At 36.1% G+C, this 72,089-nt stretch overlaps 1 protein-coding gene and 3 pseudogenes across 1 annotated transcript; all 4 read right to left on the bottom strand.

Annotated features, from left to right (window-relative positions):
* Positions 1–21,487: 21,487 nt before the first annotated feature.
* On the bottom strand, positions 21,488–22,413 carry LOC109678137 (olfactory receptor 4F3/4F16/4F29-like; annotated as a pseudogene).
* Positions 22,414–47,203: 24,790 nt separating this feature from the next.
* On the bottom strand, positions 47,204–54,175 carry LOC109678141 (olfactory receptor 4F15-like; annotated as a pseudogene).
* A 5,572-nt stretch (positions 54,176–59,747) lies between these two features.
* On the bottom strand, positions 59,748–60,682 carry LOC109678151 (olfactory receptor 4F3/4F16/4F29-like; annotated as a pseudogene).
* An 8,552-nt stretch (positions 60,683–69,234) lies between these two features.
* Positions 69,235–70,149, bottom strand: LOC109678136 (olfactory receptor 4F3/4F16/4F29-like). Its single transcript, XM_020153804.2, has one exon. It carries the CDS (start codon positions 70,147–70,149, stop codon positions 69,235–69,237), a length of 915 nt encoding a protein of 304 aa, XP_020009393.2.
* Positions 70,150–72,089: the final 1,940 nt, after the last annotated feature.

The following is a 72,089-nucleotide window of genomic DNA, read 5'->3' as shown; positions in this document are numbered from 1 at the left end:
TGAAGCCATCTTTCATGAAAGATCCAAAAATGCGCAGAGGCACACATTGTATTCTGACTCCATTTCTTGGTCATCACCACTGGTATGAGTTTCTATTCTCACAGACATTGTGGTGACTACACCGTCACTTCTTGATCTAATAGCCCATAGTTTCAAGGTGTATATCTTTTTTAATGAGAAAACCATGGCCTGGGGTGAGGAGCAAAACTGCCACAGGTACTGCTTGCTTGAGTAGGGTTCATGGGCAGGGGATGAGATCTGTGAGGGGGAGCAGGAAATTCCAGTCATTGTTGAAAGTAGATCTAAGGCCTTGGTCAAGAAGCATGTGTCTTTAGTGTGAATAGATGAAAGTATACTTGGACTTTCTTTCCAAGTTGATCACTATTAGGAGGAAAAACATGAGACACAGAAAAGAAAACTCAGTCTCCAAATCTCACATAATTGTCCAAATGGGAATGAGGATTCCAATCTCTCAATTCTTATTCCAGAATGGTAAACCATAATAAAGTAAAATGAGCAGAAAGTCAAGTAGAACATCAAAACTTTGTTTTTGTTCATTACTACCAACACTAACAAAAGCATCATCCAAAGTGTCCAGTATTAATATTATATTGTACAGCAAATAACAGAAAATGAATATTATATTAAATACATTCATACTTTAAAATCATTTAGCTGTACAACAGTAAACTACATTTGTGAAAGTGATTGTTCATTGCTACCCTGATTTGTATAATATTCTTCAATTTTTTGGCTACATGACCATTCACTACAACTCTAAAAACTTAAAATTATGTTTCTAAGGTGTCCATCATTTGTGTCTTCCTAAATTTATTAACTTCATGAGTCAATTAAAATACCCGTGACTTCTTATACATTTGCTAACAACTCTCATTTATAATGATTAGCTATTTAGCTAACTTTTATAAATCAAAGAACAAGGAAACAGTTGAAAAAAATCATGATGCATATAGCAAGTGGAATCTAGTGTGATAATAATACATGTCAAATGAATAATATGATTAATATTTGGTGAGATTTGGGAGAAAGTACAACAGGCATTCAGAGACAGAGATGGGGTGCATCAAGAGCAGATAAGGAAAGTTATGCCAGGCACAAAACAATTTGGTCTGACATTTTAGGAATTAGTGAGAAATAAATAAAAGAAGGAGGAGATATAACATGTGTGGAAGATATCTTGACTCATACAATTTGAAAAGACCTTGATATTAAATATCATTATTCCAGTATGTATAATTGATTTATGTACCCAGGTACATGTAAAAAGTAAAAAGATAATTCTTGATTGACAGGTTAGATTAATAACCCCACCTTGAAAAGAAGAATATACCTTCAATTCAGTGACATTTTTATTCCTGGTTCCATCCTATATATCATATTATGCAATATGTTCAATATGCACAAGTTTTTCAATTTAAAACTTATAGCAGTCATGACCAATGCTCTCCCAATGAGACCATTCCAATATATTTCTTGCTGGGGATAAGATTGCACTTAATTCCCAAACCTACAGCCAGAATTCAACATATTTAAGGCTGTGAAGTAAACTGAGTGCAGTAGAAATAAAAGGGAACATAATTAAGATTATAAATTTGAAAGGTGAGGAAATTAAGAAAGATATGCACAATGATAAAGATAATATGGAATAAAAGGGGCCTACACAGAAAAGAGAAAGAGCTGAACAATATTCTGGAAGTATTGCATATGGTAGTCTTGGTTTTTGAGGACACAGGGTCGTGAAAGACAACATGAATAAGATCAATCTCTCTCACCTTTAATGCACTGACTCAGGACTGTTGACTTTGACATTGAGTTGTATTTAAACGAAGGAGAAAAAAAGGCAGATGTTTCTACTTCCTTCCCTGTTGGACTCAGAGAGTCTGTTAAAATTACTGTTGCAAATAAATGTGAAGACTGCCTTTCAATTGTGCAATATTATGTACACATGTAATCACTATAAAAAGTATAACTTTTATTTTGACCTGAGAAGCCTAGCATACACTGGGCAGGAGAAAGACAAGCAACAATGATATCCTCCCCAGTGTGTGTTTTGCTTGAACTTGTTACCACTCCAAGAGGGCTCTCTGTCCCATCTGCTTTGGCTACTGGTGGCCACTACAGTTATTTCCAAAGGCTGTGGACTCCTCACATACCTGTATGCTGATGCTCAGAAATCCAGAAAACATTTCCAAATTTTCATCTACCTTTCTTCAATCCTAAAAATAAAAAAATCACAGTTTGGCATTCATATGTTGTAGTAGAAAGCTTAATAATTTGGGGTTGATACCTGCTAGGACTGTTTTTTTTCCTAATCCAGTCTCCACCAGTCATTTGACATGTGAGCATAAAAACAATTAAGAGACCACTACAAAGGTCTCATTGTTTAAAATGGAGATCCTGCCTCCTTTGCAAGATCTAAGAAATAAATGATATATATATATATATATATATATATGTACACATGAAACTCAGTATATATCACATTATATGGGAAATGGTATATAGATACGAATTACCAATTTACACACATATACATATGTATGACTATGTTCATAAGTGACTTTCAAGTGTAGAAAATTATTTTTCCTCACATTTGATTTCTCAAGTCCTCCACTATTCTAAAGTTTTAGAAACTAGAACTAGCTTTAGGTGAGGTTTTTATATCTACACCTTCTTCTAATAACTTAAGAATATTTCCCCCCCAAAAATTTGCTCCCATGTGTAGACACAATCAAAGGAATTCAGGAAGAAGATTGGTGCTGAGACCAGGCTGTATCTCTTCCACAACAATATGTTTCACAATCTAAAGCTATGAAATGCAATTCCTCACTTGAAAAGAAAATGTCTTTTCTAACTGGTTAGAACATTGGATATTTTCTGTCATTAGGAATGACACAAGAAAGGGGAAGAACGATCAAAGCAGATTCCTTAAAGATTTCTGAAGTCTTCACCTATTAACATGTAAACTTTTCCTTTGCCTTCTAAAGCAAGGAAGACAAATTATACAATACCTGATGCTCAGAAAAACATGCTTATCCCCAAACTGCTTTCATTATGACTAGAGTTCTTCAATTTTAACCTCAAGTCAAATTTCACAAGTGGAGAAAACAGAGGTAATTTATGTATATCAGAAAATCAGATGGTTATTCAAGACCAAATTGTAGTCATGTATGACTTCCATTCTTACCTTCTCACTGATTTACTTTATTCATCTAAAATGGATTTTAAGATTATGTTTCAGATGTCAAGGAAGAAAATGTTTTATAAAGTTGATGCTTATCCAGAAAATAAATATACATCAGATGTGTGGAGCAGTTCCTCTAAAATATCAGCAGAATGGAAAGCAGTAACAATTATGATTAGAGAGGGCAGAGCAGTGATGTGCCATTTGATTGTTTGGCAAAAAAGGTGTTAAGTATTACAATTTGCAAAGATAAGGTCTGAAGAAGTCATTGTAAGAGTTGGTAAAATATTTTTACAAACAGATAAGTTTGATGTATATGATTAATGATGAACTAGATGATTGTCTATAGCACAGAAATTATTTTGAAGAACAGAGAAAATAAGATGATTGAGATTCATTTTTGTCTAACTTTTCTAAGATATGTGAAAAATTTTAAAACAAATTTATGGAGTTACTGAAGGTTTAGGGGCAAGAGATCAGTAATGAGGGCAGTTACTAAGGGAAATGGTCAACCTGTGTGATGATCCAAATGGAAAAAAGAGATTGTAGAGAGAGGGGGTTCTCTTCAAAGTGACTGTAGAGAGAGGGGTCCTGTTCAAAAGGACCAAAAAAGAGGGGGGTTCTCTTAAAAAGGATTGAAAATGGAGGAGTCCTTTTAAATGAATGATGAATTTGATCAGAGTTGAGAGGCTATGCAAATGCATTAAGACTGCAGTTTTAGCTATAAGAACACAAATGCAGAAATTACATATAATGAGAAAGAAAAACCAAAGGAATTGATGATTAAAGTTAGGGGATCATGAAGGAGAGTGAAATAAAAGATGACACTAAGATTTAAGGATAAGTACACAGGAAAATAGTAGGTACATTTTTAGAAATATAGAATTTTAACATAGAATTTGTACAAATAGAGAAAATAATTGATCATATGTATCTTAAGCAAATACCGTTTTGGAAAATACTGAGATGTCTAGATGGCTGTATGACATAGGATGTGTTAAAAGAAATACAGAGCCAAGATAAAATTGTATAGAAATCCAAATAAAAGTAATAACTGAAAGCATAAAAGTCAGTAAGCGTGCAGAGGAAAAACATTAAAAATCAAAGACCTAACTTAGGAAATATCTACATTCATAATATAAAAGGAAGGAAGTAAAGGCAGATAGGTTGGAAGTGGAAGAACAACTGTGGTGGGCTAGAGAAGGCAATCAAGACTATCAAGATGAAGGAATGGATGTAAGAACAAAGGGAGGGAGCAGACAGATTTGGAGATGCCAAACAAAGTGGCATGGTAAGGGAAAAGAGAAGAAACATAAGAAAATTGAGACACCAGTTTACATGCATTTATACATTGCAAATGGGCTTCTCGGTTGGCTTATTATAGGTACACATCTATAGTCATACTACCTTGAACACACTCAATCTGCTCTCAAAAATTAAGGAACATAATGAGTCACTAAAGAATGAATAAATGAAAAGTCCCCCATTAGAAGTTGATGATGAAGATTTCAGAGAACATGTATGTCATCCTGCTGTGACAATCAGCAATGTTTAACAGCTTGAAGCTTGAAATAATAAAAAATAACTCTAACCATGAGAATAACAAGGGCTAAGAAGTGGAATGTCATGTTAAGAAGAGAGAGAGAAAGAAAGAGAGAGAGAGATGATGTTTTGTTTTTGTGGTGCTGGGGATTACGTCTAGGCCTTGCACATGCTGGGCCAATACTCTTCCACTCAACTACATCCCCAACACTTCTATTCTCATTTCTTGAGAGTTATAATGTTCACATTTCCCTGCCTGTAATCTTAATGTCCATACACTAAAGGAGAGTGCCTGATACCTGTCCCACCCTCTTCCCTAGCACACCAAAAAAAAAAAAAAAAAAACTTATGCACTTCTCTGGAATCACATTGAGTTTAGAAAAACATTTTTCATTTCCCAAGCACAGAACACTGGGCTTACTGATCTGCTCACTATAATTTTATTTCTGTCTTTCTCCCCTACCTGTTTTGCCAAGAGAACTAATAAAATAACATCATTAATGATTCAGATGGAAATGGTTTCACAAGATCACATGGATCTAACATGAGATCACTACAGATGCACATAAAAAACAGTGTGAGAGGCAGGTGATACAGATCACACAGAGAGTGACCAAATGACACTACATAAATCTGGGATTGCCTGACGGATAAATTATTGTCTGTGTTAGTTGTAGTTTTCTCAGGGTAGCCAAGAACTTTTCCTGTTAGGGGAAATAAGTGATATTTAATTATCTTATGGCAAACGGGTCTTTCGTCATTTTCCAGAAGTACCTTAAATTTTTATTTTATCATGACAAAGATGAATTGCAGGGCACCTTTAAAACACTTTCCTAATAAGTTTTAAATCCTTTTTAGCACTCCTAAATTGATGACCACAATAATATTCAACTCAAAAAGAATATATTTTTAAAGTGTGAAAAATAACACATGCAGCTATAATCATATAATATTTCATCAAAAGAAAATACAAGGAAACCAGATTTAAAGTGGGTTTAAAAGAACCTGCAACATATGTATTATATTGATGTCATACAACTACTATGGTGTGAAGCAAGTTTGTTATTGCCACATAATCGCAGGCAAATATTTTTATCCTAACATACATAGATATTAAAAGGTGTTCATTTTCCAACTAAGGACTTTCTCATATTTTTCTTGTCTTTCCACTATACCCAACCTCCTTGAATTATAAAAATGCCACAATATTATTCAACATATTCATGAACAAGATATAATTTGTGGCAGGGATTGCAGGGGGTTGTGTTTATGTAAAGTTGGTATAGTAGGTTGGTCAGCAGGTGGTAAGGGTGTAGGAGGTAAAGGTAGTCTGGTGACAGGTTGGGGGAGTATAGGAAGAGAAGGTGTGGGCAAGGACAGAGAGTGAATGAGAAGGGGCAGAAAGAATAGTTGGGAAAAAGAGCAATGGCTTTTAGCACAATAAAAGGAGGGAGAGTGAAGTAGGTGAGAGTAGGGATGAGAAGATAATGATGGCAAAGTTAATAGTATAGAAAGAAAATAGGAATAAAAATAAAAGTAAAACACCCACATAAAACAAACAAACAAAAAATAGGAAAAAACAATTAAAAACAAAACCAAACAAATGAACAACAAAACCCCAAAACACCAGGTTCAGGAACAATAGCATTTCTGTCTTAATTTAAGTTCTTCAGTTACTCCTCCAGCATCCAGTCCTGGTATTTGCATATAAGCAGAAACTCTAGTGTGGTGTCACTAGGTGAGTGGGTTGTGAGTAGTGATACGTTTTTCTATCTACTAGTTTAATTGAAATTACTAAGTGAGGTAGGTGTGTCAGATCATGCAGGGTGGTCAGAGATATTGATTTCCCCAGATAATAGCTATGTTATCTTTCAGCTGCAGCTGTTTGGTCAGATCCTTCCACACTGGGAGTTTATTTCTTTGCACTATTCCTTTTCTCTCAGGCAGATTGTGTTCCACCCGCCTGCTGTCAGTCTTCACTGCCTTTCCTGTGTTTGTTTACTGGTAGGTTGGCACTGAGATTAGCTCTTTTCCTCTTTCCCTTTCTCAGATGCACTTTCAGCATTCCCTACCCTCTCTGCTGTCTGAGATATATTACAATTCACTGTTTGTTGTTCAGTTTCATTGTGGGGGTGATCGGTATGCCAGGGACTGTTTTGGTTTATGTGCCTGGGGTTGATATGGGAGTTTCACATTTTTTCTTACTTGTTTGTTCTGTCAATTGATGCACAGGCATGTTTGAAGCTGGCAGCAGAAGTTCTGGTGGCAAGAAATGGTGCCAAATTTTGTCAATGTAATGTGGTGTGAGGAGGCTTTCCACAGGATAGTGGTTCAGGATGTTGAAAGTTTGATCCTTGTTGGTGCTTTACTTCTTCTTGATGGAGGAAGATGAGGAGAAGGAAAGAAAAAAGAAAAGAAGAAAAAAATCACTGTGGGGCAGGAGGTTTTCCCTGGGGCTGGAACCACCTTGCTGGTTGTGTAATGGGTCACCTCTGTTAGGTACAATTAAAGGCTGATTTGTGAGTGAGCTTTGAATTTTTCTTGCACCTAGTGTGATGGCCATTATTATTTTGACTAGAAGAAGTCAGAATTACCCAAGTGTGGCTCCAACATATTGGAGGGGGGGTGTTTGGAGTCAAGGACTTAGGCTTTCTACTTCAGTACCCTAGTCACCATCTTGGGTCTCCCCACAAAGTAGCTTTAGAATTCCTAGCCAGAATAATAAGACAAGAGCAAGAAATAAAGGGAGACAAATAGGGAAGGACAAAGTCAAACTATCCCTATTTGCAGATGAGACAATCCTATACCCAAAAACTCTACAAAATCCTACTAGAAATCATAACCTCTTTCAGGAAAGAAGAAAGATATAAAATTAACATACAGAAATCAGTAGCCTTACTATATACTAACAATGAACAGATTGAAGGAGAAATCATGAAAACAATTCCATTTACAATAGCCTCAAAAATAATAAAGTACCTTGGAATAAATTTAATGAAAGACCTTTTAATGAAACCTATAAACCACTAAAGAGAGAAATCAAAGAAGGCAGCAGATGATGGACAGATCTTCCATGCTTGTGGATTAGTAGAATCAACATTGTAAAAATGGCCATATTAACAAAATCAATATGCATTTTCAAAGCAATCCCTATCAAAATTCTAATGAAATTCTTTACAGAAATAGAAAAATCAATCTTGAAATACATATAGAAACATAAAAGACCTCAAATAACCAAAGCAATTCAGAGCAAAAAGTACAATGCTGGAGGCATCACAATACCGAACTTCAAAGTATACTACAGAGCCATAAATATAAAAATAATATCTTTTGGCACAAAAAAGAGACAGGAAGACTAATGTATCAGAATAGAAGATCCAGACATAACCCATGCATCTGCAGTCAACTGATCTTCAACAAAGGAGCCCAAAAATACAATGGAGAAAAGACATCCTCTTCAACATGTGCTGCTGGGAAAACTGGATAGCCTCACATAGAAGACGAAAACTAGATACCTGTCTTTCATCCTGTACCAAAATCAACTCAAAAGGAATTGAAGACCTTTGGATAAGCTGGAACTTTTAAACAACTCCAGAAACCAGTAGGAAGTACACTGGAACAGATAGGTATAGGGAATGACTTTCTAAGCAGAACTCAAATGGCTCAATATCTAAGAGAAAGAATGAACAAACAGGACTGCATCAAATTAAAGAGCTTCTCCTACACAGCAAAGGAAACAGTCACAAGACTCAAGAGACAGTCACAGAATGGGAGAAAATCTTGCCTTCTTCTCATCCAATAATGAATTAATATCTAGAAACTACAGGGAACTAAAAAAAATCTCAACCCCCCAAAGAATCAACATCCAAATGAAGAAATGGGTACATGAATTAAACAGGGAATTCTCAAAGGAAGAGGTACAAATGGCCAGTAAATGCATGAAGAAGTGTTCAACATTCCTGGTTATAAAAGACATCCAAATCAAAAGTACCCTAAGATTTCATCTCATCTCAGTTAGAATGGCTATATCAAGAGCAATAACAGCAAAAAATGCTGGCAATGATAATGTGAAACAGGAACCCCTTTGCACTATCTGTGGGAATGCAAATTCTACAACCATTAGGGAAAGCAGTATTGAGATTCCTCAAAAAGCAAAAGATCAAATTCCTATATGATCCTATGATAGTGTTCCTGGGCATCCACTCAAAGTAATGTAAGACAGGATACAGTAGAGACACCTGTACACTGATGTTAATCACAGCACTATTCACAATAGCCAGGTACCCTAAAACTAATGAATGGATCAAAAAAATGTGGTATATATACAGAATGGTATATTACTCAGCCATAAGAACAATGACATGTTATTTGAAGGTAAATGAATGCTATTGGAGGATAACATGTTAAGTGAAGTAAGCCAGGCTCAAAAACACAAAGTCCACATTTTTTTTATATGTGGAAGATTGATCCAAATGATAAACACACACAAAAACAAGCATGATCATATACAAACTCAGATATAGAACATGGTTGTAATAGAGGAACTATTCTATTAAACTTAGGAAAAGAGGGAAAGGAAAAGGGCATGACAGAGCATCAGTAATATTGCATAACATAAGATGTGAAGGTAGAAGATATAAGGATGTGTATTGAAAGCTGTTGAAAATGGGGGGTGGAAAAACAGAGTAATGGAAGGAGTCGAATAAATCACTAAAGTATAACCGCAGAGGGCATACTTTGTACATCAACTTAAATATTAACAACAAAAGATAGGACTTTGAAATAGTCATAGTTGGGGGAGTGGACTAGTGGAAGGGGGTAGGTGAACGAAGGAGATTAAGGTGATACTATGTGGTTGATGGCCTTCATATACTTATATGTAACAGAACTAAGCAACCTCTTGCAATTTAAGTTCAGCAGGGAGGGGGTTGAGAGGGAGAGTCAATGGGGACAATGTAACTAATGTGCAATATTAGTCTAATTGGAATTGTCACTATGAATCTCTCCCCATATAATGAATTTATCTTAATTAAAATATTATTAAAAAATTAAAACAGGAGAAGACACCAAATAAAATGCATTCTTCTAAAAATATGGACAAGTCCAGAAACAGGCATTTTAGAAGTGGTAGATACACTGAAAACAAAGACAGTGGTCTTTACTTGGAATGGAAATGTTGGATCATGTGACTGCTTATTCTACAGAGTGCCTAGGGAAAGGGCATGAAGAGAAACATGCAAGCAGAGCATGGCACTCTGAAGTGATTAGATCTGATTGGTGCACTAAGGGGGTGCAGTGAGTAATGGAAGAATAATCAAAGAAGGAGAAGAGGGAATTGGCCAGACAAATGGTATTTCCTATTACATAAGGAGAAGCAAAAGATAAATCAACACATGAAAAAATTAACCACTGCTATATTCAGAAATCAGTACTTGTAACTATATACATTTGTCCCTAGTACAATGAGTGAGCTTTTCCTGATCACCTCTGTGATGGATTAAATATGAAATTAAATTCTTTGTCCCATTGACAAGAACGTCTGCATCCTTTGTCCTTGGGCATGGATAGTCTTTTTGGCTGCTTTGAACACTGGAAAACAGAGGAAGTAAAATGGCCAGTTTTGGAGGCCAGATCTTTAAACCCTGGAAGCTTCCTGCTCTCTGTCTTGGAACCTTTGCTGATAGAGCATATTCCATTAAAATTCTGGTTATTCTACTGGACACACCATGTGGAGAGGTCCTCATATTACATGGAGAACAGAAGAGATGTGACTGACTATAGCTTGCCATCTGTCCCACTGATTTAACATCAGTGAAGCTGCCTGGGACAGTCTGTGCTAGCCCAGTTGCTTGTTAATTATCAGAGAGCACCCACAGTCAAAGCCAGTGTCCTGAAGCTGAGTCCTGCCCACACTAAAACAAATCCATGATACATATGTGTCTTAAGCTGTTAAGTTTTGAAGCTGTATTGCCTGTAACAAAGCACGACTCTATCACAGACTTATAATGGTTATTCATTTGACGTTAGACAACAGAGCCTGAACACTGTGAGAGACTGCTAGTGAAAAATGCATGGGCTTGAAACAAACTAGTTGTTAAAGGTGGGAAGCGGTTTTGAAAACTGATAGTGCTGACTGAGCCTCCAGGGGACTAGAAACTGACATAACTTAAAGAAGACAGATGGTAGGGATTTCAGGTCAGTGAGGGAAATGTCAGTGGAGGCTACAGAGATAGGGCATCCAGATCTTACTCTTACAAGAGGGTTAAATGATTACTTTAAAAAGTGGGAAATGGGAAAGATGCCAAGTAAGATTTTGTGTCTGTAGAGCAGATTCCATGCAGAATATATGCAAGAGCCATGAGAATTTACTAGTGGTCCATGATAGAATACAAGAGAAGCGAGATAAATTGAAGAAGGAATTATTCTTTTTATTTAGCTGCACTGGGGTTTGAACTCAGGACCTCACATTTGCTAGACAGTTGCTCTACCATTTGAGCCACTCCACCATCCCTGTTCTGTGTTGGGTATTTTTGAGATAGAGTCTCAAGAAATCTTTGCCTGGGGAGAACTTGAACCATGATCCTCCTGTTCTCTACCTCCTGAGTAGCTAGGATTACAGGTGTGAGTCACAGGCACCAGGCTCAAGGGAGGAATTAGTCTTTTTAGCAGAATTTAGAGAAAATAAAAAAAGGAATCAAGACTTGCTGAATTTGAATACAAATCCATTACTCATCTCCAATCAATTTGGAGTTGTTACTGACTGTGATGTTTCTCTTTCCTAATGAAAGTATCTACTGTGCTTATCCTAAGTCTGCCATGTTGTTGTGCAGGATATGGGGAGAACAGGCTAATAACTCTTTCAGATCAAGAAGAACCACACCCAAACAGCTATACCTGAAGAACCACATCTGGAATACATCTACTGAACCTGATTTAAGTGGCAAGATCTTGGACTTTGAGCTCATGTCATAATTCAGTTAAATCTGGAGTCTCATGTAAAGAGGTGAGTATATTGTGTACATGGAAGTGGTTTAATTGTTGGATCCAGAAAGCAGGTAATAACCTTTCTATAGCAGCATCAATTTGTTCCCACACATCTTGAACAAGACTTCTTCTGTTCCTTCAAGAGACCAGGTCAAACCCTCTATTTGACTCTGAGCTGCACTTAGTGACTTGGTTAACTAATGCAGTGTAGCAGAAGTGACATTCAAGTCAGAGAATGTCTGATGTAAACAGTTGTATCACTGTGACACATGGTGTGTGGTGTCCTTGAAAGAAGCTGTCAGATGGTTTTCCAAAGTGGATGCCCCATTTTTGTCGGCATTAGTATTGACTGACAGTTCCATGTGCTCCACAATCTCAAGGGTATTTTATTTATCTATCCATTCATTTATTTGTTGATGACCAAAGTATCCAAATATTTTGCCAATTTTTAATTTGGGCCATTTTTCTTATAAATGAGAGTTTATTAAACTTTAAAAAACAAGAATTGCTTCTCAGATAAATGGCATGAAAGCATTTCTTTCCTACTTTATGGTTTCTTGCTTCCTTAACAGAGCAGTAATTTTAATTTTAATCGAGTTCAATTTATCAGGTTTATGTATCATATTTTAATTTTTTAAAAAAAATACAAACTCAAGGTTACAAAAATATTCTCCAGTATTTACTTCCAGAAATTTCATAGTTTTGCATTTTACATTTAGACTTACTCTCCGTTTGAATTTTTTTGTTATTGTTGTACAGGGGTTCATTGTGACATTGACAAAAGTTCTTACAATATATCACAGTTGAATTCACTGCCTCCATCTTTCTCCTTTATCCCCCTTCCTAACATTCCTGGAATAATTTCAACACATCTCATTTTTCCATTTTCATACATTTGTACATATTTCAACTATATTCATCCTCCTACACCCTTTTAAAAAATATCCTGGTGCCAACAACCAGACACGACCTATTTTACCTTCTTGTTCTCTATTTTTAAGACATTATTTGTTTAAGATGGCTATAACAGGGTATTTCATTGTAATTTTTCCATGTATGTATGAATTATAACCCAAATTCATTTTGCCTCTCTATATTTCTCCTTTCTACCTTTGCTCCCTTCTTATGATGATTTTAACAGTTTTAAAAATTCTATATTCATTCTTGTATAGAATGTGCATCAATCATATTCACCTTTTTAACTTCATCCTTTTTACCCTCTCTCCCTTATGTGTCCTGTTTTTCATAATATTGTTGTATTAGGCTTATATTCCACAGATCAGAGAAAACATTTGGACTTTGGCCTTCTGAACCTGAGTAACTTCACTTAACATGATGTTCTTCAATTCCATCCAATTTCTTGCAAATGATTCTTTATGGCTGAATAAAATTCCATTGTATATAAATACCATATTTTCTTCATTAATTCATAATTTGTGGGGTATTATGACTTTTTCCATGTCTTGGCTATTGTGGATAATACTGTAATAAAAATGAGTGTGCAGGTGTCTTTATTATAACCTGACTTATATTCCTTCAGGTATATCCCTGGGAGTGGTATTGCAGGATCATATGGCAGTTTTTAGTTTTTTGAGGCACCTTCATACTGTTTTCCATTGTGGTTGTATTAATTTACACTCCCACCAACAGTGTATGATGGTCCTTTTTCCCTACATCCTCATCAACATTTGTTGTTGTTTGTGTTTTTGAAGGTAGCTATTCTAACAAGAGTGAAGTTGGATCTTACATGTGGTTTTTATTTGCATTTCCTTTATGGCCAGGGATGGTAAGCATATTTCTTCATATGTTTTTTGGCCATTTGGACTTTTTCCTTTGAGAAAAGTCTTTTCAGTTCATTTGCCCACTTTTTTATTGGGTCATTGACTTTTTGAGAGCTTAATTTCTTTGAGCTCCTTACAAAGTCAGGAGACTTGTAAGTCCCTTGACAGATGTATAGCTGGCAAAGATTTTTTCCCATTCTGTGGGCTGCCTGTTCAATTTAGAGACCATTTCTTTAATTGTGCAGAAGCTTTCAAATTTCATGTAATCCCGTTTGTCAATCCTTTCTCTTAGTTGCTGAGCCACTTGATTTCTACTGAGGAAGTCCTTGTCTATGTCTATTACTTCCAGTGTATTCTCTGATCTTTCATGCACTAGCTTCAAGGTCTCAGGTATCATATTAAGCTCCTTAATCCACTTTGAGTTGATACTTGCACAGGGTGAAAGACCTGGGTCTGGTTTCCATTTCCCACAGGCACATATCCAGTTTTCCCAGCAACATTTGTTGAAAATGTTATGGATTTATATATGGGTCTTCTATTCTGTTCCACTGGTCTTCATGTCTGTATTTGTGCCAGTACCATGTTGTTTTTATTGCTGTGGCTCTGTAGTACAGTGTGAAGTAGGGTATTGTGATATGTCCAGTGTTGCTCTTTTTGCTCAGTATTGCCTTGGATATTTGTATTTCTTTCTGCTTCTGAATAAACTTTAGGGATGATTTTTCAATCTCTGTGGTGAATGTCATTGGAATTTTGATGGGAATTGCATTGAACATGTAGATTGCTATTGGTAATATAGCAATTTCATAATATTGATTTTACCATTCCATGAACATGGGAGCTCTATCTTTTGTAGTCTTCTCTGATTTCTTTTTTCAATGGTTTATAGTTTTCCTTGTGGAGTTCTTTCACTTCCTTTGTTAAATTTATTCCCAGATGTTTTTGAGGCAGTCAGAAATGGAATTATTTTATGTATTCTTTCTCAGACTTCTTAAGGTATATCATATATAAAGTGTCTAAATTTACAGGTCCATAAAATTCCTTTTATTACTTCCTTTTCTCTATTTTCTCTTCCAGTGCTGTTAATCAAACCCAGGGACTTGTGCATGCTGGCAAGTTCTTTACTGCAAAGCTACACCCCTAACCTAAATCCACAGATTTCTTTTTTTAAATTTTATCATTGATAATACAGGGAGTTGCATTGTGAAATTTTCATAGATGCATACAGTGTACTCTGGATAAGTTCACTTTTTATATTCCTTTAGTTGCCCTTCCACTTCCCCCTTTTCAAACAGTTTTGGTTTATTTCATTATGCCGTTCTCATATATATATACATGTAATATATTTCAAACTTCCTCACTTCCTGGTAACCTCTCTTATCTCCCTCCTTCCTCCCACTGATTCTAACTCCCCACATTCCCCATTATTTTCATGTCCCATTTTCATTGTTAGTATTATTATAGTTTCAAACCTATATTCTCCTTGTCAGCAAAAACATGTAGTGTTTGCCTTTCTGAGCTTGGGTTACTTCACCCAATATGATGATCTCCAGTTTCATATTTTTCCTGCGAATGACATGATTTCATTCTTCTTTATGACTGAATAAAAACTCCTTTCTGTATATATATCACATTTTCTTAATTCAATCACTGGTTGATGAGCACCTAGTCTGATTCCACAGCCTGGTTATTGTATATAAAGCCTAAATAAACAGATTGCAGGTATCTTTCTTCTATGTTGATTTACTTTCCTTTGGATAAATACCCAAGATTGGTAGGGCTGGTCATAAAATAGATCTCTTCCTATGCTATTTGAGGAACCTCCATAGTGATTTTCACAGTGGTTGCACTAGTTTTCATTCTCACCAATAGAACATGGGGGTTCCTTTTTCACACATCCTCACCAGCATTTGGTATTGTCTTCTTGATGATTGTCAATCTGACTGGAGTGAGAGGGAATCTCCTGTTTTGATTTGAATTTCCTTTATGGATGAGGATGTTGACACTTTTTTGGTGTATTTATTAACCTCCTGTATTTCTTCTTCTAAGAACTATATGTTCAATTTATTTGCTCATTTAATAACTACAGTATTTTTTCTTTTGTTGCTTAGTTTTATGAGTTATTTGTATATTCTGGATATTATACCTTTATCTACTTAATAGCTCACAAAAATTTTCTCCCATTCAGTGGGCTGTCTCTTCATTCTAGAAGTTATTTCTTTTGATGTGCATAAACTTTTAGATTTAGGTTTGATGCAATCCCATTTGAGCAGGGGGAGTTTTCCAAGCTCCATTTGTTGAAGAGACCATTTTTTTCTCTAATGCATCTTTTTGATCCCTTGTCAAAAAACCAGATGTCTATAGCTGTGTAGTTTTATCTCTGGGTCTTCTATTCTGTTCTTTTGATCTTTATGTCTGTTTTATGCCAATGCTGGTTTTGTTGTTGATTTTAGTTTTGTTTTTTTTACTATGGCTCTACAGTATAACTTGAAGTCTGGTATTGTGATATCTACAAGGTTGTACTTTTTGCTTAGGATTACTTTTGCTACTCAGGGTCTTTTATGCTTCTGTATGAATTTTAGGATGAATTTTTCTATTTCTACAAAGAGTGTAATTTTGGTGGACATTACATTGAATACATACATTTGATTTTAGTACTATTGTCACTTAAATGATATTAATCCTGCCATCCATGAACATGAGAGGTTTCTTTATATTTTGGTATCTTCTTCAATTTCTTTCTTCAAGGTTTTGTAGTTTTGGTTAAATTTATAGCTAAGTATTTTAGGAATTCTTGAAGCTGTGGTGAATGGTAGTTTTTTTTTAATTGCTTTCCCAGACTGTTGATCATTGATATGTTGGAAATATACTGATTTTTGTATGTTGATTACATATCCTTCTGCATTGCCAAAATTATTTATCAGAACTAGGAGGGTTTTGGTGGAATCTTTGGGATTTTTAAGCATAGGATCATATCACTTGCAAATCAGAATAATTTGACTTCTTTCATCCCTATTTGAATCCCTTTTATTTCTTTCTCTTGCTTTATTGCTCTGGATCAGAATTCAAGCACTATACTGGGTAAGAATGGGGAGAGTGAACACTCTTGTCTAGTTCCTGATTTTAGAAGAAATTATTTCACTTTTCCCTCATTTAGTATGATGTAGGTTGTAGGTTTGTTTTATGCAGCCTGTATATGTTGAGGTACATTTCTTCTATTCCTAGTTGCACCAGGACTTTTATCAAGAATGTATGATGAGTTATGGCAAAGGCTTTTTCCATATCAATGGAGATTATCATGTGATTTTTGTCCTTCATCCTGCTTATATACTGAATTACATTTATCAATATGTGTATGTTGAACCATACCTGCATCCCTGGAATGAAACTGAGTTCATCACGGTGTATGATCTTTTTGATATGTTGTTGCATTAGTTTGCAAGCCTTTCATTGAGAGTTTGTGCTTCTCTAGTCATTGTCCAGTTTTTAATTGGTGCAATATAGGCTTCATAGAATGAGTTTGGCAGTGTGCCTTCCCTTTCCATTTCATAGAAAAGTCTGAGGTGTGTTGGTATTAATTTTTCTTAAAAGGTCTGGTACAATTCTGCAGTAATACATCAGGTCCTGGACTTTTCTTTTCTTAGAGGCCCTTTATTACTACTTCAGTCACATTCCTTATTTTTTTATCTATTTATTTGATTTACATGCTTTTGCCTTAGTTTTGATAGGTCAAATGCATCTAGAAATGTATCTATTTCTTCTAAATGTTCCACTTTAATTAAATATAGGTTTTCAAAAAATTCCCTCATGAGTCTCTGAATTTCATTAGTATTGTGTTCATCTCCAATTTTATTAATTTTGGTCTTTTCCCTCCTAGTCAGATTGGTTAAGGGTTTAGCAAACTTATTTATCTTGTAAAAGAAGCAAGTTATTCTTTTTATTGGTTTTTGGTATCTGTTTCATTAAGTTGTGCCATAATTTTCATTATTTCTTTCTATTCCCAACTTTGGGGTTTGTATTGTTCCTGGTTTCCTAAGAGCTTAAGGTATATCATTAGGTTATTTGTGATATAAAATTTTCTCTCAACAATGCCATTGCACTGTCCCAAAGGTTTAGATAGTTTGTGTTTTTATTTTCATTAGATTCTAAAAAGGTTTTATTTCCTCTCTTAGTCATTCAATTACACAGTGGTCATTCATTAATGTAATGTGTTGTTCAGTCTCTATGTGTTTGAATATTTTTGTAGTTTGTTTTGCTGTTGAGTTCTAGTTTTATTCCCTTATGTTCTAATAGAATACAGAGTTATTTCAACTTTCTTACATTGCTAAGACTTCCTTAGTGTACTAAAATATCATCTATTTTGGAGAAATTTTCATGACCTTCTGTGAAGAATTATTTCTTTATTCTCTTGTTGTAACATTGACCTATATGTAACTTGGAAATTAATGTTCATTCTTTCAAAATTGTTTTGGCTATTCTAACTCATTCAACTTTTCAGACAAATATTAGAAAAAGTGTTCTCATATCTCAAAAACCCTGCTTGATTTTAATTGGGATTTTTCTGTATATGTGGATCACTTTGTTAATAACTGACAGGTTAAGAATATTGGGTGTTCCTCCATGGAATTTTATTCAGCCAAAAAGAAGAATGAAATTTTGTTATTCACAAGTAAATGTATGAAACTGGAGAACATCAACTTAAGTGAAGTTAGCCAGGCTCAGAAGGCCAAAAATGGCATGTTCTCCATCATATACAGATCATAAATCTGAAACAAATGCAGTAATATTATTGGACATGGGTCACATACTAAGGGGACAACACTCAAAGGAGGAATAGGGAAAAGGAAGGAAACCTAAAACTTGAATGTGGTTGGTATGCTCACTGTATAGGAATGAATATAGGAATCTTAAACTAATGGAGGCCACTATGGGAAGGGGACTAGGAAGTAGTCAAGGTGAACCAGTGTGGGTTGCGATACACATACGCATGCAAGCAATGCTAGGAATCTCTCTGTATAGTTACATTTATCTCAAACTAGCAAAAACACTATGTCTTTCTTATTATCTCTTATGTTTTCTCTTCAACAAAATCTGAGAACAAAAGGGCAGATCAGCTTCTGTCTGGAAACAGGGTGGGGGAGGATGTGGCCCAAACAATATGTACTCATGTGAGTAAATGTAAAAATGATTAATTATAAAAAAGAATTTTGAATTTCCTATTGATGATTTATTTATATCTATTTAAAAAATATTTATGAACCAAATTCAACAACACAATAAAATACCATACCTCATGATCAGGTTGATTTTATTCCATTGATAAAAGGATGGTTCAACATACACAAATCAATAAACATAATAGGGCACACAAATAGAAATAAAGACAAAAACCATATCATCTCAATAGATGCAGAAAGACTTTAACAGATACAACATCCCTTCATGATAAAAGTCCTGAAGAAACTAGGAACAGAAGGGTCACAATCCAACATAATGAAGGGTATATGTGACAAACCTATTGGCAAATCATAACAAAATGGGGAAAAAAACTAAAAACACTTTCTCTATAAAAATGTATGAGACAAGGTGTTCACTCTCTCTACTCTTATTCAATACAGTGCTTGAATTCTTATCCAGAGTAATAATTCAAGAGAGAAAAATAAAAAGGAATACAAGTAGGAAAGGAAGAAGTCAAATTATCCCTGTTTGCAAATATTGACGTGATTCTATTTGCAAAAGACCTTCAAAACTCCACCAAAAACCTGTAAGATCTGATAAACACTTTTGAAAAAACTACCTGAATACAAACAACATACAAAATCAATAGCTTTTCTATATGTCAATAGCTAACATGCTGTGAAAAAAAATCAGGATAATAATGCAATTCACAATACCCTCAAAAATATCTAGGAATAAACTTAACCAAAGAGACGAAAGACCTCTGTAAGGAAAATTAAAAAACATTGAAGAAAGAAATTGAAGAAGGGAATGCTGGAAGATGAAAAGACCTTCTATGTTCATGGAGCAGCAGAATCAGTATTTTGAAAATGGCCATGTTACCAAAAGCAATCTACAAATTCAATATGATCCCCATCAAATTCTGATTAAAGTTCTTCACAAAAATAGAAAAAAAACTGATCTTAACTTTTATATGGAAACACAAAAGACCCTGAACATAAAACCAATCCTAATTAAGAAACAATGATGTACATATCACAATCCCTGACTTCAAATTATATTACAGAGCTCTAGTATTAAAAGCAGTGTGTTGCTGTACAAATAGACATGTAGACCAATGGAATGGAGCTGACAACCCAGAAATGAGGCTTTTCAGCTATATGTACCTGATTTTTTGCCAAAAGCAAACATTGGAGAAAAGACAGTCTCTTCATGAAAATGGTTCTGAAAAAAATGTATATCTTCTTGTAAAAGACTGAAATTTGATCCTTGCCTCTCATCCTGTGCAAAATTTGATTCGAAATGTATCAAATACCTTAATGTAATACTCAGAGCATTAAAATCAGCATGGGAAACCATGTCAGGACATCAGCAGAAGCAATGACTACCCAATACCTCAGGAAAAAGAAAAAATATTGACAAATTTGATTAAATCAAAGTAAAAAGCTTTTGCACAGCAAAGGAAACAATTGCTAGGTTAAGAAACAGACTACAGAATTGGAAATATCTCTTTACCAATCACTCATCTGCTAAGGGATGAATATCCAGAATTTATAAATATCTCAAAAAATTGAATATCAAAAGTACAAATAGTGTAACCAATATGAGCAAATGAATTGAACAGATCTCAAATGAAGTACAAATAACTAATAACCACATGAAAAAGTGAAACATCCCTAGCTTTAATGAAAATGCATATCAAATCTATATTGAGACTCCATCCATCTTACCCCAGTCAAAATGGTTATCTTCAGAATAGGACATAATAAATAGCATTTTAATTGCAAGTAAGATAAAAAAGGGGATAAGGAAGGGCACATGAAAACTAGTAATAGAGAGTCAAATATGGTCAAGGAATACCATATGCATGTATGGAAATATCACAATAAAACTTCCAACATTGTAAAGTTAATATGCACTAATAAAATATGTGGAAAAAAGAAAACAAAAACCAAATGCTGATGAAGATGTGGGGAAAGATGACACGTATAAATCGTTGGTGGGAAAGTTCAATCACTTTGGAAATCTAAATAAAGTCTCCTCAAAATGACAATGTGAACTGCCATTTGATGGCCCTACTGTACCACTCATGATTACATACCCAAGAAAACAAAGTCAGCATAGAATGGAGATACCTACTTGCTCATGATTACTGTGATGCCATTCTTAATAGACAGTGCCCATCAACAGATAAATGTATAAAGAAAATTATATACATTCAACATAGTATTACTAAGCCAATAAAGAAGAACATAACTATGTCATTTGGAGAAAAATGGATAGAACTCAAGATCATCATGTTAAGTGAAATAATCCAAACAGAAAAACAAACATCATGTTTTTCTTTTAGGCACAATCTAGAATTTTTTAAAGACATGAAATCAGTGGGGGCAAGAGAGGGTTATGGAGGTGAATATGGTCAAAGTTCATAAGAAGTAAGCATAAAAATGTCATAATGAAACTTAGTATTCTATAAAATAGTAATAATAATAAATAAAATAGTAGTAAAGCAGCAGGTTATATGTAAACACATAGATTCCATCAAAGACAAAAATAAACTAAAAAATTTGTGACAAAAAAAATAGCTAAAGAAACCCAGCAACAAATGACTATAATTGCTACATAACTGGAACACTCTCTGAATCAATATAAGTTTCAATTAAGGTTTTTATTTAACTCTTCCTTCTTTTTCTAACATACCTAGAGTATGATAATGCTCTTTATAATTGTGTGACACCAGTGCTACCAATTCTAAAATGTCACAAACAACTCATGTGATTATCAAGACCTTATTACCATTTTAAGAAATCTTTATAAACATCATCAATGGTGTGAAAATTCTCATTATTGCTGCTTTCATCTCTTTATCCCTGAATGTGTAGATGACTGGATTCAGAAAAGGAGTGAGAACTGCATCACAAATAGCAAGAAACTTGTCTATCTGTGAATTGAAGTGTGGCCATGTATAAACAAACAGAGTAGGACCAAAGAACAAAATGACCACAGTGATGTGAGCTGAGAGAGTGGAGAGGGCCTTGGATGAGCCACCCAAAGTGTACTTCCAAACAGTGAACAGGATGAAGACATAGGAGATGAGAAGTACGAGGAAGGAGCCCACACAGATGAACCCACTACTAACAGTGACCATGAACTGTAATTTGTAGGTGTCTGCACAGGCCAGTCTGAGAAGCCGAGGGAGGTCACAGTAAAAGCTGTCCAGTACATTTGGGCCACAGAAGGGTAAATTAATCAGAAAGGCCAGCTGGAATAGTGAGTGAATAATGCCAAGGCCCCAGGCAGCAGCCAGAAGTAAAATGCACACCTGGGAACTCCTGATGGTCAGGTAGAGGAGAGGCTTACATATGGCTACATACCTGTCAAAGGCCATGGCCATGAGCAGCACCACCTATGATGTGGATGAAGAAGATCTGAGTGACGCAGCCTCCAAAGGAGATTACTTTGCACTTTCTGAAAAGATCACAAATCATCTTGGGGGAGGTGACAGAGCAGGCTCCCAAGTCAGTGAAGGAGAAACCGGCCAGCAAGAAGTACATGGGGGAGTGTAAGTGAGGGTCAAGGTCACAGAAAACACAATGAGGGTGTTTCCAGTCACACTTGCCACATAGAGCACAGAGAAGAACACCAGAAGCAGGAGCTGGATTTCCCAGGAGTGGTGAGTCCAAGAAACACAAACTCAGACACCACTGAGTGATTCCCTCCATCCATTGACCCAGCCAGCTGGGCTGCAGCTAAATTTATGAGAACTAAGGGAAGAAGTAAGGAGGTGTGATTATGGGTGATGATAGTGGTTTGGGTTGTTTAATGCATTTCTTCACACGTGCTCAATAATACTAATGATGGTGATGATGATGATGATATTACAATCAAAGCATAATCCCAGTGCACATATCATAAGTGGAACTACTTGAAAGTATCTCATAGCCTGAAATTAATGGGAGAATTAGAGAACTAAAGCTTCATAGGAGCTTACACAAGAGATAGAAGATACAAGCAAGTAAAAATACTTGCAAATGAAAAAGGAAGAATGTAAGGCAACATTGTTAAATTGTCCTCAAATGGAAACTAGATGGCTCTCCATATTACATCTGACTCTATTTTGTCATCTTGACTCATTTCATTTCCATTTTTACATTCTCTTCATATAATTTGTTCACAGACATAGGTTGAATGGAGAAATTATTGATGGATCTCCAGGCAGGAATAAGAGTTACCTGAATCTTGAGATGGAATGAATTAAAGAGCTATTGAGTAAATACTAATATAGGTAAGACTAAATAGCATGAGACATGAGAGCCAGCCAGACTGTGGGAAGCAGTACGCTGAGCTCTATCGAAGCTAGCTTCTTCTTCATTGTGCTTTATCATATACACTGCTCTTCTGAATCTTCACATTTGTTAAAAATTATGGACACAAAATTACCATCTTATCCATTTTTAAATGTATAATTTAATAATGCTGCACATGTTCATATTATTGTAAAATATACACTCCAAACCTTATTTTATCTTAAAATGAGGTTTATTCTATGTCTAGGAAACTACTACAAACATCATTTTTTTGCCTTTAGTAACCATATTCTACTTTTTCCTTCTAAAAATTGATTATAAGCAGTATATCAGTGCCATATCAACACACAGGAGGTTTAGGCAGGAAGGTTACTAGTTTGAAGCCAGCCTGGGCTACACAGAGAGGTCTTTTCTAAAAAAAAATTACACTGAGCCCTATAATAGCCACACCACTCAGCAACGTTCCCTCTAGACCCTACTCATGGTCCTGAATGCTTTTTTCCAGGCCTAAGGAATGTGCAAACGTTTACAATTTTACCCTAGTTTCTGCTAAAGTATATGGCAATGTTGCTACATACAATGTGAAGTACATCTGTACTTGTCTATGTATATTATGTTATTTTTGGTGATTGTTTGAAAACAAACATCAAGTTTTCTTCAACATTACCTCAACCTCACCTACCCATTCCATTTTGCTGCTCATTAGTATCTCCCTTTAAAGTGTTTTCCTTTATTATAAACTGCCAGATTATTTTGTACTATCATGGTCTAATGTTTGACATCATGCAGGTAGGTTGTATCTCCAAGATCATTCATACTTTCAACACCTTAGGTTGTTTTAAAATGAAAAGTATAACAAACTTCAGTAAGTAATAGAGGGAGAGCACCAGAGTTTTCTCCTTGTCTTTGATCCTACACACCACAAGTTGATGCTAAAGGGTTGATACTTTTAACACCTTTAGTGTTTACTTGTTTAAGGAGAGAAAGAGAACAAAGGAGGGTGGAAGTGTTTCATTTCTCTGTGTCTAAATACCTCATAATGAATTCCTAGCAGATATTCAGCTCAAAAGACAGCTCCGGAAAGTTTATTCCCTTAGGAGAAACTGAGATGCAGAACAGGTTTGCTGACATCCTCCTTTGGTAGACAAAGCTTCAGAAATTAGAAGAATCTTCTCAGAAAAAGTCTTGCCTAACTGATGGCTTCATCTCAATATATCCATGTGTCTCATTCCTCTCATAAGCTTTCATCATGTCCTGACACCAATCTTGGTGTCCGCCACTCAGCTGAGTCTCTGCATACTCAACTAATCCGAATGATTGTAGTATAACCTCTATGGTCCACAATCCAAAGTCTAGAAGGATACATTTTCTTCTCTTCAGTTCTCAGAAATTTGTGAGCTGGTTCTGGGAACAGGGATTACACATGCAGCTCAATATAACAGGGACAGACAGAATGAAGAATAATGGTGGGAAGGATGACAAAGGTGCTGATGAGAAATCCAGAAATACTCTGCCACTAACAATTATAAGTAAAGACTTTGGGGTAAGAAAATATGAGCACCCAGTGAAATCACACAGCTACTTCAATCCAGGCAATGACTTTGTCTGGTGTTACCAATAGTTAGTTGAAATACCTGAGACTCAAAAATGGAAACTGAATTGCTCATACTCAAACTAGAGGCAGAACTAAGGACCAGAACACAGGTCTCTGGATTCTTGATACAGACATTACAGACCTGTAGAAAATAATCCAAGAGAGAAGAACAAAAGAAAGAAAATTCAGAATGCAATTTCTGGATTAAAACTAACATCAGTCACACACATTGTAAAACTAATCACACACTTTCTATTATTTGCATTAAATTTTTGTGTATCACAATAATGAATTCATCATAATATGTGACTAACTTTTAAAAACAAAGTATACATAAGTGAGAGTTTTTTACTGCTGCTACATTTTGTGTTCATTCATCATTTTATTGTTCATCTGAACAGTCTCAACAATGGTAAAATATTTAAAGGTATGTTTATCAACACACTAACTTTTCCTGTGCTAAATCTTTACTCATCTCAAAAACCAGTGAAAATTTTAAATTGCTTCCAAAGAAAGGACCAATGTTACCTAGATATTTCAAGAACTTCAGGGAGAAGGAATATTAGAAGGAGTAACAAAGTAGGAAACACTTCAATCTACAACTTGGAGAATCTTTTACTATCTGCCACAATGCTTACATTTGTCATTTATATGTCATTAAATTCTCACAGCCAGCCATGAAAGTCAGCAAATAGTTCTAGTATGAAAGATTGAGTAACAGCACCACCCTGCTAGGGGAGCCAGAACTCAAATTAGTTTCTATATGCAGAGAAGAATATTTTCTCATCTCAAAATTAATGCTAATCAGTTAAACAACTAGTAGTCTTTATTCACAGGCACCCAGTCCTATGCAAAATATATCATACTTGCAAGTGGGAATAAACTTTCCTCTGCAGACCTACAGCCAACACTCAACTTCATGAAGTTTTAGCAACAATCTGTGAGACAGAAAAATAGTTAAGAGAGAAAGTAGGAAGACAATTAAAAGAGAGATAAGGAAGCAAAAGAGAAATTTAAAAAGATATACATAATTATTAGAAAAAGAGAATGCACAGATAGAAGGGAAAACCCCAGGATAACTCAGATAACAGTAAATGTGGTAGGAAATGATATATTAGTGACAGCAACAAAGTAGAAAACACCTTGGTCTATAATCCACAGAATCTTTACTGTCAAACATGACACCTTACATTTTTTGTTTGTTTTTATCTTATTTTTAATTATATTATTGTTGTACTGGGGATACATTCTGACATTTATATAGTTCTTACAATATATCATACTTGAATTCACCCCTCCATCATTCTCCTTAATCCCCTTCTGCCCCCATTCCTGGACTAATTTCAACATGTCTCATTTTTCCTTTTTCATGCAAAATATTTCCCTACATTCAACCAGCTACCCTATTCCTTATATCCCTCCACAAGACAACCCCTAGACAAGACCTGTTTTACTTTCCTGTTCTCCATTTGAAAAAAAAACATTTTTGTTTGTTTAAGATAGCTATACACTACATTTTCCTTTTGTATGTCAACCACAACCTCTAATCAAATGATTCAGAACTTCTCCTGGTTCTAAGGTTGGAGAAGAAAGAAAAGGGCAACTTCTCATTATTTGCCTAGCTAGACTGACACGAATTCTCCATCACATATGATAACGAATGAAATATTACCTTATGCATGACAAAAAAAACTGTGAATCATCCACATCCTAACTGCTGCTCTGATTTGAGGAGCCTCACATATTACACAGTGAGGATCACATACATAACAGCAGGCATGCTCCCCAGAGTGGGTTTGTTCTGTGTTCTGCCATCAAGGAGGACTCACCATCAAGACAACTACTACTAACTTTCAAAACCTGTGACTCTTCCTCAGGATGTACTTTTGGAATGAACATACACTCAGTTTGAAAATACAGCGATTTCCACCATCACTTCTTAGAATACCCTAAAAGCACAAAATTTCACAGGTAGCCTTTCATACATTATGGTAGAGCTATGAATAGCTTTGAAATTTCCCCAGACTATTTTAAAATGCATACTCTAACATACAATTTCTTTGTGGGTATGGGAAACTTACATACCTCTCTAAGTTTAGTGAAAGGACATATCCACTCCCTTTTCCCTTGCAATCTATGGGGAGAACTAATCCAGATATGTGCAATGTGTACCTAAGGTAGTATCCACCATGTTATCTAGGGTCAATAAGAGGAACCTCATCTACATTAAGGATGATCTAGTCACACATCCTTATTCTCACTTCCCCTGTGTGAGCAGATAAACATAGATAGATATGCTAGAGATCTCAATCCATAATTCTGAGATACAAAGTAGAGCTGATTTTCATGTTTGTGCTGGTATTTGGTACCTTGAAAGTCTTCATCAGAGTATTTCTGAAGGAATAACTTTGCTCCTAAGTGGAAAGACTGATCACGGGTGGCTTTGTGGAACATTTGTGCTCTAACAAACAATACATCAGGCTCTGCTGTTTCCCCAACTATTCCTCCACCTACAGCTAAAAATATAAAATTTTCACCAAACTCTTGACGCCTTCCTTCATCACTTCAGATAACACTGGTCATTTGCATTTGCTGGTGCATCATGGAACCTCCAGTGATTGAGACCAGCCAGAGAAAATTTGTACAAGCTTGCTTAAGAATGGGAGGCAAACCCTCAAATACTTGCCACTCTGGAAATAAGATTTTCCACTCAAGCAACCCAACTTGGCACTCCACCATGTATGACATACATCATCCTCTCTAGCTACCATTTTCAAGATCCACTCACTATTTTTATCTATTTTTATTAACACATATTATAAACATATTCATTGGATTCACTCAGATTTTTCCATTCATTCATTAAGCGTATCCATCCACCACTTAACATGCTTTAGCTAGAGCTATTGCCAACCATGTGCAAATGAAGAGCACAGACAATTTAAGCACATCAAGTACATCAAAGAACCTTCTTCTGCCCTCTGATTTTCTTTCTATGTTCATTCTCCCATGCACCTGTTTTTCAAGGGAACAAAAAATACCATTACGGACTCTGTTCCAAAAAATCCAATGCAGGATTACTGCAAGATGACAGAAATAATTATATAAAACATGTCATGGTAAGAGTGAAGATTATTACACCTCTAGAGGTCAGTGACCACATAATATTGCTGAGATCTAGGATTGCCAGACAAAGAGTGAGATCATGTGGCCTGGAGAATTATCCCATAGAATGATTTTGTTTTCCTATGGTAGCTAAGTGCAGAAACTCTTAATGAGGGGAAATAACAGACCTGTCAATTCTTAAGACAAGTTAGAGTTTTTGTCATTTGGAACAATTTTAAATGTTTTTCCTTTTTTTTTGTTTGGTTTTATTGCTTTTTTCTCTTTCTCTTCAATTATGATAAATTGACAAGGATATATATATATATATATATATATATATATATATAAGATATATATATATATAAAGGATATATATATATAGGATATATATAGGATACATATACATATAAATAAAAATATATATATAATTGATGCTCTGATGTATGTTTTGATGTATGTATATATGAGCTGGGGAATTTTCAAGTTTGCCAATACAGTATTAATAACGATGGTAACCATGAACTAAAACTGTTCTCCAGAATTCATTCCCCAGATCCATCTGATATTCCATACCCTTTGACCAACATCAATCCATTATTCACCCAAACTCCTGTGAACCACCATTTGACCTTCTATGAGCTTGACTTTTTTAGAATCCACATCTAAGTGAGGTCATGCAGCATTTATCTTTTTCTGCCTCATTTATTTCATTTAGAAATTATCCTCCAGTTTCATCCATATTGTCACAAATTATAACATTTCTTTTTTATTGTTGTGATTTGGGTACATTGTGGCATTTACAGAAGTTCTTACAATGTATCATATCTCCCCCTCCATCATTCTCCATTATGTCCTCTGCCCCATGAATTGAGAAAAATTATGGAGTTCTGAGACATCATCTCAAACAAGAAAAATCAAGAGAGAGATGTGATACAATATCCTGGATGATATCATCTCAATCTATTAGAACAGCTCTCATAAAAAGTGAGAAAGATGACCAGTGTGGGAAGGATGCAGAAGAGTAAATTTCCGTCACATTGTTTTTGGGAATTCGGATGAACACAGGTTCTATGGAAATCAGTATAGAGGCTCCACCTGAGAGCTAACTGAAAATACAATCATCTTAAAATGGGAGATATATTCATTTCATATTTTCATTGTTGCTCTGGGGGTACATTGTGACATTTACAAAAATTCTGATTTAATATTCATTTTTGAGTATAAATGACATAGTCACAACTTAAACTAGGCAAACAAACAAATTAATTTATTTGCTCAGTTATTAACTAAACTGTGTGGAATACATGAATGAATTGAATTTCCAAGAGACACAGGTGGAACCAAACCCTGAAATTCATTAGCAATTATGTTGGAATGGAGATGTGGATCAAGCAGTAGAACACCTGTGTAGCAAGGATGAAGACAGGTTCAAAACCCAGTGCCATCCAGAAAAAAAAAGACAGAGAATTCTGTAGCCCAAATGATCAATTGCACATGAAAATAGTAACTCGGGTTGGAAAATGGATTCCTCTCAACTTGCAATGGTGTTATTTCCTCTAAAACCCTCATAAATGGGAAATGCCATATGTCAAAAATGGAGATAAACATGCTCAAAATACACAGTATAAATCTGTGGGATTTTCACTGGAACCCCCTTGTACTATTAATGAATCCTAAATTTTTAATGTACTTACTACACTTAAACTACAGACATCAAAGCTTAACATCACAATTCACTATTATTTTTTCGGTTATTTGGAGCTTTGACGCTCTGCCACAGCAATTATCATGACAATATTGCACCACATATACAAGCCCAAGAAGGGATCAAAATTCAAAGGACATTTTCTATCAATTGTGTGTCACCTTTACACCATTGCAAATTTGGTGTAATCAAACACCTATGCTTTGGAGCCTTCTGTAGTTATAAATGGGAAGTCTAGGTTCTGTAGTCTATGTTTGATTCTGAATCATATATACCACAAAAATAATAAAGTGGGAGGAAAAAAATTCTAGATCTCAGTTCAAAGAGTAGCCACTAGTAACACATGGCTATTAAATAAAAATAAAAAACTGTTTACTCAATCGCACCAGCTACATTTCAAATGTCCGGTGGTTACTTGTACTGGCTGTGCATTGAGCAGTGTGATACGAAATATTTCCAATCATGGACTTGCACGTGGCTCAGAAGAATATTTAGTCCTATAGACATAAATATCTAACACATATCTAATTAAGTAACCCAAGATTTTACTGTTAGTGGTGGTAAAACCAAGATTGAAAAGATATATTATTGTGAGTTAACAGGATGGGGAAAGGTGACAGCCATTATAATGGGAAAGAAACAAAATAACATCTCTTTGAGTGACTGCCAAGAGTTCATCAAAGTCAGGAAACCAGTTATTCATTCCCTAAAAAAACATATGATTGACAGGCAAAAATGTTCACATTTGAAGGACAATTTTATAAATTAGCTAAAAGATGAGTCATTAGAAAGATTTGTTTAATGGTAACATATAAAAGGACAAACAAAGGTTATTAAGAGGGTGGATGGCAGAGGGAAACAAATTCTGAGTTCCACTATGTCAAAAACACTCCAGAATCATCGTAGCTATGTTTGGGTAATTCTGATTCCTTTTACCCAACTGAACTACTGCCAACACATAGGGTGCACATAAAATTCAATGACCAACCCTTAAAATTCCTTTTATTTGCACATAACAGATGAGAAAGTCCATGCACACCTGCTAGCTGAAGCAGGGACTTTCATAGTTGCTGGCCTGTGTTGGGGAAAGACACAGCTGGCCACTTCTCCCTTTTTTTTCTCTCTCTCTTTTATTGTTTTTCATCATTTTCTCTAGAAAATAGCAGAAGACTGTGGATCAAACTAAACTGGATTCTGTGATGAGAATTATCCCATAGGATGATTTTGTTTTCCCATGGTAGCAAGTGCAGAAGGTGTTAATGAGGGGAAATGTTTTATTATTCATATGTGCATACAAGGCTTGGATCATTTCTACCCCCTGCCCCCATGCCCTCCCTTACCACCCACTCCCCTCCTTTCCCCCCCACCCCCTCAATACCCAGCAGAAACTATTTTGCCCTCATCTTTAATTTTGTTGAAGAGAGAGTATAGGCAATAATAGGAAGGAACAAGTGTTCCTGGTTGAGATAAGGATAGCTTTACAGGGAGTTGACTCACATTAACTTCCTGTACATGTGTGTTGCCTTCTAGGTTAATTCTTTTTGATCTAACCTTTTCTCTAGATCCTGGTCCCCTTTTCCTATTGGCCTCAGTTGCTTTTAAGGTATCTGCTTTAGTTTCTCTGCATTAAGGGCAACAAATACTAGCTAATTTTTTAGGTGTCTTACCTATCCTCACCCCTCCCTGTGTGCTCTCGCTTTTATCATGTGCTCAAAGTTGAATCCCCTTGTAATGTTTGCCCTTGATCTAATGTCTGCGTATGAGGGAGAACATACGATTTTTGGTCTTTTGGGCCAGGCTAACCTCACTCAGAATGATGTTCTCCAATTCCATCCATTTACCGGCGAATGATAACATTTTGTTCTTCTTAATGGCTGCATAAAATTCCATTGTGTATAGATACCATATTTTCTTAATCCATTCATCAGTGGTGGGGCATCTTGGCTGTTTCCATAACTTGGCTATTGTGAATAGTGTCACAATAAACGTGGGTGTGCAGGTGCCTCTGGAGTAACCTGTGTCACAGTCTTTTGGGTATATCCCCAAGAGTGGTATTGCTGGATCAAATGGTAGATCAATGTTTAGTGTTTTAAGCAGCCTTCAAATATTTTTTCAGAGTGGTTGTACTAGTTTACATTCCTGCCAACAGTGTATGAGGGTTCCTTTTTCCCTGCATCCTCGCCAACACCTGTTGTTTGTGGTGTTGCTGATGATGGTTATTCTAACAGGGGTGAGGTGGAATATTAGTGTGGTTTTAATTTGCATTTCCTTTATTGCTAGAGATGGTGAGCATTTTTTCATGTGTTTTTTGGCCATTTGAATTTCTTCTTTTGAGAAAGTTCTGTTTAGTTCACTTGCCCATTTCTTTATTGGTTCATTAGTTTTGGGAGAATTTAGTTTTTTAAGTTCCCTATATATTCTGGTTATCAATCCTTTGTCTGATGTGTAGCTGGCAAATATTTTCTCCCACTCTGTGGGTGTTCTCTTCAGTTTAGAGACCACTTCTTTTGATGAACAGAAGCTTTTTAGTTTTATGAGGTCCCATTTATCTATACTATCTCTTAGTTGCTGTGCTGCTGGAGTTTCATTGGGAAAGTTCTTGCCTATACCTACTAACTCTGGAGTATTTCCTACTCTTTCCTGTAACAACTTCAGAGTTTGTGGTCTGATATTAAGATCCTTGATCCATTTTGAGTTAATCTTGGTATAGGGTGATATACATGGATCTAGTTTCAGTTTTTTGCAGACTGCTAACCAGTTTTCCCAGCAGTTTTTGTTGAAGAGGCTGCTATTTCTCCATCATATATTTTTATCTTCATATCTGTTTGGCTTCATATCTGGGTCCTCTATTCTGTTCCACTAAGACCTGTCAATTCTTAAGACAAGGGAGAGCTTTTGTCATTTGGAACTATTTTGAATCTGTTTTTCTTTGTGTTCTGTTTGTGTCTATTGTTTTTTTTCTCTCCTTTTCTTCATTTATGGTAAATTGACAAGTATAATTGTTATATAATTACTATAGATTGATATATAAAATTGATGTTCTGATGTTTATATACATGATCTGAGCAATTTTCAAGTTTTCCAATACAGTATTTATAGTATGGTAACCATGAACTACAATAGTTCTCTAGAATTTACTCACCAGATCCATTTGAAATTCCATGCCCTTTGACCAACATCAATCCATTATTCACCCAAACCCCTGTGAGCCACTATTCAACTTTCTATGAGTTTAACATTTTTAGAGTCCACATTTAAGTGAGGTCATGTAGCATTTATTTTTTTCTGCCTCATTTATTTCATTTAGCATAATATCCTCCAATTTCATCAATCTTGTCACAAATTAGAACACTTCATTTTTATTGTTGTGGTGCAGGCACATTGTGTCATTTACAAATGTTTATACAATGTATCATAGCTGAATGCACCCCCTCCCTCATTCTCCTTTATCCCATCTTCCCTCATGAATTGAGAAAACTTATGGTGTTCTGAGACATTATCTCAGACAAGAAAAATCAAGAGAGAGATGTGATATGATATCTTAGATGACATCATCTCAATCTGTTAGAACAGATATTATAAAAAGTGAGGAAGATGACCAGTGTGGGAAGGATGCAGAGGAGCAAAATTCCTGCACACTGTTTATGGGAATTCAGATGGACACAGGCTCTAAGGAAGACAGTATGGAAGTTATACCTGAGAGGTAACTGAAAATGCAATCATCTTAAAATGGGAGACGTATGCATTTCATATTTTCATTGTTGCTCTGGGGGTACATTGTGACATTTACAAAAATTCTGATTTAATATTCATTTTAAATGATAAATGACATAGTCACAACTTAAACTAGGCAAACAAACAAATTAATTTATTTGCTCAGTTACCAATTAAACTGTGTGGAATACATGAATGAATTGAATTTCCAAGAAACACAGGTGAAACCAAATCCTGAAATTCATTAACAATTATGTTGGGCTGGAGATGTGGCTCGAGCAGTAGAGAACCTGTCTAGCAAGCATGAAGTCCTGATTTCAAAGCCCAGTACCATAAAAAAAAAAGAGAATTATCTAGTCCAAACTGATCATTTACACATGAGAGAATAGTGACTTAGGCTGGAAAATGGATACCCCTCAACTTGCAATGGGGGTTTTTTTCCTCTAAAACCCTCATAAATGAGAAATACCATAAGTCAAAAATGGAGTTAAACATGGTTAAAATATACTGTATGAATCTGTGGGATATTCACAGGAACCTCCTTGTACTTTTAATGAATCTTAAATTTTTAATGTACTTAATACACTTAAACTCCAGACATCAAAGCTTAGCATTACGATTCACAGTGAGTTATCAGTTGTTTGCCCCATGATCACATGACTGTTGGAGCTCTGACTCTCTGCCACAGCCATTATCATGACAATATTGTACCATATATCACAAGCCCAAAAAGTGATCAAAACTCAAAGTACATTTTCTTCCAAATGTGTGTCACTTTCACACCAATGCAAATTTGAAAAATCTTAGGTCAAACCACTATAATTTGGAGTCTTCTGTAGTTATAAACAGTGAGCCTAGGTTTTGTACTTTATATATGGGTATGAAACCTATATCCTACAAAAAATAATAAAATGGGAGGAGATAAGCAAACTTCTAGGTACATTCAGTTTAAAAGAGTAGCCACTAGTTACATAGCTGCTGTACTGCCTCTGGAAAATCTGCTGGCCATTTCTGCCTTTCCTTTCTTTTCTTTTTATTTTCTTGGAAAAAGCAGAGTATTGCAGATCAAAAAGAACTAGACTCTGTGATGTTCCAGGCCTGTTTCATACAGACACAGCCTACTTACACCCTGCTGGCCTGGACTCAACTCTGGAGATGTAAATCTACAAACCTAACAAGTGAACACCACACACCAACTGCACTTCAGGGAACATAATCCAGAGTAGCTCCTGGGCTGATTGCACCACCACACCCCAATAAAATTGAATGCCATGGAGAACATTATTCACCACTGCCTGGTGGGAGTGGGGCAGAATGTAGAATCAACTTCAGACAGTGGGGGAAGGATGAGGAACCAACTTCTCAGAGAAGAGGATGCTGATCTCTGAGCTTGTCTCCTGGGACCATGAGCAGGGCAGAACTCTGAATTGCCTACCTTCTTGGAAGAGTGGAGGAACAGTCAGAGCCAAAGAAACTTTATAGCAACTCAGCTACCACCTAGTATAAACAGGAACATATCTTACCACTTTGGAGAAGCTGGTAGTGACCAAACAATGAGCCCAATAGCCACTTCTGTGTAGGCAAAAGAGACCAAAGACTGCCCACAAACCAGGCTCGTGGTGAGACCACTTCAGAGATCCTTCTTGCACCAGATATCCCATCAATCTAAGGAAACACAGGGCTCAAAACCCCCAAAATGACAGCCCCCCTAGGCTGTCCAACAAACAGATGCAGCATCCCCTCTTTGTCACAAAACCCAAAGCCCTGCCACAAAGCCCAGCATACCAACTTTCAGAAGGAACAAGGACACTGAGAAAACCCCTGTCAAAACACCAGTAACCTGGTCTTGGTGCCAAATGCTTAAGTCCAGAGCTTTCAGTGAACTGATTTTTTTCTTTTCTTTCTTCCCCTTTTTTATTTAGTATTTTGAATTTCATTACCACAACTTTCTTATCTTTATTCTTACTCTCTTCACTTTTTCTCCTTTTCTTATGCTACAATGTACTGCTACCTCCCTCCCTCTTCCTCTCTGTCCAAATATCAATTTTCTTATCATTTTCTTGGTCTTCACTCCTCCAACCATTTTTTCTGCCCTTTTCTTCCATTCTATCCTCCTGTCTTCACTTTCTGCTCTTTGTGTCTCCATGTATTTCAGCCCACTGATCCTACCTTACCTACATTCACCAGTAGCTAAATTGTCTATTGTACCAACCCTACACATTACCCGTATCCATCCTATCCCTCTGAAATCTCTGACACAATACCCTCCCCCACAACAACTGAACTATATCCAAACAAACAAAAGGGACCTGATACCTATGATCCCCCTACTCACAACCCTTCCCCCATCCCATCTCCCCTGTTCTGCCTCCCTCCATGTCCATCTTTTTAATTACTTCAGTATCTATCTCTACTTAAGCAAATTTTAATACTCCCAATTCCCACTGCTTATAAATAATATCACAAAGTGTTCACTTCATATTATATAAATAGCTGGTATGGCATTGAATCTGTGAATTTGATGTTGCAAATTTATACCTCCATGTTGAGGAATAAAAGTAGCACATCAATCTAGTTAACAACTAAGCCAGTCAGAGCACAGTAATTAAAACTAGGGAAAGATAAAAGGTGATTATAACCTTCAACTAGTCAATCAATAACATAGGAGCACAGCACCAAATAGAATTATGAGGTGAACAAGAAGGCAAGGAAATACAATCCTTCAAAGGACAAACCATTCAATAGAGGGTTTAGTGGGAAATGAATATAGTAGCTGACCAAGTAAAATGATGTTAATTATGTCCATGACCACAATGAGGCCCATGCAATGATGCTCAAAAATGAACTCACAAAGGACCTCACAAAATGCTCATGGTGGAGACCCAAGAGAAGATTACAGAGAATATACAAAATCAAGTCAAAGAATATCAAGACAAAACAAATAAAAAATTTGAGAAGACATAGAAACAAATAAATGTACTCAGAGAGGATTTACAAAGTGCAAAATGAAACTAAAGAGACTATAAAAAGAGAGAGAGATTAAATAAAGAAGACAGCAAAAGATATCAAAGGGGAGTTCAACAAAGATATGGAAAACCCCATAATAAAATAATTAAACAGAAATCCTGCTAATGAAATTTTCCTTAAATCAAATAAAAAATGCAGTTGAAAGCCACTCAGCTGACTACAACAGGTGGAAGTCAGAACTTCAGGGCCCAAAGACAAAATAGATATCAAAGAAAAAACAGAGGAATTCTTACACAAAAGACTCAAAAACTGAGAAAGGAATATGCAAAAACTCAGTGAATCCATGAAAAGACCAAACGTATGAATCATGGGCATTGAAGAGGGATGAAGGGTAAGCCAAAGGTAGACACAATATATTCAACAATATGATAGCAGGAAATTTCCCAAATGAGATTCTCTTGAGAGAATGAGATGCCCATTCATGTATGGGAAGCCTGAGGACATCAAACAGACATGATTAAAATAGAACCTGTCCTCAACCTCTTTAATCATTAAAACAACCAGCTCAGAAAACAAAGCAAGTATTTTAAAGGCTGTAAGAGAGAAATATCAAATAACATGTAAAGGGAAATCCATCAAAATAACAGCATATCCCTCAACAGAAACCTTAAAAGCAAGAAGGGTATGGAGTGAGTATTTCAAACAATGAAGGAAAATAATTTCAGCCCTAAGATACTATGCCCAGCAAAGCTTAATACAAAATTTTTGGGGTAATAAAAGTCTTCCATGTTAAACAGAAACAAAAACAATATATGACCATCAAACTGCCACTACAGAAGATTTTGAAAGTTCTCCTAAACACAGAAGATAAAAACGAACATAACCATGAAAGGACAGGAAGTATTAAACCACATGAGAAAAACAGACAAACACTCAGAAAGCAGCATAGAATTTACTGCACACACTCATATACACAAACAACAAAAGCAGGTAAATGGCAGCAATCACCACATACTTCTCAATATTAACATCAAACACACAACATTTGCCAAACTGGATTAAAAAGGAAGCCCCAATAATCTGTTGTTTATAAGTCAACCATGTTGTTGATAGAAACACACACTGTCTTAGCATGAAAGAGTGGAAGAAGATTTACCAAGCTCATGGTCTCCCAAAACAGGCAGGAGTAGCAATACTTACATCAGATAAGTGAACTTCAAACCTAAATTAGTCAGGAGACACAGAGGGACATTTCATACTAATAAAAGGAGCAATACATCACAAAGAAATAACAATTATCAATTTGTATGCACCTAATATCAGTTTACCCAACTTCATTAAACATATACTAATGGATTTAAAACACAGCCTGACCTGAACACAGTGTTGGGAGAGATTAACACTCCTCTATCACAAATAGATACATCATCCAGACAAAAAAAAATCAAGAAAGAAATTCTAGAATTTAATGACACCATAGATCTAATGGATCTGACAGATGTTTACAGACTATTCCATCCAGCAACAGCACATATACATTCTTCTCAGCAGCCAATGGAACTTTCTCCAAAATAGATGATATCTTAGGTCACAAAGCAAGTCTCAACAAAATTAGAAAACTGAAATAACCACCTGCATATTTCTGACCACAATGCAATAAAACTAGAACTCAACAACAAAAGAAGCAGCACAAAATACTCAAACACCTTGAAACTGAACAGCACATGGGTCAGTGTTCAATAGGTTATAGGAGGAATAAGGGAGGAAATAAAAGTGTTCCTGAAATTTAATTAAAATGAAAACATGACCCACTATAACCTATGGAATACAGAAAATGCAGTTCTAAGAGGAAAATTTATAGCCATGAATGCATATATTAAAAACACAGAAAGATCTCAAATCAATGACCTAATTCTGCATCCCAAGTTCCTGAAAAAACAAAAATGATCTAAACCCAAAACAAGCACAATGAGAGAAATCATAAAAATATTGGCCAAAATCAATGAAACAGATTGATTTTGTATGAAAAACACATACAAAGAATCAAAGAAAATAAAACCTGGAATCTTTGCAAAAAATACACAACATTTACAAGCCCCTGGCAAATCAGACTAACAGGATAAGGTAAAGACACAAATTAATAAAATCAGAAATGAGAAAAGGGGATAACAATAAACACCAAGGAAATCCATGAAATCATCAGGGATTACTTGAAACCTATATTAAAATAAATTGGAAAACCTAAAAGAAATAGACAAATTTCTAGGCACACACGACCATCCAAAATTGAAGCAAGAGGATATTAATAATCTAAAAAATGTACAACATGGAGTGAAAATGAAGCAGCAATAAAGAGTATCCAAAAATAGAAAATCCCAGAAGCTGACAGATTCACCACTGAATTCTCCCAGACATTTAAAGAAGAAATAATACCAACACTCCTTAAACTTTCCATTGAAATACAAAGGTAAGGTATGCTGCCTAACTAATTATATGAAGCCAGTATTACACACATCCCATATCCAGACAAGGACACAACAAAAGGAGACTTACAGGCCAATCTTTTTAATGAACATAAATGGAAAAATCCTCAACAATATAATGGCAAACTCAATTCAACAGCATATAACAAAGATCATACACCAAGAGTAATTTGACTTCATCCCAGGGATGCAGGGATGGTTCAACATACGCAAATCATTAAATGAAATACACCATATGAACAGAAGCAAAGACAAAAATCACTTGACCACCTCCAGTGGATGCAAAAAAGGCCTTCAATATAATTCAACAACCTTTCATGATAAAAGCTCTGATGAGACTAGGAATAGAAGGATCGTACCTCAACATAATAAAGGCTATAAATGACAAACCTATTACCAAAACATCATACTTAATGGGGAAAAAATGAAACCATTTTTCTTGAAGTCAGGAATGAGACAAGGGTGTCCAATTTCTCCACGCTTGTTCAATATAATCTTGGAATTCGTAACAATAGCAATAAGACAGGAAGAAGAAATGTAAGGAACACAAATAGGTAGTAAGAAGTCAAACTATCCCTTTTTGTAGATGACATGATTTTATACATGAATGATCAAAAATTCCACCAAGAAACTCCTAGATACGATAAACATATTCAGCAAAGTAGCAGGATACAAAATCAGTAGCCTTTCTATATACAAACAGTGAACAGATTGAGAAGGAATATAGGAAAACAATTCTGGTTACTATACCTAGGAATAAACTTAACAAAGTATGTAAGTGACCTCTACAAGGAAAACTACAGACCATTGAAGAAAGAAATCAAAGTATGCAGAAAGTGGAAAGATCTCCCATGCTCATGGATTGGTAGAATCAACATACTAAAAATGGCTATAATACCAAAAGAAATTTAAATGTTCAACACAATTCCCAACAAAATGCCAATGACATTCTCACACAGATTGAAAAATCTACCATAAAGTTCATTTGGAAACACTATAGATTGTGAATAGCCAAGGCAATACTGAGCAAAAAGAGCAACATTGGAGGTATCACAATACATGACTTCAATCTATACTACAGAGCCATAGCAATAAAAAACAGAATGGTACTGGCACAAAAACAGATATGAGGACCAGTGGAACTGAACTGAAGACGTGGATATGAATCCACACAGCTACATCCACTAAATTTTTGACAAAGGCATCAAAAACATACGATGGAGAAAAGACAAAATCTTCAACAAATGTTGCTGGAAAAACAGGTTATCAGGCTGCAGAGAACTGAAACTAGATTCACGTTTGCCATCCTGTACAAGTATCAATTAAAAGAGTATTAAAGACTTTAATATAAGACCTGAACTCTTGATGCTAGTACAGGAAAGAGTAGGGACACTGAAATTAATAAGCATAGCCAATGACTACCTCTGTAGAACTCAATTGGATCAGCAACTAAGAGAAAGGATTGACAAGTGGGACTACATGAAATTAAAAAGCTTCTGTACAACAAAAGAAATGGTCTTTAAATTGAAGAGGCTACCCAAAGAAAAGGAGAACATCTTCGCTAGCTATACATCAGACAAGGGACTGATAACCGCAACATACAGGGAGTTCAAAAACTAAACTCCCCAAAATTCAGTGACCCAATGAAGAAATGGGTAAAAGAACTGAACAGAGCCTTTACAAAGGAAGAAGTTCAGATGATTAAAAAGCACATGAAAAAAGGCTCACAATCCCTGGATGAAAAGAAAATGTAAACCAAAACCACATTAGGATTCCACCTCACTCCTGTTGGAATGGCTATAATTAAGAACACCAACAACAAGTGTTGGTGAGGATGTGGGAGAAAAGGAATCTTCATACACTGCTTTTGGGAATGTAAGCTAGTACAACCACTATGGAAAACAGTTTGGAGGGTCCTTAAAAATCTAAACATAGATCTGCCATGTGATCCAGCAATACCACTCCTAGGGATAAACCTAAAGGAATGTCATTTAGCTCATAACAAAGGCACCTTCACACCTATGTTTATCGCAGCACTATTCACAACAGTCAAGCTGTGGAAACAGCCAAGATGCCCCAATACTGATGAATGGGTTAAGATAATGTGTTATTGATGTGCAATGGAATTCAGACACAAAAAATAAACATTGTCATTCTCTGATAAATGGATGGAACTGGAGAATATCATCTTAAGTGAAGTTAGCCCGGCTCAAAAGGCCAAAAGCTACAGGTTCTCCCCAATACACACACTGTAGAACTAAAACAAATGCTATGGTATCATGGGATATGGATCACACTAAGGGGAGATCATGCATCGGGTGGATAGGGCAAGAGAAGGAAACTAAAAACTTGAATGTGGTTGATGTGTTCAGTATACAGGAATGAATATAGAAATCTAACTGGCTGGAGCCACCATGGGAAAGGGGAATAAAGAGTACTGAAGGAAACTAGAGGAGATGATACAGTCAGGGTTGTGATGCATAATTTCATGGAAACTAAACAAGGAAACACCCTGTGTAGCTATCTTTATTCAAGCTAGCAAAAATGTCATGTTTTTCTTTTTTATCTTTTCTCTTTTTCTTCTACAAAATCAGAGGAAGAGGAGGGCCGGATCAGTGGGAGGGGGAGTGGGAGGGAAAGAGGATATTAGGATGAATATAATGCAAATAATGTGTATACATGTATGTAAATACAAAAATGATACCTCTTGAAACTGTTCTAGGAATTGGGGGTGGGAGGGTGAAGGAGAATGGTGGAGGGGGTGAATTCAAATATGATCTATTTGATACACAGTAAGAAACTTTGTAAATGTAAATGCAGCAATGACCCTCACCAAGCACAACAATAAAGGACAAAAAAGGTTAATAAGAAACAAAAAATGCATTTGTGTGTGGATCATCATTACTATGATATTACTATTACTACTTTTACATATTTGTCTATGAAAAGAAAGATAGTTTTTGTACACTGCAACAAGAGACAGGGGAGAAATAAAAAAATGACTAAGGAGTTTCCCTTAGTTTTATAAGCTACAGAGTGATTGCAAAGCAAAAGTCTAAAAAAAAGACAAGAATTACTGACCAGATATCATTGGAAACATTAAAGAATGCAGTGTCAGTCAAATAATAGAAAGAGAATGAAAATTGCAGGGAAGTAAAAAATGGTGACAAGAGGAGGCAAGATGGTGGCTAGGAAGCAAGCAGCTCTCTCCAGCTTCTGCATGGCTTACTAGCAAAACACCAGAAAGCAGTGAGGTTTTAAATTTGCAAACCAGAGCCCCAGGCTGTGTGCCCTCATGAGCTTCCAGGTGACCTGATGGGAGTCAAGTGTTACAACAAATCGGAAACAGGTAGAAAGTAGAACATGGACACTCTGCAAGTCTGAAGCCAGAGCCAAGTCATGAACAGTGACTACAGGCCCAATTCTACCAATGCTTTGGATGAGTCTTAGTGTGAGCTGAGAGGGGAGCTTTTGGGAATCAGCAGGACTCAGAGCTATGTGGGAGTCCTTTGAGGTAAAAGCAAGAGCCAAGGTACAGGGTCTGACTGCTATCAACTGTCACAACATGAGAGGGGAGCTGGTTGACAGTCAACACAGTGTCACCATTGTGGGAATTTAGTGGGTTGAATGGAAAGCCACCTCTGAGTTAACAGGGCCTGGTAATGTAGATGTCACCACAGGTGAGTAGAAAATCAGCCAGGATTTGAAGCCAAGGTGTGAGGGGGCCAGCCAGGAGGGAAACTTGCCACAGGCATTTGCTGTCTGCATGCTGGACTTCATCAGGCTCAGCATCTTTCAGAAGTTTCACATGCAGTCTGGCACTAAGCATAATCCCCTAAACTGTAAAACCTTCTGGGTGACCCTGTTACAACTTAAAAAACAAAATAAAACTGTTGGGGGCATGGAGGAAGCCACCTGCCTTCTCAACAATAAAGAAATATTGACTTATTTTTTTCTTTTCTCTTTCTTGATTTCTTTTTCTTTTTTTCCCCCTTTTGGCTTTTGCAGTATTATTTTTATTATGTCTCTATCTTCTTTCCATACTGCTTAGTCTTTCTCTGTACACATTTTATTATGCTCTCTATCAGTTATTTCTGATACCTTCACAACAGAAACTTTTACCCTCATCTGTATCTTACTTTACATTTCTGCATCCTCCCTTCTTTGTATTTCTTAATTATTAATACTTATATCTCAATTTTTTAATTCCCAGATGACCCTATGAGTAGTTTAGTTCCTTCTCTTAATAAACTTAGTGAGGGAGTCATTGAATCTAATAATTATTTTTGCTATGTTTAATGCATTTTCATTTTTTGAAGTGTTGATTCAGTTGTTGCTGTCTCCATTCTCTCTTCAGTGGTAGTCAAAGAGATATCCAACTTAACAGATGTGCAGATCACAACATAGAAAAACAAGTGATATGAAAAAGCAAGTCAATATTACTTCCACAAAAGCCCCCACATATCACTTCAATAACTGAATGTAAAGATACTGATGTGTCTGAAATTCCAGACAAAGAATTGAAAGGTTTACTGTTTAAAATTCTTGATGACCTTAAAGATTCAAACACATAAATTAAGCCAAAAATCAATTGAAGTTCTAGAGAAGAAAGACAACAGCATGGATGAGAAATTCAGCAAGAAAACTTTGATTCTGAAAAAAAATGAAATACTGGAAATGAAAAGTTCAAGAAATCAAATTTTTAAGGCACAGTAGAAAGCTTCTTCAGTACTCAAAATCAAATAGAAGAAACAAAGATAGGTACCAAAGATAAAAAGGAAAATGATTGCACTCAAAGGTCAATAAAGAAAAAATAAATAAGCCTGACTAAAACCTTCAGTAACTCCAGAAAACAATCAAGAGACCAACCCTAAAAATCCATGGAGGTATTAAAAAGACCTGATATTGAAGGCTACAAGGCAAAATGACAACTTATTTACACAGGTAAACATAGGATTACCTCAGACCTCTTGGCATAAACCCTAAAAGCATAAGACAATATATTTCAAGCTTTGAAAGAAAGTAACTGCCAACCAAGATTACCATCTGCAGCAGTTATTCTTCAAATTCAATGGAGGAAAAAAGACCTTCAAAGAAAACCATAAGTTAAATCAGTTCACATCCCCCAAAGCTGGATTGTAAAAGATATATAAGGGAACATGACATGCAGCAGCAGAAGGAAGACGGTCACAAACACCAGAGTGCAGGAAAAATAAATTTCAAGAAAGAAATAGATGAACATATGAGAACTATTAATTTTATAATTCAAGAACTGGAAGATTCATTGATGGTATTCAGGTTATGGGTGGTGTGGGATGGGTTGGATGGATGTATACAAAGCTTCAGTTAGATGGAAAAATGGGTTCAAGATCTATTGTACAACATACTAGCTATGATTAATACTGTCATAATCTTTAAATTATTTAAAATGATAAAAACATGTGAGATAATGCATATGTTAATTCAGTTTGGCTATTTTAAAAGGTATGGATGTACACAGTGTACATAAATTTGTTTGTAAATTTTAAATAAATGGATAATGAAATGCAAATTTAAATTTGGAGATAAGTGCAAGAAGATAGTAAAAGTCATCTATATTCTCCTCACCAAAGAAATATTACCATTAATGTTTCAAGTTAAATTCACAGCATTTAAAAATAGACCAAATTTGAAATCTTGTATTGTTTCCTCCTTCCTCACTTATTAATCTGGGAGCAACTTTCCATGTGGTCGAATATTATTTCACAATGTTTTCATAGAATGATTCATTAGCCATCATCAAGACACTGATATAAATATAGGGAGGAAAATAGTATAGACTATGGTCCCTAAATGATGAATGGTAGCTCATATTCACCAGCATCAATATTAAATCTATTTTATGAGAAGAAAATGATACAATGATCAGGAATCCAGTCTGGAGCCAGACAGTCTGGTTCAAATACAAATCTAATGTTTGTTAACCTACAACAAGATATTTGAATTCTGTGCCTTCATCTTCCCATCTGTGACATCAGAATGGTGAAAGTAATCTACCTCAAGGATTTAAGATGGTAAAACTATAAGTAACACTTGACATTTGGTATATACTTTGTAAATATTAGGCATTTCTATTTTTACCAATGAGCTCAAAAAGGAAATAAAGTATTAAATCTTCAATTCTTCAGGTGACAAAAAGCAATGAAAGCACACAACAAAATAAAATGAAAGACAAGATCATGGAGGTATACCACAAGATATGTGAAACATAAGGAAGATAAAGTAGGACATGAATTTAATGTGTGATCCATAAATTAGAAGATGAAATGCATTATTTGTATCTTTATACACTACAAAAAGTTGGTATAGTCCAGGAAAGGAACCCAGGCTAATTTTTAAATTGATAAATCCTTTTCAAATATCCTTTCACTTAATTATCTTCAAAAAAACATGAGTTCAATTACCAACTCTTTCCTTTTGTGGTATATATTAATTATATGAAGTGAAGAGATTCATTATTTTCATATATTCATATAATGTGCTTTGATCATATTTTCTCCCTCTATTACTCTTTCTTATTCTCCCTTATGCATTCTCCTCCATTTTCCCTTCTTTTTGTATCCTGTATAAGAATTGAAGTCAGGGGTGGTTCATGCCTATAATCACAGCACTCAGGAAGCTGAACAGAAAGATCCTGAATTTGAGGCCAGCCTGGGCTACATAGTGGGACCTTATCTAAAAAAATATTTATTATTATTATTTCAGAGAGTTGAAGATAATACAAACTAGTTTGTGCTATTGGGATCAAAATCTCTATATTTTAACTGCAAATATTGTTTATAATATACTGCCTTTCATCATTTAATTTTTTCATTAAAAAGGAAAGCATAATCATCACAAATTATAAAGGATTAAATCAAGACTACAGTAATGAATGAATCACTTCATCCTGGAAAGCAGATACTCTCAATAATATTAATGTAATAATACAATCTTACTCAAGTATTTTACATTTTTTGTCCTTTCAAATGTGGTATCTTACCACATGTTATAATGCACTATGAAGATATGGTAGAATCTTCTCTGCAAAGCCATATGACAAATTTTCCTCCAGAAAGAAATAGGTCGTAAATTATTATCATCTCTGCCTCTGCCATAAACATGGCTGGAGGGGACAGTGAGGTCTGGAGCAAATCCAAGGACACTCCTACACAAGAGGTACTTTGGGATTCCCATTCAGAAGGGTGACAGATGATCCAGACCACTCTACCCAGGCCTTTGGCAACCCTTCCTCACCCTCCCTAACTATGTCTTGCTCCTCCTCCCCCACTTCCAGGGCTTCCTGAGTAGCTTGCTTCCTTTTGTATATCAATCATCAGAAAAGTGGAAAAAAGAGCTATGATGGAACAAAAGAAACACATTGAACTTTGTTATTGGGGCTCAACACCTCCACCTGAGCCCCAGAGATTCAGGGTGGAACAGGGCCAGGCAGCCTTCTGTACTAGTAGTGCATTTGCACTCAGGTTTAGGAGAGTGAAGAGAAATTGTCCCCTTATCAGAGCTGAGGCATGCTGACCTTCTGTTTGCTACCCACAGGTCATTTTTTCAGGACCAACCCTGGAAAGATATGGGATGAATAGAAGAATTTGGGCAAGTTGTTGTCATGTGTCTCAAGTCTTCCATACCTGTAGAAAGATGTTGGATGGGAAGAGGCTAACCTGATGGTGTCTGGCACTCCTGACATGCTTGTCACAGATACATTGGTCCTAAATTCAAGTATCTTTAGAAAGTGTAAACTACTCCTTGCAACATTAATTGTCTTTCATTTTAAACTCCTGACAGACAACAAATACTTTGATATTTAAGAAAACCAGTAAATCTATCTGTGAGGCACAATCCATTTTAGGAGTTAGTAAATGATAGCCATTGGGTCAAATCTGGATTGCTGTTGTTTTTTTAAATAAAGTTTTACTGTTCCCCTGTCATGGTCATTCATGCATGTGTCACCTATGGCTATTTCTACACTAACAACAGCAAAATCAAGTGGATGAAAAATAGGCTTGTATCCTAGGTAGACAGAAATATTTACAAGCTAGCCCTTTAAGGAACATCTGTCCATGCCTGATGTATTTGCTTAAATTTTTCCACATATGGAACAAAGTGTAAAAGCAAGGTACATGGATTACATGTGTATGTGAACACAAACCCTAAAGATGACAGTCACTTTTCCCTCAGAACTAAAGTCTAGGATAACAAAGGAAAACTAGCAAAAAGGGAGATGTTGGATGTACAGATGATGCAGTGTGGTGTTAAAAAGTATACTGACTTTATGACCAGACAAGTTGAAAATAGTTGTGCAGTTATTTTGAGAAACAAAGTTATTTATACCACTCATATATGTCAAAGCTATTGGCACATTTCTTTGAGAATTAAAAAGTAAGAGTTAATACACACTTTGATTTCTATATGTTGTATATAAATATCCATCTTTCTCTTCAGAAAAAACTGCCATGCAGTCTTTGGTGGGAACAAATATACCTCAACATAGGTGATGGATTCCTGAGAATGCCAAGAATGATGCCTACTAAAAACTATCTTCTCAAATGATGTGGCAATTATAAACTTCCAGTGGTCACTTGAACATTCATTTCAACCAAGACACTTAAGTAGTTTCTTTGCAACCAAGTGTCTTATAAAACAATCTCCTCATTGCTACTTTCATATCTCTGTTCCTGAATGTGTAGATGACTGGATTTAGACAAGGAATCGAAAGTGCATCAACTATGGCTAGAAACTTAACCAGAAGGGTTGAAGGAGAGGGTCACATATAGAAAAAAATGAATGGACCAAAGATAGAACCACCACAGTAATATGAGCTGACAAAGTAGAAAGAGCCTTGAATTAGTCTCCCAGTAGGTGTTTCTGAAGGGTGGCCAGAAGGAAGATATAGGAGAGGATGAGTAAGAAGAATGCTCCCACAGAAATCACCCCACTATTGGCAGTGACCAAGAACTCCAGTTTATGTGTCTGGGCAAGCAGGTTTAATGAGCAGAGGACTGGCACAGTAAAATCTGTCCAGTACATTAGGGCCACAGAAGGGCAAGTTTACAACAAAAACCATCTGGACCAATGAGTGAATGAAACAAATGATTCAGGCAGCCATGAAAATTAAAGTGCACCTTCGTGGGGTCATGATGGTCAGACAGTGGAGAGGCTTACATATGGCTGCATACCTGTCAAAGGACATGGCTATCAGCAGCACCATTTCAGTGCCCCCTACTGCATGGCTAAAGATCTGTGTGATGCAGTCCTCAAAGGAGATGACCTCCTGCTTCCTGAGAAGCAGAAAACATCTTGGGTGCTGCAATGGAGCAAAATATCAGATCAATGACAGAGAGATTGGCCAGGAGAAAATACATGGGGGAATGCAGGTAAGAGTCAAAAGTAACAGTGACAACTGTGAAGAGGTTTCCTGTCAAACTGGACACATAGAAGGGACATGAAAAGCAAAAAAAAAATCTGGATTTCTAAAGAATTGGAGAGTCCCAGGAACACAAATTCAATCACTACAGAGTGGTTTGCTCCATTCTATGGCCCATTTGGTAGGTTCATTTTCATCTTACCTAAAAGAAAAAAAAGAGATAATTCATATTAAAAGTGTTATATATATGCCCTCTAGGGAAAAGTGTATAAATCACGAAGTCAAAAATTTCCTGGGCATTTCACAGAAATCAAATGGCATTCTATTGACCACTAATGCTGTTGAACCAGAGTATGGTGAATAAGTTGCCACTGGGCTTGCAAACACAAACAATGGAGACTGATCCAGTGGGCTGGCACACTTAGAGCCCCTGAAAGAATCACAGACAAAGAGCACTGTATATTAGCTTTCTGCATTGCTGTGATCAGTGTTAGCCATCCATTCTCTGGATAGTAGTAGCCAGTCACACACACACACACACACACACACACACACACACACACACACACACACACCAGACAACAAAAAGTGTTGCATGACACAGATTTGTAAGATCCTGTGACTCTGGTTTTGCTATCCAAGCCAGAAATGGTTGTTATTTTACACTTCTCAAGGTAGGATTCACTCTTTTTATATCTGAACCACATGGCACCTCATCTGCCACATCTTCCCCTTTACCCATTTTTACATCCAATTTAATGTACTGTATTTATTGAACAAATGTCTACTTTCCTCCATATGATTATAAAACAACAAGGCTACAAATCACTGCTTCTTTACATTTTTATTCACAGTTTTTCCATCCAACATGTGATGAATACTGGCTGATCTAAAAAATAAAAAGTATTTTCAGTTAATGATTGAGTTGAAATAGTTCTTATCTATTAATTAACCCCATTATGTGCCAGGAAAATGGGGAAAATGGCCAAAAGCAAAATAGGCAAAAGTCTCTATCCTCATAGATTTACACTTGACAGAGAGAGTAGACAATTAAAATATAGATACATAAGTAAAGATATATGGAGGGTCAAATGGTAGTTTTACTATGGAGAAAAATTGAACAAAGAAGAGTAAGGCAATATTGGGATTTCTATTATAAAACCTGCTAACCAGTTGAGTGAGCAGAAATCTAACAAAATGAACAAGTTATTAAGGTACTTGTGGAAAAGAATATTCCAGGCAGAGCAGTCATAAGGGTAATCTCATTTGGATGCTTAGAGAGCTACCATGAGGTTAACAAGATAGAGGGTGCAAGGGATAAGTGTCTAGTAGATTAGGATAGAGAGGTAACCAGAACAAAGACCATGCAGGTTCTCATGGGCCATAAGAAAGACTTTGGTTATGATTATTCTGAATGAGAGAACAACCAAATGAGTTTCGAAAAGAAAAGCAACAAAATGTAGCTTATATTGTTCCAGGGTCATTCCAACTGATTTATTGTGAATATATGCAGCATGTCAGAGAGAAGCAGGAAGATAGGTCATAAGCACTTTTTATCATGAGCAAGAAGTGATGCAAAACATGATGTTTACTTGGACCAGACAGCAGAGATAGTGAGAGGAGGTAGATTCTGGAGGCACTGAAATGGTACATCATGAAATTTCCAGAAGTATGATCAACTTGTCCTTTGGGAAACAGTGACATCTTCATTTCATTGGAGCATTCATAAGAAAATAAAGAAGAGTCTAAATGTACAAAAGAAAGGTTGATGGGTATGAGTATGGACGAGGTACTCTATATGCATGTATGAAAATGGAATAATAAAACCTATTAAAATTTTTTAAAGTGGATAGATAAGAAAAAGTAATAAGGGGGAATATTGTCAAAGTACATTACATGTATGTATAGAAATATCACAATTATTATATGCTAATTTTAAAAGGTCCCTATTCACAGGAGCCAACTTTGTCTAATTTTTATCATAATAAACTTTCTTCATAAATTTTTTGTTTATCTCTGTCAAGAATTTTATTGACTTAAATTAGATGATTGTGTTAATATTCTCTGTCTAGCTGTCTTAATTATTTGGGGCCAAGATTACCTATATATTTGAAAAATTATAAATAAGTAATTATATAAATAACTGAAAACAAAAGTAATCATACAAAATACATCTTGCACAATAATGTACTCAAGGTTTATATTATCAGCAAATTAAATACAGTAATATATGAAAATATAATAATTTGTGCCATAATATTGATGGTATAAATTTAAAATGCACTTTGAGAAATGAATTTATATTCAGGTTAAAAGTAAAATAAATGTACAAAAATATGAACAGTACTGATGCAGAAAATATACATTTGGTCACAAAACTATAGAATAAAGAGATATTAGGAGCTGTAAGAAGGGAATCCTAGCCAATAAAAAGAAGTAATTCATTACCAGCAGGTAGAAAGCTGTGAGCCTCAGTCCCACAGGAAATAGTACCCACTGCAAGTGCTAGTAGAACAAAGCAGAAATTAATAAGTGCAAAGGCTAAAATATCCTTTAAATACTGTGCTATGTGAATTTAAGGTGGCCATTCCTCCTTTTTCAAGAATTGTTTTAGGAGGATGGTGGAGGGGGTGAACTTAAGTATGATGTATTCAAAATATTGTAACAACTTTTGTAAATGCCACAATGAACCCCACCCACCCATAACAATAAAAACAGCATGGTAATGTCACAAAAACATATATGAAGACCAACGGGACAGAATAGAGGACCCTGATATGAATTGACACAGCTACACCCACATAATTTTTGACAAAGTCTCCAAAAGCATACCATGGAGAAACTACAGTCTCTTCATCAAATGTTGCTGAGAAAACTGGATATCTGCCTGCAGAATACTGAAACTAGATCTATATTTATCATCTTGTACAATATCAACTAAAAGTAGATTAAAGACCTGTATGTAATATAAAAAGACCTTTAATAATAGTATTAAAAACCTTTAATATAATATTATATTAAGACCTGAAACCTTGCTCATACGGCAAAGAGCAGGGAATACACTGGAAGTTATAGGCATAGGCAGTGACTTCCTCAGTAGAACTGAAGCAGCTCAGCTCAGAAACTAAGAGAAAGGGTCTACAAATGGGACTATATGAAATTAAAAAGCTTCTTCACAACAAAAGAAATGGTCTCTAAATTGAAGATAAGTGGGAAAAAATCTTTGACAGCTATACATATGACAAGGTACTGATAACCAGAACATACAGGGAACTCAAAAAACTAAACTCCCCAAAAATCAATGACCCAATGAACTGAAGAGAGACTTGTCAAAGGAATAAATCCAAATGGCTAAAAACCACAAGAAAAAATGAAATGCAAATCAAAACTTCATAAAGATTCCACCTTACTACTGTGAATTGCTAAAGAACACAACAGAATAGCTAAAGAACACAATAGAATAGAATAGCCAAAGAACACAAATGACAAAATAAAGAACACAAATGACAATAAATGCTGGTGAGGATGCAGGGAAAAAGGAAATCTCATAAACTGCTGGTGGGAATGTAAGCTAGAAAAAACCCTATGGAAAACAGTTTGGAGACTTCTTAAAAACCTGAAAATAGATTTTCCATACAATCCAGCATTACCTCTTGCAGGAGAACAGTAACTAAATAGACTGAGAAGAAACTTTGACATGTGCAGTCCACTTCAGTCCCATTATGCTTCAGCTCATTGCAACGGTGCTTTCCTATAGTGCCAACCTGGAAGAGTGCTCTTCTGTGGAGGGGCACCTATTACATAGATAAAAATTGAAATTCTTGGGCTTCAATGCCACTGAGCAATAAAATGCCCACTCTGTCAACACATTCATTCAAAATACAACATATGCCCTTCATCAGCAAGTGTCTATAAATGAAAAAAATTTGTCTGCTTAAGCACCCTGGCAGCGGCTCTCCTCACTGTGAGGGATGAGCTATAAACTATAAAATTCAGAGAGGACCTCCTATGTCATGTGGGCTTCCAGCATATTTGTATCACTACTGCTCCCTACAATGAGTCAGAGTATCCTTGGCAGAGCATCAAAACTCATGTAATGGGAGCCTGGGAAAACAGCAATGATACCTTGAATTTGCAACACCTCAGACAACAGATATTGGCCATGCAGAGAGCATCTGACTAGGTCATTTCTCCTGTTGAACATGGCAAAAACTATATCAGATGAACTGCAAGGTTTTAATCCATTCAGTGTCCTTAAACATTCCTTCTGGTACCTTATGGGAATAGAAATTTTGCTACTAATCTGCTTTTGTATTTTTTCAGTCAGATGCTGAACAATCCAAAAACAACTCCTTGAACTAAACACCAGTCTGCACTGAGAATGTTTAAGAAATACAAAGGGAGGAGATGTGGGAGACCAGTAACTACATAGACTGAGAAAAAACTTTGACATGTGCAAGTCCATGTCAAAGTTCTTTGTGCTAAGAAGACAAGACACTGACATGAAGCAAGTAGGGAGACTGAGGCAGTGGAAATAGACCTTGGCATGAGCATTGCTCTGTCAAGGGGATTCTTGGCTATAGGCATGGACCCAGCCAAGGGGAGGCAAGGTTCAGCAAGGCTGCCTTGCAAAGAAAACAAGACATGCTGATGTAGTCAGTATAGTCTTCAGTAAATAACAACATACCACAGCTGTGCTGTTCCTCCAGCTATGCAACTGGACCCATGAGAACTAGAACTACACTTCATCCTGCTTTCCCATACTTGCGTATAAATAAATGCACTTGAAGACAGAGGAGGTCGCCACATCTCTCATCAGAAGTGCAGGACCCACCTAACATCATACTTTTCTATATGCCTATCTTCATGTCTTTTTCTCAATCCCCAGTTGCTCCCAGTCAGGTCAAGGGACCTGCTCATGCTGGCTATGAGAACCACTCCTAGGGATCTACCCAAAGGAACGTGTGTCAGGTTACAAAAAAGGAAGGCACCTGAACACCCATGTTTATTACATCAGAACTCACAATAGTTAAGCTAAGGAAACAGCCAAGATGCCCCACAAATGGATTAAGAAAATGTGATATTTATATAGAATGAAATTTTACTCAGTGACAAAGAGGAAACTGCACATTATCAGAATTTTTTTAAAAATTAACATATGTTTCTCTATAAAGTAGAATGAAATTATCAATCAAAAATATCAAAAATGCAAGTAAATGGCAAAATACTAAAATGATGAAAAGTTAGACTCTCCTAGTCAAAAATTCTCACATCAGTATAACCATCTCATACTCAAATTTAATTGATTTTAACTACTGGCACATTTTTTCATCTGGCATAAACAAACCATAGAAGTTCTGTGCTTTAAAAACTATTAACACAGAAGCAACCAGCCTCAATAAAATGTTATAAAACTTATTTAAAATAAAAGCATAGGCAAGCAGAAAAGAAAAACCCATTTTACTGAGCTGTTTACAAATGTCAGTTCAATTCATCTTATTTTAGATACTTGCCCATTTTGAATAGCTTTAGTATTTAATGAGTAGGGTTTTTAAATTTGTTTTTGTTTCAGTATTTTTCATGTTCAGTTTTTTTGGGGGGGTGGGTTGGTATTCTTTTCTTTGGAGTTCGGTCTTTATATAGTTCAAGGTGGCCTGGGACTTTCAATCCTATATTTCAAACTCTCCAGAGCCAAGATTACTGGCATGAACCACCACACACAGCAGTAGTTTTGTGAACAGCATTTCTATTAAATGTGCTCTGAAAGTTATTTCAATAGAAACTACATGAAAGGAAAAGCAGCAATCAAGTCATCTTAGTATTGCAGCTGAACTTCCATGAACCAGGAGATTCTGGTAGATTCCATGTGGAATAACTGAAGTGACTGTAGGGAAAACCAAGTCATTGTGAGTTCTGATCCATTCTTTCCTCAAATATATATTCTTTTCTGACTGAACTAAGAACTTCCTTACAGAAGTATATAAGTAATGATTGTAAGTGGAATCAGAGGCAGAATAGATCTAAAATGCATCCAATATGTGCACACTTCTTCTGGAGGACACATCACAGTGCAGGAAAATTGTGTTCTTTAAATCTGTCATAATCTAGTGGTTCTCAACTAGGAAAATTATAGACCACAGGGGACATTTGGCAATGTCTACATGTACTTACCCTTGACACAACTGTGGGAACCTGAGCAAGTGCTACCAGCATCTAGCACAAGCTAAGATACTTTTACACATCATACAATGTACAGGACAGCTCTCCACAAGAAAAGCAATACCCAGTCCTAAGTTTAAATGACGCCAACATCAAAAAAAATCCTGCACTAAAGTATGGGCTCCTCTGGGGAACAGTCAATCTTTTATATCACTTCTTTCCTCAGACTGCCCAGTACCATTCTCATTACATGGCATGCCTCTTATTTGTGTTTGTGGGAGGAATGCACAAGCAAATGTATGGGTGTATGGATGATGGATGGATGGTAAATAAATAGACAGGTGATAAATAAGTTGACAGCAAATAGACAGTTGAGGGGGAAATTCAGATGCAAGTCAAAGGAGAAATATTTCTAAATAACTGATAAGTAGATATTGCTAGGAACACAAGAAATCTATACTGCACTCTTCATGGAATTATAAACATTCCAGAATTCGCACCTTTAAAAAAGAACTTGGTTATAGCTAATGTGTTCTCTACTTTGTTAGACAAAAACAGAAGTTACCTAGACATCTAGGAAATAAGTCTGGGAATTAATATCTGAATGTCTCTAGGTTTTAGATAATAAGAAGTGACAAGTCTCCCAGCCTGTGTGCATCATTTTTCTGATCACTTTCTGGGAGCAGCAGCAGGTATTTGAGAACCTGAAATTTTGATAGCAGAAAAGGCCAAATAAACTCAGAAAGTCTAGTACTGTCCGAGTGTAATCAGCCTTTGCGAGACACATCTTAAGGAGGAATTGTACCAAGAAACAGAAAGTAGAAACTCCAGAAATTGGCAGGTAACCTAAAAAGAGGAAAGGGACTAAGGCAAAGAACTGAATATCAGAAGACACAGAAACGAGAGACTGTGTCTGCAAAGTCTAAAAGACAAAAGCTGCTCCTGTGAACACACAAGGACAGAGGATGGTAGCCCCGCCCCAAAGAGTATTCAGGGATCTCTGAGCAACCTGAACTCTTTCTAAAAGAACATCTCAGCTAAATCATCTCAAACACTTTCATCCACCTTGTTCCTTTCTTTTCTTTCTTAATTAAATACCATTAAAGTTACAAACATGACTTTAATATTTTCCTCTCTCAATCAACACCATTATTTGTTTTGCAGATTAAATGAATTTGGTCCTTCTCACAGAACAGACTGCTATTCATTTTAAACTATGGAATTGAAGAAAATACCAAAAATGAGTGCCTTAGAAATAAAATCGCACAAATAAAATGCATAAACAGAATTCCTGGTCCAGTCCACAACAGGGGTATGTCTAAATTATTTACAACATGCAACTTAAGAATTCAGTATCTCTCCTTTTGTATCATTTCCATATGTTATCATTCTGATAGCACAAAACCTATTTCCTGCTCTCAGCTCATCTTTCTGCTTCTTTTTTCTTTTTTCTCTGTATAAGTAAAAATGAAGATATTATCAAGGACTCTCTTTAAATCTTACTGCATGTGAATTAAGTAATCACATTAAATTATCCTTTCCTTTCTTAATGTCAACTAGATTCCTAAATTTTTTATTTTCCCTGAACCTTATCTACATCTAGTTTACATTGTGGTGGAAGAAGAAAAAAAAGAACTAATTGATAGATCAGAGCAGAATGATTAATTTCCATGAGAAAATACCATTGTAACTTTTCTGCATTAACCTTGTAAATTATTACAGTCCATAATTAGTCATGAAGGTGGGGCCAGGGTTGTTCTCAAAAAGACTATTTTTACCAGCCATCCTTCTCCTAATTCTGTGTCTGTCATTTGGTTTGCATCCCAAGACATGTCACAGAGTACCATCCTATAGTGAGCTTTTTCCTTTTAATTTCTGCAAATACAGAACTAAATTACAGTAGGTGGTCCTGACTTTTAACTTCTGCAGGTTATTAATTTCTCTTCAGTCTTACAAAAGTGGTTAATGACAAAATTCCTTAAAGCATCATTTGAACCTCTAAATTCCTCACCTGTGCTAAAGGCATGACATTGTGCTGACCCTGAATCCCTTCCATAGCTTTAGATTCATTCTTAAATCCTGACACATTTTACTAACAGATAAATGCCAGTCTGTTGTGTGCTGTCCTCCATAACTATGGCCCTTAATATTTCCCGACATGAACTGTTCCTACGCCTCCTCAAAGGTCAACCAAATACTTACTTGACATCTGCAAATCTTTGTAGGTTCCCATTTCTGAAAGCTCAGCATAATCAGATAATTAGGATCCTTGGGTAACTGACCTTTGGCTTATGCAACAACTATTATATAAAAAGCTGAAGAATTCAAAAAGGGGTTTAATTAACACCACTGGAAATAATGACCAGGTGCTACTGCAGAACCTGGATTTGCCAACTTTGCTCATGTGGTCAGGGGAATAGTCCCTAAAATCCAATAGTTTTGGTAAAAAGAACCAAAAGAAAAATCTTATAATGAGACACTGGGGATGAAACACAACTGAAATGGAAAATTTCACCCGTGGTGATTTTGTCTAGCAATTCTGACTTGTACATTGATGTCCTGAAGTGAGTCAGAATGACTGGAATGTATGAACAGTCAAAACTGTGTGGATTTAGAGATGGGAATGAGGGAAGGCAGGATTAATTCAAAGAAGAATTAACAGCAGGCAGAATAAGTGCAACATTTTCAGCATGTCTGACCCACTATAGTAGTTTAGTAGTAATGGAACACTAAGTGCAGAATGGAGAATGGTACTAGAGATTTTAAAAAGTAGTGCATCCAACCCAGATTGATTGACTCAAACTCTCAGAGAAGTGGCCAAGAGTCTCAGTACTTTTGAAAGTGGGTACAGTCTTTCTGCTGTGCATCAATGGCTGAAAACCCCTGCTGCTCTCTCCATACCTCTTCATAGTCCCACAGTATCTTGTGGATACCATTATCACTTCAGTAATCTTGGGACATTGAAGCTCTCCACTTCTCTCTCTTTGTCCTACAGGATAGAAGTTTACAAAGGTAGAGATGGTGCATTAGCTTTCTCTATGGCCTGATGACTTATACATTTTATGACACATATTAGACTCTCTGTAAATATTTGTTTAACTGAGCAAAACTGAAATAAGAAGAGTAAAAATGAGCCAAAGTTAAATATAAAAACAGTAAAAATATTTTAAATACAATTGCAAAAATGATGAAAAGAAAAGCATAAATTATGAGAGGATGACCCAATATTATGAATTTTTCAAGAAAAGATATTAAAAATAAGGCTGGAAATGACAAAATAACTGAATTTTTAGCACTCCATTCTAAGTTGAATCTGTTTCTTTAGAGAGAATCTCTCATGACAGCAAAGCAAGGAAGGAACTCCTGAACTCTGCCAGAGCCACCCCAAAAGCCATTCATGTCTGTGATACACAGACCCCTTCAAATTCCCATTAAATAAATAGATAACCCTTTATGATACAAGCTTGTGATCAAGAAGCTCAGAGAGTAAAACCCTGAACCCCTAGAGCAGTCCAAAGCATAGCAAATTCAAACAATGTTGTCATATGCTTCAATGCAGTTGGAAAAAAGAGAATGTGTTCAATATAATAAAGTTGACAAAATCTTAATTTTAGTTTGAGCAAATGATACTTTGAAAACTCAAATCTCAGTTTAAAACATTAAAAAATGACTGGATATCAGAATATTATTCACTAATTTATCAAAAAAATTAAATAATTCTGATTATATAGACTATACTAATCTTTTTAATTTAAAAATTGTAATATCACAAATGAAACCAAAGACCCTTTGATCATGACTTTAGCCCAAGGTCCTTAGCTGCCTCTCCAGGGCTACCAACATGTGCTGTGAATTCTGATGGAACTGTCTTAGGCTTTACATTTCCATGTGTTACCTTTGTAAATGCATATGGCATTTGTTTCATTATTTTAGAGATATCATGAGAAATTAATCAAGGTCTAGGCAAGAAGAAATAGGACACTCATTTGGTTAATTGAGGAGAAATGATAGAAGGAATTGTATGTAAGAGTTTGGTCATGGTCATGAGAACTGATCACAGAAGCAAAGGAACACAGACCTAGCAATGGCTACTGGACCTTCAGGGTGACAGTTTTCTAGAATCACAAGCATGAGCTGTACCTTCAGAAAAGGGTGGCCTAACAGAAAGTATAAACAGAACAGCAAGACAGCTAATTCTGTAGCTTATCACAGACTATTCTTGTGTTGTGTTGGAATACACTCCATCATCCAAATATTATTAGTGCTCCAAATAGTGTTGTAATTGAACTTTAGCAGATTACTCCCTACTCTATCAAGGCAGTTGCTTATAAGTGTTGGGGGATGTGAAGAGACTACTGAGTTCCATATGTTAGGAACTCATTATTAAATTTCTTTGCTATACAATATTTCCTCTGGCCAGGCATGACATTGCATAAATGTGGTATTGGTTTGTAAGTCATTATATGAATCCATGAATGATTAGGCGGGAAAAATGTGCTGACTGTGTGCATCATGCAGGATTTGATAAAAGAAGTAGAGCCACTATAAGTGATATACTTATATGAAGAGAAAAGTTAAAGGAATTATACTTGATGCAATGAAAAAGCAACTAAGCAATACAGGTAAGTCTATTATCACTGAACCACATGAACTACATGCTGAATATGAGACCCTGTGGAGCTAGCATTATGGAAGGCAAACAACATGAAGTAGAGACATAGAACAAACTTGACATGTTTTTTGTGCTTCCAATTTTGATGATGCAGGTGACCACTGTCCTGGTGATTTCATAACAATGATGCATATGCACTTGGTTCAGGACTTGATGGGAGTGCTGAAGGTAGCCATACAGTAGGAGGCAGTATAATTGATAGCTTAGCTACTGTCTTACACATCAGGGTGAACTAACAATAAGTATCAACATGTGTCATGTGCCTTTGTACCTACTTCATGCCAAACTTCAGACCCAAAGTGAATATTGCTTCAATTTCACCTTTTAAATAACACCCAAACTTTTCTTATGGTGAACTCTGATGTGGGCATATACTAAGGAAAAGGGAAGGGGAGAAAGTAGGAGGGAAAGGGGGAATGGAAACTGATTGGTTTGAGTAGTATAATGTTAAACAGGTAGGAAAATCAGGTTTTCTCAGTTCCTTCTTGTTACTCCAAATAACTCACATCATTTCTATTCAAAAACATGCATCCATTACGCTCCTGTGTTTACTGTCAAAATTCTTACCTTGCACAGTCTAGAAAAGACTCAACAGGGGGTAGAGTATGTGGAGGAGGCAGAAGACATAGAAGTGACTGATTCAATACCCTTTATAAATACCTTCATAGAGTACAACTAGAAATTGCTGCATGTAAGAAGATTCCTGTTGAAAAATAAAGGAAGAGAAAATTTTACCATTTCTGAAGACTGTAAAGTAGCCTGTCCTATTTTGCATGACTAAGAGTTTATTTCATATAATTTCATAGGAATTGCATTTCTGTTTTCATATGATAATCAAAGTAGCCTAAATGTCAGTGCAGATGAGCAAATCAGAAGGGGCAATGAAAGACATTTCTCTGGTTTGATGAACAATGAACTTCTGTGTTCCAGGAGGACTGTTCACAGTGCAATCATTTAAGAGATCTTCTTATAACCAACTAGCTGTCTGCATACTCTCCTCATTGCCATCCTCATTTCTTGATTCCTGAAGATGTAGATCACAGAATTCAGAAAAGGAGTGAAAACTACATTAAGTATGTCCAGAAATCTATCCAGACATGTGGAGGGGGAAGGACATGCATAGAAGAACATCAAAGGACCAATGAATAACACTAATACAGTGGCATGAGCTGAAAGTGTGGACAGAGCCTTGGAGGAAACAGATCAAGAGTGTTTCTGGACAGTAAATATGATGACAATATAGGAAATGATTAATATGAAGAAGGAGCCCACATAAATGAATCCACTGTTGACTGTGACCATGAATTCTAATTGTTACGTGACTATGCAGGCAAGATTGAGAGCTGAGGGTGGACACAGTAAAAGATGTCCAAACAGGACTACAAAAAGGTAAGTTCACAATAAAAGCCAACTGAACTAGAGAGTACAGAAAACCAACTACCCAGACAGCCACTAAAAGGAAGATGCATATTCGTGGGCTTATGATGGTCAGGTAGTGAAGAGGCTTATATATGACCATGTACCTGTCAAAGGCCATGGTTATGAGCAGCAGCATTTCCACACCACCTATGATGTGTATGATGAAGATTTGAGTGACACAACTTCTAAAGTACGTGACCTTGTGCTTTCTGAAAAGGTCAAAAATCATTGTGGGTGAAGAGACAGAACAAATACCTAAGTCAATGAAGGAAAGGTTGGCCAACAGAAAGTCCATAGGGGGAGTGAAAGTGAGGGTCAGAATCCACTGGGAACACAATGAGTGAGCTTTCCATTATGCTTGCCACATAAAATGTGGAGGAGAGCACAAAGATTAGTAACTGGATTTCACAGGAGTTGGTGAGTCCCAGGAAAACAAACTCTGACACCACAGAGTGATTTGTTCCTTTCATTGTCTTTGTTGGTAATGCTACCTGACAGAGAACAGAAGAACCACAAATTATGATAATTGTATAATACTAAGATGGAGAGATCTCAAAGTTATGAAAGCCTATTTTTCTTTTTAGCATTAAAAGTAACCTTAAGGCCAACTGGTATATGAAAAAATGCTTAAAATCATTAATTTTCAGGAAGTGTAAGTGAGGTTTCTCAAAAATTAAAATAGGACCTTGGTGTGTAATTCAGCAACAGAGCACATGCCTATCATATACAAGGCTCTGGGAAGGGGCTCTGCACTGAAAAGAAAGGTAAGGAAAAAAATAAGATTGAATTTAAAAAGTTAAAATAGAACTTCCACATTATCCAGCAAGACAAACTTTGGGTATATATCCATAGAAATGACATCATTATATCTAAAAGATATCTTTTGATTTTCATTGCAGTATTATTTAAAATATAAAATACATGGAAAATGTGTAAGTGCTTAATAGATGAGTGAATAATACACACAAACATGCATACACACACACCCACACACACACTGGAATATTCTCAAATCTTAGAAAGTAAGAGAGTTCTATGTTTTGTAATATCATGAATAAACCCTGAGGTCATTGTGCTAAATGAAATTAAAGAGATGGAGAGACAAATATTGAAAGGTCTCACTTATGGAATCTAAAGAAGTCACACTCATAGAAGCAGATAATACAATTCTACAGCATGGGCAAATGATGTGGAGTGTGGAAGTGCAATGGGAAGATATTGGTCAAAATATATGAGTATTCATACACAGGATGATTAATTTCTGAAGAGCTATTTTTCAGAATGGTTATATGGTTAATTATAATAGTGGATTGCCTACTTGAAAATTGCTGCGAGAAGGCAGGGCAAGATGGTGGAAGAGAGAAATACCCACTGAATTCACTCCATGAATGAGAAGAGTTGAGTAACAGAAGAGACTGTGTTATGAAGAAAGATGACAGAAAACAACAGAGAAACCAAGGCACACAGGGACTAAAGACATTGAGATTTGCCCTGGGAACTACATCCTGTTGTGTGTGTGCTGATAATCAAGACTGAAGGGCAAGCACAGACCCTATGAATTATGCAACTTCCACAGCCACCTCCTCAACAAAGGGAGGTCAAATTCTGGACAGGGTCTGTAAGCATTGAGACCAGAAGAATGAACAAATAGATCTTTCAACAACTCCCATTCAAGGCAGAAATCAGTGCTCTCATTGCTACCCTCCCCTCTCTGATGCATTTGGAGGTCACCACAAGGCTTGAACGCTTGCTTCCAATGAGGACACAAGCAGGGGATATGTGTAACTAGTGGGATTATTCCAAGCTCACAAGCTGTAAATTACTCTAAAACAATCAGCATCTCCAAATACACAAAGAAGAGAAACCTCTACAGTGAAAGCATCCCAGACAGAGAAAACTGACCCTTCTACAAAAGACTCTAGTTAGTTTACCTATATGTTAGCAGTGCTGAGAATCAGGCCCAGTGACCAGAGCATCAGGTACATGCTTGGCTACCATAACCCCAGTCAAATGGTGAGAAATGCCACTCCAATTCAAATACTACACTGTCATGTCTCATCATTGAGACCCTTTCATCAGAAAAACTTCCATCTGATAACTTAGATTCTGATGCATAAATCCCAAAGTAGAAACACATGTTGCTTGTAAAATAAAACAAGGCAAGCTGTCTCTGCCAAAAGTCAAAAATTCCACCATAATGGAATTGAATGATAGTGAGGTGGGTGAAATTTCAAATGATAAACTCAAAAGAACAATGATAAGAATAGTCAATAAAATTAAACAGGAAATGAATAAACATCTGAATGAACAAAGAGATTGCAAAAAACAGCTGAATAAAATAAGAAAGGCAATGCAGGATATGACAGAGGAATTTTAAAAAGATATAGAAATCATGGAAATAATGAAATTGAAATCCTGGAAATGAAAAGCTCAATAATCCAAATAAAAAGCTCATTTGGACTCCTTATAAATAGAATGGAAATAGTTGAAAGTACACTATGAGAGACTGAAGATAAGAAGAAGAATTAGACCAATCAGACGTAGACAATGAAAAAAATTCTATGAAAAAAGTGAATAGAACATGAAAGACCAACAGGACACCATCAAAAGAACAACAAAATGAATCAAGGGAATAGAAGAAGAGACAAAATCTAAAGGAATAGAAAACATATTTCAATAAAATAATATATAATTTCCCCAGTATTCAGAAAGAGAGGGTCGTCCAGGTAGAATGTTTTTGTAACACCTAATAGGCAAGATCAGAAAAGAAACAATCCCAAACATATAATAGTTAAAGCACTAATTATGCAGAACAAAAAAAGAATATAGAAAGAGAGAAGTGGTAAGACACATGTAAAATCAATCCATCAGAATAACAGCAGATATTTTAATGGAAACTCTGAAAGCAAGGAGGTCATTGCATGATATATTCCAAACATTGAAGGAAATTGACCATCAACCTAGATTCATGTATCCAGCAAATTTGTTGTTCATAATTGAAGTAGAAATAAAAAAAGTTTCCACGATTAGCAAATAATGAAGGAATTCATAACCACTGAGCCAGCACTGTAGAAGATAAATACAGGGATCCAGTACACAGAAGAGGAAGATAATGAAACCAGAGAAGTACAAGAAAGAATAAATCTTACTAGACAAGTAGATTAACAAAAAGGATGATCAAAGAAGCAAACACCACAAAAACAAGTAAATGACAAGAAATACTAGATATCTTTCTGTATTAACACTGAATGTTAATGATCCCAATTCTCCAATTAAAAAGACAGACTGCCAGGTTGGATTAAAAATCAAGAACCAAACTTGTGGACTCAGAGCTATCCTCCAAGATAGTGGAGAACTGTGGGACCCTGAGACTTTGGAGTTCCATGATTTTAGAAAAATACTTCAGATTCATGGTAGCAAGGATTAGGTAACCCTGCTTTTTTGCCAAATAAGAAATCATTAATACATAGGGTGCACATAATTTTCAATGAACAACCATTAAATTCCCTTTTTATAGCCAGGGAAACCCCATACTGGGACTCACTTGGACTAGTCAGTCTGGCCCACCTGCTGGGAATGGGAAGGCACTTTTCCCTTTCTCCTTTCTTCTTCTTCTCCTTCTCCTTCTCCTTCTTCTTCTCCTTCTCCTTCTTCTTCTTCTTCATCTTCTTCTTCATGCCTTTTTTCCCCACTGCCTTGGAATTTAGAAAAGAAAAAATGGAATGCAGAAAACTGCAGAATTAGTCCTACAAGCATTTGGGATGTCTTGGATCCACCATAATTTGTGAACATAGAACTTCCCTGTGCCACCTGACTTTGCCATACTAGAGCTGAATTAAATGGCAAACCTGGCAGGTAAGCACTACACATCAACTGTTCTGGAGGGAATCACACAGTCTTCTACAGCTGCTGGGCAGATTGCACCATCCCTGAAAAAAACTGGTGGCCAAATAAATGAAGGAAATATTTCACCTCTGCCTATGGGGGTGGGATGGAATGCTGAGCTGACCCAGCCTGAGTGGGGGTGGGGCTGCTCAGTCACTGTCTGTTGAAAACAAACCCTAACACCACCTTGGAGAAACTGGTAGTGAGCTGAAACTGATAAACTTGCATGAGACAAGTGGTGGACCAAAAAGCTCAATTTCATCTCCTAGTCCTGTCCTGTGGGCATTAGGGACTGGAGACTGCTCACATATCAGCTCCTTGTGGGATCACTTCAGAGACCCTGCCTACACCACATGACCCATCTCAACAAAGAAAGCCTGGGCTCAAATTCCCTGAGGCATTTCCCTCCAAAGCAGCCTGATAGGAATAGAAGACATCCACTGCCAGACAACTCAGAATACTAACTTGAAGAGGGGACAGAGGCACAGATAGAGGCCCAGGCCAAAGGGTCAGCACCTGTATTTGAAATCAATTTATGTGATTTGAGAGACATACTCTCCTGTCTTGAGGGCACACTTTTGCTTCTTTTGCTTTGCATTAATAAAACTTCTGCTTTTGTATCCTCTGTATCCACCCTTAAACTTTTTCTCTGAAGAGACAAGAATTTTTAGTTCATGAAACCACTTACCCAAATACAAACAAGGAGACTCAAAGAGACCCCTAGTCAAGAAGCAAATGTCTTTGTTTTTCTCTGATACTGAGAGTCTACCTGAGTCATTATTGATACGGAAAACTGTCTTTTTAGTTTTAGTCTCTCAATGTGGACTGTCATCTTGCAAACTTGCACAAGTGACTTTCTCCTCCTCCCTCTCATGTTTCAGATTGATTATTTGCTTTTTGTACACTTATTTCCAAATACAGGGTGATTAATATGTAAAGATTCTTGGTTCTCTAGGTATTTTATCTCTTTCTGCCTTCCTCTTGCTTCTACTAAGATCTGTTCAAGATTGGGAATTTTATTATTTTAGCCAGCCCCAGCTGGATGTAACATTCTGTAACTCTTAGAGTAATGTAAAACCAACAATTTTTTAAAGTATCTATTTAAAAATCCACATGGCAGCAAATTCTACATAATATCTCCAGTTATATGTGGACTGGCAATTATGTTTTGTTCTGTCATGAACACAGTTTGGGTTCAAAAACAAGGTTAAAAGTAACCAGGAAGGAGGAGACAAGGAGATGTATAAAAAAGATTATCAAGAAAAATAGTTGGATCAGAAAGAATTTTGTCTGTAAATAAATTTTACTCTTAAAAATAAAAGATTGTTCCAAGATGGGAATAGATTGATAGGCACCTGACCAGGAGAGTAACAGGAGCTCACAGAAGAATTGTGGCAAGGGTTGTAATGAGGTGTAATTGATAAAATAACAATGCTAAATCGACAAATTTATGAGTCTCTCTAAAAACTTCCCCTTAATTCTCAATAAAATTGGGAGACAAAAAAGTAATCCAGTGCAGTTGATGGTCAGATTGTACCCACCCCTCCAAAACAAAATTGAACGCCATAGACAATTAACATAATTCACCACTGTTAGTGGTTTGGGGCAGAGCACTGAACCAAACACAGAGAACAGGGGGAGGGTAAGGAGAGGAACTCTGAGAGCAGGGGCAGAGCAAGAAGCAAATCTCCCAGAGCAGGAGCATGGAGGATCAGTAAGCTTATCTTGTGGGACTGTGAGCAGGGCACAAAACTGAGTGCCCCACCTTGTGCAGGGAGGAGCTGGCCAGCCTTAGTTGTGGCCACCTGACAAAAACAGTGACACATCTGACCACCTTGGACGGTGTGGTAGTAAGCAAACACAGGCTTCAATTGAAACCTGTCATATGGACCAAATGAGTCAAAGACTGCTCACAAACCTCCTTTTTGTTGAGACTGGTTCAGCGATCTTGCTTGCATCACATAGCCCATCAAACTTAGGAAACACAGGACCCAAAACACTGAATCTGACTCCCCCTTAACTGCCTGACAAAGAGTGACAGCATCCTTTGCCACATAGCCCATCACACCACCCTTGAGAAGAGACAGGAACACTGAGAAACCACCCATCATAAGCACTAGTACTTGGATTTGATGACAAAGGAGTAAGACCAGAGTCTTTACCAAACTGATTATTTTTTTACGTTATTCTATTTTTTCCTTTCTTATTTAGTATTTTTAATTTTATTACTTTTTTTATTTTAACTTGTTATCTTCACTATCTATCTCTTTATTACACTACAATCCATTGTTCTCCCCCCAATTTCTTTCTGCCCCTTTTCATCCATTCTTTTGTCCTGTCTTCATCTCCACCTCTTCTCTTCCTCCTACTTTTCACCTCACTGTACCTCCCTCCTCCACACTTACCACCTGCTGATTGACTTACAGTACCAACACTACACAGCCCTATTCCTCTGCAATTCCTGACACAAGCACCCTCCACCACCTCAACTGAACTGTGCACACACATGGGCTCTAAAACCCTATAGCCCCCATGCCTCTTACCCCGTCACCCCATACCACCTTTCTGACCCCCTGTAGTGCCATCTTTTTTAATTACCTAAGCACCTGTCTCTAATCAAACAACTGTTACCCCCCCAACTAACACTGCTTATAGATAATATAACACAAGGGTTCTCCATATACTATGTAAAAAATGATCTGGAACTGAGTTTGTGAATTTGTTATTACTAATTTTCACCTCCAGGCTAGTGAAAGAAATAGCACATCAACCTAGCAAATGACTAAGCCAGTCACAACACACCTATTAAATCAAGGGAAAAATAACAAGTGTTTAAATCTGCCATCTAGCCAATCAATAACATAAGAACATGGCAGAAAATAGACGCATGGGAGAAGAAGAAGGAAAGGGAATACCACTACTCCAAAGATCAATATTTCAATAAAGGATTTAGGGGAATTAATAAAATGAATATTTGGAGATATAGCAATGCAGGGCTTTATGCTCTCCTTGTTGAAAGTTTTGTCAGTAAGTCTCCTGAAATGATTTTCCACCATGGACCCAATGAGAAAGATAAGAAGGCAGAGAAGCCAGTGCAGCAGCTAGTGACTGCACATGTCACATATCTCCTATCTTGAACTATATTTTTGCAGAGTGACAGTGTGGAGCTTGCAGAAGATTTTCTTTTCTCCTTTGCTTGTATCCCAGCTAGGGTGGATTCTTCCCTTTCCCTACTATTTGGCCTATCACCATATGTTAGTCTCTGTTCTTTCTTTTAGAAATCTAAAGTTCAATGTTTCTGCATTTGACCTCATGTCTCCTGTTTATGGTTGCATTCCTGTGCCTTTCATGCTACCCACCTTTTCCTGCAGTCTCCCACTGATATTTTCTTCAAATTTATGGAGGTGCAGGAAAGTGTTGGGTGTCTCTCATCCACAATTTCCAATGATTATCCTTTTATGATAGAATTACTGATAAACTATGTACCATACTATATTGTATGATATTTTGTAATGATCATCTAATTAAATATATTAATGCATCAAAACTTTATAATATGTATTATTTACATATTATTAAGTAGAAGAGTTGTATAATAAACACTTGAATATTGAAAAATTAAACAAATAAATTAACATTTTTTGTCTCTTTTGGTACAATAATGTGTCTGTGGTGTGACCAGTGTACAGGACAACAGGTTTCTATTTTCCTTGTTTTGAACCATAAACTTGTATTAACAGAAATAATAAAAAAATTCTATTAGCTTTCTCAGGAGATAGGATATTGTTGGTCCACATGGGATTTGCAGTCAAATAAAATCTTGCAAATCCCAGATTTGCTCCATCTTGTAGTTCTGCATGATAGTATGATATTTAGATGTAAATACAGTAGAGTCTTGGTTTCTGTGGGTGTATAGTCCAAGGAGACCCTCACTAAGGAAAACCCACCAATACTAGTGAAGCATAGAGCTCAGTCCTGCATACAAAAAGTTGATTCATATTTTCCATAGTGCTGCTCAACTTTCACTAAAAACAGGACACTTTTCAACAAATCTCAAATTTTTACTTGTATTTATTTTCTAAGTTTCATACTTTGCTATTAATTTAGTTGTAAATCTGGTTCATATAAAACATGTTTTGTTCATAATCAATGTCTCCTTTTAGTTACAACAGACTTAAACCATTTTACAATCACTTGAATATCATATACCTTTCATTTCCAATAAAATTACTAATTTTTAGGTAATACTGGAGTAAAATAATTATCATAAACACTGAATGTATAGATGTTTGTATCTTCTGGTCTCAAAATTTTTATTGGCTAATAATAATAATAGAGTTTCCTAGTAATCTTTTTAGGATTTATCCTAAATTCTAATTAAATGTAAAACCTTAGTACTAATTTAATTTATAGGTGAGCATTTATAGATGTTAAAGCCTTCAATTATTAATGCAATTTAACAATCTTCATTTTTTTCTTCCTGTTTGTGTACAGACATGGAGAAACTCAGAGGACATGAATGTAGACACACATGTGGTTTAGATGAGACATGCCTTTGAGAATCACTGCAAAGAGAAGAGTGTGCAATATCTGATATTAATGGAAAGTGTGCCTAATATATGGCGTTTTAGCAATCACCATCACTAAAATTCTCAACAGACACAACTTCCAGTAACAAACACAACATCCCAAGGTTAAATTCACTCCCCAATACTGTCAAAATCCTTGGCACAAAGTACTAAAGAACTAAACAAATCAAAATAGAATACTTGCAAAGACATTTCATGGTGCATATATAAAACACCAACAAATTGAAAAGACTTTTGAAATATTTTAAAGAAAAATATTTATTTCCAAGAATATATAAATTATTTATTTATTTATATTTGTGGCACAGGGGTGTGAACTCAGGGTTTAAATATTGAGCCACTCTGACAGCCCTTTTTTTTGTGATAGGTTTTCTTTTTTTTGAGATGCAGGCTCACAAACTATTTGCCTGAGATGGCTTTGCGTCATGACCCTCCAGATCTCTGCCTTCTGAACTGCTAAGGTTACAGGCATGTGTCACTGGCGCTAAGTATTGTCTATATTAATCTGAATTTCTTGGACTATGCATGAAAGAATTCTTCCTGAAATTTTAAGACTTAACAAAGATTCTCCTCACTGCCACCTTCATTTTCTTGTTTCTAAATGTATAGATTACAGGATTCATAAAAGGAGTGACAATGGCATCAAAGATAGCTAAAAATTGATCTATGGGTAAGGTAGGGAATGGCCACATAGACAATAATGCACTGACCAAGAAAAAAACCACCACAGTGATGTGAGCTGAGAGAATGGAGAGGGCCTTGGATGAAACACCTGAAGAGTGTTTACGAACTGTGACCAGAATGAAGACATAAGACACAATCAAGAGGAAGAAGGTGCCCATGGAGATCAAACCACTATTAGCAGTGACCAGAAACTCCAGTCTATAGGTGTCTATGCATGCAAGTTTGATGAAGCGGGGACAATCACAATAAAAGCTATCCATTTGGTTGGGTCCACAAAAGGATAAGTTCACAACAAAAGCCAGTTGGGCCACAGAATGGATGAGCCCAATGGTCCAAGCCAGAGCCAGAAGAGAAATGCACATTCTGAGGCTCATGACGGTCAGGTAGTAGAGGTGCTTACAGATAGCAGTGTCTCTGTCATAGGCCATGACTATGAGCAGCACCATCCCTGTCCCACCAACAGCATGAATAAAAAACATCTGAGTGATGCACCCATTTAAGGAGATGACTTTGCGTTTTCGGAAGAGGTCATAAATCATCTTTGGAGTTGCAATGCTGGACACACCTGTATCAATGAAGGAGAGATTTGCCAGCAAGAAGTACATTGGAGAGTGTACATGATGGTCTGAGATGATTGTGAGCACAATGAGAAGGTTTCCCAGCATACTCGCTACATAAAATATGGTGAAAAACAGAAAAAGGAGAACCTGAATTTCCCAAGAACTGGTGAGCCCCAGCAACAAAAATTCAGACACCACTGAGTGATTTCCTCCATCCATCAACTTCACATGCAAGGATGATGTTAAAGTTACTGTTACCTGAAGAGCACAAGGGGAAAAACTTAATTCAAAGTTGAGAGGGATGTCCTGGAAATAAAGCAAAGGCTTGAGTATAAAAGATAAAGACCTCCTTGCCATTTTACACAGTTGGGTTTTACATAGTGCACAGAGCTGACCCCAGAAATCTAAAATTTAGTTTGGGAGTTATTGTATAATCAATAAGGGAAAATATAAACAACTCCCCTCAGAATTTAAGGACAGGAATTTCAGGAAGTGGAGAGCATTATACTTCCTAAATTCTACTTGTGAAAAGAACCACAGAATGGTAATGTTCTAAACCAGGCAGTTATACACAGCAACCTCAAAACATTCTGGAAATTTTTCATTGGCATATCTTTGGTTACCTAGGTTTACAGTTATATCATCAATTCATTTTGTGGTTTCAGATTGTATTCATTTCATTAGCCCCTTGTTAACATGGAAGTCCTACCATCTTTTTCTGTTCTTTTCATGGTCATGGTCCTTTATCCAGAGACATATTGCTCTACTGTTTTAAAAAAACAGATGCCAACTTTTCCCTCACCAATATCCCTTTCATTCCTATGTTCCTCCAACACCACTGAGAAAAATTTAAATTACATTGTGATATTTACAAAAGTTATTATAATATGTCATAATTGAATTCACCTCCCCCAACATCAATTAAGACAAAATCTTCAGAAAACTTTTCTCCCACCTTTGCTTCCTTCCCTGTCCCACCTAAAGTCAGTTCCTTTCATACTTCTCAAATGCTACAGGCTTTACATATTTTGTTCCTCAATGTATCCTCCATATGTTGCTTTTCATGATTTCCATCTCATCATCTTTATGCTCTGAACTTAAGACGTTCAGTGAACATTTTTCCAGCCTCAGATTTGAGTTTTGTGGATAATGTACCCTCTTTAAATTCATGGCCTGGTGATTAGCCCTCTGAGTTATAAACTTGTCTGAATTCAGTTTTCCTATTCCCTTTCATATATGTAGCTAAGACAATTTCTTCAAATTCTGTCCTATTATAAAGTCTGCTGTTTATTTAAAAAAATTTTAATTAAACATTTCCTTGAGGATAGAAATGCCAAAATTTTTAATATTCATCTGCTTTGGTCCTAAACATTTACAGAATATAAAACTTTTTCATATCTTTTGTTGCAAACTATCCAGTGAAGAATGGTCCATTCTTCACAGATTATAAAATAAGGACTGGGTGATTTTAAGTAAATTTCATAATTCATTTAGATAAGGAGTAAATTCAAGGCCAGTTCTTGGAATTGTTTTGTAAATGCAGGGAAATAAACTATCTGAGGAAATACTAAAAATTGAAATGTTGTAATCTTCCTAAGAAGGGATATGGGTAATTTTTCTTTTCTTTCTACTTTTATTTTGTAAATTTTCTATCATTCATATGTATTTATCTTTAAAAAACATTCAAGAGCAAGTCAAGACCAGCATTCTGGAGTTTTTCATTATACTACTTTGTTAAATCAGTGGTAATCTACAAAGATAATTTTCAAAAGTTTGAGAATGTGCACTTCCTACCAGAGTAGTCTGTAGAATTTTACAGAAGGTAAAATAGTCCTTTGGCATCTATGACATCATCCTCAGCTCCTCTGTCACCTCTTATCACAGCACCATCTACTCTGCTTCAATATCTGCTACCTTCACACTCCTTTCTGGCTGTCCAAAGACCTCCATATATATATCAGACATATATATAGTCAGCTATATATCAGACAAGAGAATAATAACTATAATACAAAGGGAGTGAAAATAACTAACCTCCCCAAAATTCAAATATCCAATAAATAAATGGGTGTAAGAACTGAACAGAACTTTTTCAAAGAAAGAAGTCCAAATGGCTAAAAAACACATGAGAAAATGCTCACCATCCCTTGCTATAAAGG

This window comes from Castor canadensis, chromosome 2 (genome assembly GCF_047511655.1).
Source record: "Castor canadensis chromosome 2, mCasCan1.hap1v2, whole genome shotgun sequence".
Lineage (NCBI taxonomy): Eukaryota > Metazoa > Chordata > Mammalia > Rodentia > Castoridae > Castor > Castor canadensis.
The sequence above is the reverse complement of the archived record's forward strand: the minus strand, read 5'-3'. Positions and strand labels throughout refer to the sequence as shown.

Excerpts from the sequence above, each read along its gene's own strand:
- LOC109678136 (XM_020153804.2), bottom strand. The coding sequence starts at position 70,149 with ATGGATGGAGGAAATCACTCAGTGGTGTCTGAATTTTTGTTGCTGGGG.